Raw genomic sequence first — 69,506 nt, 5'->3', positions numbered from 1 at the left:
GTCCAGTGAATTTTGGGGGGGGAGGATGGGAGTCAGGACTCCTGGGTTCTATTCCCTGCTGTGGGAGAGTGGGGGTCCAGTGAGTTGTTGTGGGGGGAAGGGGCTGGAGTCTATCCCCAGCTCTGACTCACTGTGCAGCCTTGGGTGAGTCACCCCCCCAGCCATCCCTCAGTTTTCCCTTCAATGAGATGGGGATAATGACCCTGCTCCCCCTTGCGCCACATCACCGCTGCCCTCATTCCATTCCCCGCAACTCCTCCCCCCGCACCGCTTTGCTGACTCCTTCCCTGCTGGAAAAGGGACCTCAGCCCAGCCTGTACTAGCGCCCACTTCTGATAAACAGCCGAGCCCATGTTCCAAGAAGCCGGGGGTGGGTGGGGGACAGGGTGCCACTGACATTATCTTCCCCACAAGGTCTGGGTCCAGCCTCGCTCGTCATCCTCCCCAGAACGTCCCGTTCCCAGGACAGGGTGAACAAGGAAACCGCATTGCAACACACGTGCCTGTGGCTGGCTCCTCCGGTGCTCCGGAGCAAGGGAGGGGGGAGGCATTCCAGGGCTGCCTGGCAGCTGAGTCACCGCCCAGCACAGCACACACACAGCCACAGCCATAAGGACGCACAACACACGCAGAGGCAGAAACATGATGCAGCAGGCAGAGGGATGCATAGAAACACATTGATGCCTGCACGCCGCACGGGGAGAGCTTGGAACATGGAGGCAGAGACACAATGGTCATGGATACAAACTCGGAGACCCACAAGCTGCAGACGCCTGCGTGCAAACACCGACAAATGCACACACAAAGACGCTCGCTCTGTTTGCAAAGGGGTCGGCAGCGAGATGACCCTGCTTGAAACCCAGGGTAGTTCACACAAGGCACAGTCAACCTGTGGAACTCCTTGCTAGGGGATGTTGTGAAGGCCAAGACCATAACAGGGTTCAAAAAAGAAATAGATAAGTTCATAGAGGATAGGCCCATCAATGGCTATTAGCCAGGATGGGGAGGGATGGTGTCCCCAGCCTCTGTTTGCCAGAAGCTGGAAATGAGCAACAGGGGATGGATCACTTGATGATTCCCTGTTCTGTTCATTCCCTTTGGGGCACCTGGCACTGGCCAGTGTCGGAAGACTGACCTTTGGTCTGACCCAGTGTGGGGCTGTTCTTATATTGTTCTTAGTTCCCCTTACCCGGAAGGGTGGTGGCCGCCAGGGGGCAGCAAGAGCTGCCTTTTCCCCTTGGATGGGGCTGTTTGCCCCACTTGTGGGTACCAGGCTGCCAGCCTGCTAAGGGGACCCAGAGCCTTTCACCTCCCATCTGCCCCAGGGCAGGGAATGATCAGACCCCACCACCTCTCAGCAGCCGGCATGAGATGAGTCTGACGGGTCTCAGCCCAGGTCCTGGCGGGTGGGCAAGGAGACATTGGGACATGGAGCCTGAGTTCCTGTCTTGCTCCGGGGGCATGTGCGGGGGCGCTGTGACACATCCAGGCTAGAACCTGGGTCCTACAGCTTCACACCCTCCTGGCATGGGTTTTGGAGCCACCGGGGAGCTCCGCTAGCTGGTACCACTAGTAGATCCCTAATTATACCTGCTACAACTGATCTCTAGTGGGGGCTCCAACTCATGGCTTTTGACCCCTTGGGGGTCTGGCCATAGTGGGTTTCTCCCAGGCACCCACAGGCCATGCTCCTTCTCAGCGCTGGCTCCCAGGATCCTCCAAGCTGGCACCTGTGCAAAGGACTCTGGGCAAGGGCTGACACCCCAGTGGTGTTCAATGCCCAGGGGTGAGGGGAAGCCGGTCTCCCCCGCTGTGTGTTGGTCTGTGGGCACACGCTGGTGTGGAGAAGCTGGGGACGGGCCTTGGGTACAGGCACCTGGGGGTCCCAGCCCTGGAAGTGCCCAGGAGGAAGGCAGCGGGGAAGGCTGCGCTCTGGAGTAAGAAGGGTGCTCCCCTGCCCACCCAGGCGCCCTGCATGGGCCGGATTTATGCCCCTTGCCTGGGTGCAGCGTGATGCTCAGGACACCCCAGTTAAACACCAATGCTGGGCCGGGGGGCGGGGGGGGCAGGGGTTCAAAATTAGCTGTGGGGAGATTATTTGTCCTGGCCTCTCAGGAGGGGCTGAGCTGCGAGACAGGCTCCCCGTGGGGGTGCGACATGGCAGGGAGCCAGGAAATGGGTCTCAGAACGCCTCCCCCTTTAGATGACAGACCACGGTCACCAGGGAGGCTGTGACACACCTATCCCCTGAGCCATCCTTACCTGTGGGGGCCCTGCTATTTATAGCTCCATCGGCTTGTCTACACAGGAGAAGATAAAGAGGATGGAGGGGGAGGTGGGTGGATGTAGAGGAAGGAAGGGGGGTGGATGGGGAAAGAACACGGGGAGGGGGGAGGGGGATGGAGTAAGAAGGGGGCAGATGAGAGCGGGAGGAGGGTGGATGTAGAGGGAGGAGGGGCAGAGGCGGAGGAGGGACGGGGGGGGGACGACAATGGGGCTATTTCCCCCTTCCCTCCCCCGCTAATTTCTAGGATCGGCGGCAGGGCTGTGAACCCAGCGGCGTCTCTAATAACAGGCTCCAGATGCAGCGAAAGGTTAGCCTCCCGGTGGCTGGGTGCCAGCCCCCTTAAATCGCCAAGGTTAACGAGCAGCCCCAGCAGGAGCTAAAAGCGGCGGTGGCGCGGGGCCAGCTGGCGAGGGCGGCCTGGCAGGGGCCTACGCGGACGTCACAGGCCTCTTCAACGTCCCTGTAAACACGGTGACGCACCAGTGCTGACCTCCGCTTCTCTCCCCCCTTCCGTGGATGGGACTGGGGAGGGGCGTGACAGGAGCTGTGCAGGTTTTTTTCCCTCCCCCCCCCCCCGCTCTCTGGTGTGGGTGATCAGTGCACCGGGGATGCACGGGGGCCTGTCTGCCCGAAGGGGCCACGTGTCCCGCTGGGCACCCAGCCACATGCCCCTGCTCTGCTCAGCAGGGCCCCCACCACCCAATTGGGTCTGGGCACCGTCGTGCCCACCCAGGCTCTCTCCCATCTGGCCCACTGATTCAGGGCTGCACAGGGGTGTCCAGATGCCTGCTGCCTACATTTTTCTGCCTAAGGGCCTCCCTGCCCTGCACGGGCGCTCACACCTCCGTGGTTCTCATAGGTATCCTTGCCTCTTCCTCCTGCCCTGCTGTGCGCTGCGGCGATGCGCTCCCCCCCAGACCCAGCTGCCTTACAGTCCTGCCCCGAGCAGAGGGCTTGGAGACCCTCCCTGCAGCATTGTTCCTGCCACTGCAGAAGCATCCTGGCGACCAGGGCTGCAAAGGTCCATGAGCAAACTGTCCCACCCATCCCCCAGGAGCCGTGTGGCCGAGGCCCTGATCACACAGCGGGGTTGGGAGGGAGTCCTGGACAGATGCCAGTCAGGACAGCTGTGTTTGGCCTCTCTCAATAGCCCTTATTGTTTCAGTGGGACCAGCTCTCCATTCCCACTCCCTGCTCTGCAGTGTTAGGCACCGTTGTGGGGCACTGTTAAACACTGGCTGCGTTCCACCCCAGACAGCGCTGCATCGTGAAGGTGGGCAAAGCACTGCCGATGTTAATTAGTACTAATCATGCTTGGTAATTAGCATTCAAAGCCCTGTATGAACTAAAGACCTTACTGGCTTCCGCTGGGGTGGTCACGGGTCTTCTCGCCAACCCTGGGGGCCAGATGTCCAAAAAGCTCAGGAAGGTGGATGCTCACATGTGCCTTCTTTACTCCATCATATCAGGCCTTCCCTGCTCCAGCCTTCACCTAACAGCACCCTGCTTCTGCCTGGCTGGGTCCTGCCCTACCCAGCTCTGCCATGCTACTGCCCAGCAAGATGCCACTGCCTGGCTTTGCCACGCTACTGCCCCATGACCTGCTTATGCCGGGCTCCCTCAGATCTCTGGCTCTAGCTCCCTCTGGCTTGGAGCGAAGGTGAAACAAAAGGCCAGTGAGCTGCAGGCAGGAGGGTGGTGCCTTCATCCTCTTGGCTTGGGGGGAGCCCTGGGCCTGTTGCTACTGGGGCTGCTGCTGCGTCAGTCCCTGCACATGGGCTGCAAGACGACAGTGCCGAGAATATACAGTCCCCTCCATGCACAGCGCACGGAGCACAGCGCGAGCCGGTGACCATGACAATCCTGTGCTCCTGGGGCCTGCTCCAGGCGGTGAGATTCAGCACGTTGGTTGGAACGGAGGGTGACCTCTCCCAGAGGCAGACGGAAGGGAGGAGATTAAGGAGCGTGATCTGGTCCATACCATCCAAGAACGCCCTAACTGTGGGGGTCCGTGGTGTCATGCAGAGTCATCAAGCCAGTCTATTCACCCCTATAGTGTCCCTTACCTGAAGTTCCAGGGAATGATCTGGTCCATATATCCTGTATTGACCTTTCCCTGGGGGATCAGGGCATTGGGGAGTGTGATCCAGTCCATATACCCTTGCAGTGACCCTCACATGGGGGCAGTAGACAGACTGGCACATTCATTCAGCACAGCGTCCTGAGGCCTCACAAGCTGGTCACTATGGGGTTATGTAGACCAGACGGCTGTTTCCAAGAGTGCCCAAGTGACTTAGCAGCTCAAGTGCCATTTGCGAGTGAATGAAGCCCAAAGGAGCCTTTCGCTCATTGACGTCAGTGGAATTTAGGTTTTCAGTGCTGGCCACTTTTGAAAATGGGACCTAGGTACCTTTGAAAATTGTACCCAAAGAAGGCTCCACTGTGCTGGGGTCTGAGCAGACGCAATGGGAGCTGGGCTCCCTGCCCTACACGGATGGGTCCGGGGCTACCGAAAAGCAGGCAGAGAACAAGCGCCAAAGGGGAGCAGAGCTGGTGCATGAGGAGACCTTCCCCGCGATCTGGGGCAGGGAGGGAAGGGGTCAGGAAGGAGCCAGCAATGCAGTGGGGGCCATCAGCCTTCCGCAGGCAGCTGGGAGCTTGGTAGTGTCTATCTGTGCGTATCTGAGCACCTCACAGTCTCCTCCCAATGCCCCCCCGAGTAGGGCAGTTTGCAGATGGGGCACAAAGCACAGGCCCAGAAATTACCTGCCCAAGGTAACACCATGGCAAGTCTGCCGCGGAAGAGGGAATGAAACTCAGGTCTGCCGAGGCCCAGGGGAGCTGGCCCAGACCTGAGAATGGCCCAGGGAAAAGGAACAGAGCACAGCTCAGTGACTCACAAAGGGGAAGGGTCGCACCTCTGGGACTGAGGTGGACACAGATGGCTCATGTTCATTTATGAGCTGTTGGTAAGGGAGGGAACTGAAGTAAGGTGGTCATGATAGGGTTAACTGGGTCACCAGAGCATTATGGGATAGGGCTCCACCCCTTCCCTCTGGGCTGTGATTAGTGGGGCTCTGCCTTGTGATGCACTTGGATAAAGTAGCAAGTTCTCAGCCTGTGGCCCTGTGAGTACACTTTATTTTTGTTGCACTGACTGGTTCCTTTACAAAAGGAACAGGCTCAGGACTCCTGGGTTCTTTTCCTGGCTGTGTCACCAACTCACTGTGTGCCCAGGAGGGGCATTCCCTGCTCTGTGCCTCAGTTTCTCCTCCCACAGGGGTTCTGAGAGGCTCAGCCGATGCTCACACTGGGATGCCCCAACGAAGGACCAGCTCACTCAGTTGACTGGCCAGTTTTGGCTGTGGCCCTGGTGGCAAATGGAGCAGCAAATCAAGTGCGTAATGAATGTGGGTGGGCTCTCACGCCTGGGGACCCAGGGGGTCCCCTCCCCCTCAGTGGAGCCCTCATCTTAACAGATGAGGACACTGAGCTCGATGAAAGCTGGAGCCAGCCAGGGGGCTGGGTGGGTTCTCAGTGATAGCCCTGCTCTGGGGCATGGCACCACTGTGGAGGAGGAGGGGGGCAACTGGCTACATTGAGGGGGTCATGCTATCCATTTCAGGGGCATTAAAGTCCACTCCAGGATTTCCCTGCGACTCCCTATCCCAGCTATCAGGTTTCAGAGTAACAGCCCTGTTAGTCTGTATTCGCAAAAAGAAAAGGAGGACTTGTGGCACCTTAGAGACTAACCAATTTATTTGAGCATGAGCTTTCGTGAGCTACAGCTCACTTCATCGGATGCATACTGTGGAAACTGCAGAAGACATTATATACACAGAGACCATGAAACAATACCCCCTCCCACTCCACTGTCCTGCTGGTAATAGCTTATCTAAAGTGATCATCAAGTTGGGCCATTTCCAGCACAAATCCAGGTTTTCTCACCCTGCGCCCCCCCCCCCCCGACTCACTCTCCTGCTGGTAATAGCCCATCCAAAGTGACCACTCTCTTCACAATGTGTATGATAATCAAGGTGGGCCATTTCCTGCACAAATCCAGGTTCTCTCACTCCCTCACCCCCCTCCAAAAACCACACACACAAATTCACTCTCCTGCTGGTAATAGCTTATCCAAAGTGACCACTCTCCCTACAATGACAGGTTTCAGAGTAACAGCCGTGTTAGTCTGTATTCGCAAAAAGAAAAAGAGTACTTGTGGCACCTTAGAGACTAACCAATTTATTTGAGCATGAGCTTTCGTGAGCTACAGCTTGTAGCTCACGAAAGCTCATGCTCAAATAAATTGGTTAGTCTCTAAGGTGCCACAAGTACTCCTTTTCTTCTCCCTACAATGTGCATGATAATCAAGGTGGGCCATTTCCAGCACAAATCCAGGTTTTCTCACCCCCCCACCCCCATACACACACAAACTCACTCTCCTGCTGGTAATAGCTTATCCAAAGTGACCACTCTCCGTACAATAAGTTGTCACTTTGGATGGGCTATCACCAGCAGGAGAGTGAATTTGTGTGGGGGGGTGGAGGGTGAGAAAACCTGGATTTGTGCTGGAAATGGCCCAACCAGATGATCACTTTAGATAAGCTATTACCAGCAGGACAGTGGGGTAGGAGGCAGGACAGTGGGGTGGGAGGAGGTATTGTTTCATATTCTCTGTGTATATATAAAGTCTGCTGCAGTTTCCACGGTATGCATCCGATGACGTGAGCTGTAGCTCACGAAAGCTCATGCTCAAATAAATTGGTTAGTCTCTAAGGTGCCACAAGTCCTCCTTTTCTTTTTGCGAATACAGACTAACACGGCTGTTACACTGAAATCTCCCTACAATGTGCATGATAATCAAGGTGGGCCATTTCCAGCACAAATCCAGGTTTTCTCACCCCCCCCCCACCCCCATACACACACAAACTCACTCTCCTGCTGGAAATAGCTTATCTAAAGTGATCATCAAGTTGGGCCATTTCCAGCACAAATCCAGGTTTTCTCACCCTCCGCCCCCCCAGCTAGTAATCTGCAACCCGACTGGGAAGGGGACAGACTCCCTCTATCTGACCAGGGATTCTCCTGGGGGGCCCTGAAGCTGGGATGCGCTGGAACAGGGGGGCAGACGCCTGCCCATGGGGAAGAGCCGATGGGGGGCTGGGGGACGGAGTCTTGTGCCCACTTGGGCTGAGCTCTGTGTACAGACCCCCCCAGGGAAGCATCTGGAGGTGAACTCCTGGCTGGTGCCTGCTTGGCATGGATGGGCACAGGGGTAGAGCACCAATAAACACAGCTGCACTGGGTTTCTGTGCCCCCCTGCTCAGCCAGGGCACTGCCTCTAGCTCCATGATCCTTCCCAGACTCTGTGCCCCCCTACCCCACATCCCTGGGTCTCTGAGCAGGGCTGGGTCCAGGGCTGCACACTGCCGGAGGAGGGCTGGAAGCCCGAAGCGCTCACTGCCACCAGCTAAGACCAAGACATTAGCATCTCGGCAAGTGGGAGAGGTGGGGTGGCCACCAGGCTGGTCCCCATGACTGCAGGGAAGAGGTGCCTGGGGCCTGGGAAGGAGCAGCTGGGTTGCAGCAAAGTCTGCACCAACCACAAAAGAGCAGGGCCACAAAGCACACTGAGAAGAGGAGTGTGTTGAGTTGCTGGAGCTGGGCACCAGGGATCAGGACTCCTGGGTTCTATGCTCGGCTCTGAAACAGCGGTGTGATCTACTGGCTTGGCTGGGGAGTGGGGCGGGCTGGATGTCAGGTCTCCTGAGATCCATCTCAGGCTCTGCCACTGACTCACTGTGTTACCTGGGGCTAGTCATGACCTCCTCTGTGCCTCAGTTTCCCCATCTTCAAACTTGGTTTAATAAAAGTCGCTCACCACCCTGAGGGCTTGTGAGAGGTAATGAAGGAGAAAGCGCTGAGAGCCTCGCACAGCCGGTGCCATAAAGGGCCGGTCATAATTATTATTAACCCACCCAGGCATTGAAATGCAGTCTGGAAATTGGGCATGAATATGGGGTAGATGCGAATAGGGACAGAGGGGAGTGTAGAAGGATGGATGGAAACACCCATTTCTTATCTAGCACTTTTCACCAAAGCACTTTGCTAAGGAGGGCAGTGTCATTAACCCCATTTTACAGGGGGGAAACTGAGGCAGAGAAGTGAGTGGTCTAGGCTTAGCCAGCAGCAGAGCTGGGAATAGAACCCAGGTCTCCTGTGCCCCAGTCCAGTGCTCACCGCACTAGGCCATACTGTCTCCCCCGTGGCTAGCTAAGAATGCAGGGGAGGGGGCCTGGCCAGCTAGCCCGTGTGGACCAGGGCAGAGCCCCCTCCCCCAGCGCAGCCGGCCGCAGCAAGCGGGAGCGCGTCTCGGCCCCGCTCCTTGGCGAAGCAGGTTGGAGCTGCGCTCAGCCTGGCTCCAGTCAGGCAGCGCCTCTCGCCCACACGCCGCCGGAGGGGTCACGGCAGTTCAGCAGCAGCCGCCGACGGTGCAGGCTGTGCCTCCCCCCCCCCCCCCCCCGCAGCTCTGGGTTCCATTTCCCCTCCGCTTCCCAGATGAGGGCATCAGCTGCAGCCCAGACACGGGCCTGGCCTCCAGATGGGAGAGCGGATGTGCTGGCTGGGGCGGGGGGTGGGAGATGGGAGCTTCCGTGGAGACATAAGCTGAGGTGGGGTCACCGGGGCGTTTGGGGGGGAGGGGTCATCCGTGTTTTCACGTTTTCGTGGGCAGAGCTGAGGGGGAGCCCAGGGCTGGGAGAGCAGGGGGCCTATGGGTCAGGACCGAGGGGGCGGGGGGCACCATCAGTGCTAGGACATGGAGTGGCAGGGCTGGAGTAACGCATGGCGCATGGGCCCGGGAGCTGGATCCCCAGGCGTTTCCCGATGCCCAGGTCTGGCCCAGGCTCTGCTGGGGCCTTGCGTGAAGTGAGACATACGCTCCTTCCCTGGCTGGGTCTGGGCACCCTGGCTCCCCATAGCCCCCCCTCTCCTTCCCTCGCCTGCCATGGGTCTCCTTGGCTCTGTGGAAGGGCCATGAGAGGACAAAGGCAGCAGCAGGGGGACAGGCTGCCAGAGGCGGGAGCCCCGGGGTGTGTGTGTTGGGGGGTTTCCTAGACCTGCAGCAGCTGGTGGGTCAGGGGCGTGGATGCACAGGGCCCAGGCCAGCCCTGGGGGGCGCCTCTGCCTAGACTGGGTGAATTCTCACCTCCCCAGCCCTGAGGAGCAGGGCCCCAGTAATCCCCTGGAGGCAGCTGGTTTGACAGCCCCCAACGCCCTCCCGTCCCAAACAAGTAACGGCCCCTGTTCCTTGTGGGCCTCCCGGCCCACCCCCAGCCTGACCGGTGCCCACAGCTGCTATCACTGCCCCTAACCACCTCAATTTTCCCTTCACAGAGCTTGCTTGAAATCCCAAGAGGTGGTGGGAACCGTAGATCTCCATCTGCCCGGACGCTCTGGTGATGGGCGCTTTAGCGACAGCAAGACCTCTGTTAGCAAGCGCGGGAGTCCCCTGGAGACAGGCTCCTTTGCTGCTAGGTCCCTGCTCTTTCCCCAGGCTGGAGCCCAGCACCATTGGGTGCATGCGGGGGGTGGGGGGGGTGGTACGTTGGCCCCCATTTGTCACGTGGGGCTTTGCTTCCTGTTTGCTTCACTCAGCTGGCACTTCGCCATCCTCCCCCCACGGGGCGACTCTCCCCTGAGCCCGCGGCCAAGTCCTTGCCCAAACCCCTCCGGCTCCATGTCCCCATCCTGTACTTGGCCAGAGAAGGATGCTCTGTTTGGTGGCTGTGCCAAACCCCCATGGGCCTTGCTGGTTCCTGGAAAGGAGGGACCCGGGGAATCCAGGCCAAGGCTCTGGCTTTCCTGGTGCCAGAGCACAGCCCAGCCTCCCCCAGCGAAACTGGCTAATGAGTGGGTGTGTATGGGGTGGGGGGCTCAAAGACCAGCCCCACCCTGCCAAACTCTGCCTCCTGCTGGCTGGTGGCCAGAGGTTCGGCTGGCCCAGCCTCCAGGCCTCTGCTCGGCTCTCCTGTTGTCGCACTGGGCCCCCTCGTGCTGGCTGCCCCCTGGCCCGGCTGGGACGTGACGTGGTGGGGTGTTGGTTGTATTCAGCCCCCTTGCTGCAGCATCAGCCCCTGTCCCCCTGCTGGAACGGGGTGGGGGGTTTCCACAGGAGAGAGAAATGCGAGCTGTCTCCAGAGACTGGCCCGGGGCCATTCCGCAGACTTTCCACACAGCTGTGCAGAGTTAGCAGCAATTGCTTAGGAGGGGCCCAGGGGCTGGGAGAGGGCGGGGGCTGTGGGTTGGGATTGAGGGGCACGGACTGGGCTGTGGATGGGAGGGCTGGAGTCGCCGTGGGGCTACAGGACGGGATCGAGAGGCACGGGCTGGGCTGTGGGTGGGAGGGCTGGAATCCGCCGTGGGGCTGCAGGACGGGATTGAGAGGCACCGGCTGGGTTGTGGGTGAGAGGGCTGGAATCGCCGTGGGGTGTGGGTTGGGATTGAGGGGCACTGGCTGGGCTGTGGGTGGGAGGGCTGGAATCGCCGTGGGGCTGCAGGACGGGATCAAGAGGCACTGGCTGGGCTGTGGGTGGGAGGGCTGGAATCGCCGTGGGGCTGCAGGACGGGATCGAGAGGCACCGGCTGGGCTGTGGGTGGGATGGATGGAATCGCCGTGGGGCTGCGGGTCGGGATTGTGGGGCACCGGCAGCAGGTGATGGCATGTTGCTGGCTGCGCTAAAATATGCCGACTGCTTCATAAGAAGGAAAAGCCCCGGCAGGGAGGTGATGTGGCCGGGGCAGTGGAGCCGGAAGGAGCCGGAGCTGGCTGGGGCAGGGTGGGGCGGGACACGGTGCTGGAGCAGGGATGCCCATGAGGCCAGGGCTGCTCGGGGTTTATGGCTTCCCTCATTGAAACCACAAACATTCCCCGGCAAGTGGCGTCTAGGAGGCAGGTTTGGCCCACGCGGCTTGGCGTTGATGCGCTCCGGGAGGCATGTGAAGCGGAGTCCAAAGGGCGGGGGGGCTCTGACAATCTGGGGAAGGGGAGCAGAGGAGCATGTGTTGGGAGGCCTATAAACCCCAGCCCCGCGTGCCCCATGTAGGCTGGGGGCTCTGAGGGAAGAGTGTGTACTAGGGTCTGGACTCCTGGGTTCAGTCCCTGGTTCTGGGAGGGGGATGGGGTCTAGTGAATTAGAGAAGGGGGGCTGGGACCCCGGACTGCTGGGTTCCAGAATGCAGAACAAGGCCCCTTCTCCTTTTCCCCTCCCCCCACCATTGTCAGAGCACGGCTGGGACCGTCCCAGCAAGCCTGGGCACCATTCCATGCCCCCTGCCCCGGTTGGGAAGCCGGGGGAAGGTCGGGCGCACGGCTGGGTGCCAGGGGTGGTGAGGGTACAGGGACATTGCAGCGTTAGAGGGAGAGTTCTCGGAGGCCCGGGCCCTGGGGCACGTGGCTGGGCAAGGCGGGAGGGTGACATGCCGCTGAGCCATGACACTCCAGTTCCACAGCAAGTGGAGCGAGTTCAGGGCCCCAGCTCGCCACGGCTCAACGGGCACCATGGCATGGATGCCTCCCAGTGCGGGAGGCTGCAGCATACACAGGGCCTGAGGGGACAGTCACTGGCCAGGCAGGGTGATCGGCCTTGCCTGGGGCTTTTAGAGCTGGGGGGACTGGCGATGGGGAGTCCCCAGAGAGCCTCATTCCCCCCACAAGGGCCAGGGCTGGCTCATCTGCACTCGTGCCCAAGTGATCCAAGCCGGCCCTGGCTGGGGCACTGACTCCCCTCCCAGGGCGGGCAGGGTGACAGGCTGGGGGCCGCTGGGCTCCAGGCACAAAGAGCATCCTGTTCCCAGCGCTGGCGGTGAGCTCATCGCTCCCCGGGGCAGCCCAGGCTTGGTCCAGGGCCGGCCGCCCGGGCCGAGGTTTCGTGGCAGTTCCCGGGGAGCGGGGCTGGCCTGGCTGCCCCTGGCTTCGCATTCCCCCATGATATCACTGCCCAGGCATCCCTGGCTAGCTTCCCCTCCCCGCTGACTGGCAGCTGGCCGGAGGCCACTGCAGGGAGCCAGGCTGCGGGGAGGGGAGCAGGGGAGGAGGAGAGGGAGCAAATGGGAGAAGCAGCTGGACCTGGGGGCGGGGCGGGGGGGAGCACTGATGTCTAATTCAGGCCCCGGGGGATTGTGCCAGTATCTAGTGCTCCTGGGGGCTTTGTGCTCTGCTGTCTCCCTGCACCGCCTCCCAGCTCCCCAACTCGCCTGCCACTCCCCTTCACCCTGATGTGTGTCGGTGCCCACACCCTCCTGGATGCAGGCTTAGTACATCCAGGCAACACACCTGCTCCTTGCACACATGTGCACTGTGTGGATGCGAAACAGCACCCCCCCACCACACACATGTGCGTCCGTGCCACATAGACCCGTGTGCAGATGCCCCCTCCCCTGCACCCAAACACGGGTGCACATGGGATGGCTTGGGAGGATGGCAGAGCCGAGAGGTCCTTTGACACAGGCCGGGGCAGCTGACCCAAACTGACCTCATCTGCCTTTGAACTCATGCCCGGTGCCAGGAGCAGATTGGCCTGCGCCAACCTGCGTGGGTCGGGGAGGGGCCCCGTGAATAGGTCAGGCTGGAGCCTGTCCCAGCTACAAAGGGAATCCAGAGGGAGAGAGAGCAGAGAGGGGGAGGACGGAAAGGGGGAGATATCAGGGGGGTGTGTGTTGAAAGCAGGGGGAAGGGAGGATGTGAGTTGAGTTGGGTGAGGAGGGCATCATGGGGAGAGGAAGGGGTGCAGGCCAAGTGGGGAGGGCCGGGGGTGCTGCGGGGGAGGCGAGGGGAGAGGCGGGCAGCTGGGGGAAGGGAGAGGGTCTGAGCCGGCATGTTTGTTATTTTATCAAAGTCAGTTCCTGGAATGTTTTTAATTCCATGATCCCGTCCCTGCCCTGTGCCAGCCCTATCTCTCCCGGCCATCTCCCCATGCCCGACGAGGGCTGCCGGCTCCCAGCCAGAGCTCTCTGCAGCTCCCTTGGCACAAGCAGCTTGGTCCTCGCACAACCCCGTCACCTTGGCTGCTGCTCCCGGGGGGTCCTGGGAGGCCGCGGGTGCTGGGGGGACGGGGAGGCCGAGCTGGGCCCAGACGGAGGGGACACTGGGGCAGCATGGGCAGCTGCCCTGACGAAGGCCCAGGCAGGCCAGAAGAGGCCAAGGGCCGGAGCCTCCAGGCAGGGCTGGTTCGCTGAGCCGTGGCACCCCAACACCTTGTCGGCAGCCTCGGCAGAGGCCACGGACGCAGGGTTCATGGCAAGGGAGGTATAAGGGGCGCTGGATCTAGAGGTAACCAGAGGCCTCAGTCTCCGGGGGTGGACAACTCAGCCCATTTCCCCAGCTCCTCCCTCCTGGTCTGGGCGCTCTGGCCTCTGGGATGGGGAGCACGAGAGAGGGGTGACCCCACCACACAGGCCCTGCATCCCCATCACCGCGCCCTGCCCAGCTGGATAGATGGGCTCTTCCCCTCCCCCCGGCTGGGAACGCCCCCCATCTCCACGGGCCCACCCCCACTCCCTGCTGAGGGCTCTTCCCACTCCCCTGATGAGAAGGACACAGAGCTGCGCACCCCCCACCCCATCAGCCAGCCTCCTTCCCTTCCCCCTCTTCTGTCTTGCTTTCCCTGCTCCCCTGCCCCCACCTCTGCTGGATCCGCCTCCCACCTCCTCCCTGCTGTCTACCACTCCCCCCACCCCTCATCTGTCTCTGCCACCCCCCCTCCAGTCTGGGCCTGCCCCCCACTCCAGCAGAGCCCGGCTCTCAGTGACTTGAAGGGAGAGAAGGAAGAAAGAAACCAGCTCTCCCTCCCCCCAGCTCCTTTGTGCAGCAGGAGCATCTGTGACTCCGCCTCCCCTGCCCCCATTCCCCCCCCCCCGCACCTGTCGGGGTGGCGGTGGGGGGGTGGGGGAGCAGGGCTGTAGCATACAGGGTGGAGCCATGAGCCCAGCGGAGTCACCCCCTGGGCCTTGCCTGGCTTCCTGGGCATTGCAGCTTGTGAAGAGAGTGGAGGGTGGATGGGAAGGGGCAGGAACTGAGCCACCCCGTTCCCCCCCAGATCTGAAGACTTCGCAGAACCCCTGCGCTCCTCCAGCGGGCGCTCCATCTCCCAGCTGCTGTCCGATACACAGCACACACATAGGAAGCTCACGAGAGACACTGTAGTTTATTCCGCCCCCCTGCCCCCCCGTGGGGAAACTGAGGCACAAAGCGGGGCAGTGACTTGCCTCATGCCACGCAGGGGAAGAGTTGGGATTAAAATCCAGGAGTCCTGGCTTTTAGCTCCCTGCTCTCGCCACTCAGCAACACCTCCCTTCTAGAGCCAAGAATAGAACCCAGGAGTCCTGACCTTCCTCCCCCTCCTACTCTAACCACTGGGCCAAGTTCTCTTTAAAGAAGACAGGCATGTTGTGGCTAATGCAGTCTCTGATTAGCTGGGCTCTCTAGGGTATTCCCTGAGCCAATCATGCCACAAAGGGGTCGGTACCCGGAACAGTTGCCCTCTGGATCAACCCATCCACCTTGTCCCAGCCACTCACTGGGCGGCATGGAAAAAAAGTCACAGCCGGAGGACGTTGTCTCCCGCTCGGCCCAATAAGCTTCTCAGCTGTCTAGGGGCCGGGGATGCCCACCTTGGCAAGCAGCAGCTGGATCAGTCAGGCACGCTGCTCCCAGCGCTGTCTCCATGGCTGGGGCTTGTAGAACTTGCCCGGGGAGTTTAAATGCTCCCCCCCCCACACAACAAAAACAGCTGATGAGAAGCAGCCACTGAAGCTGAGTGGCCTGGAGCAGTGAGCTGGGGGGGCCTGGCTCCTCTCCCTGACTCCGGCCCTGTCTAGGGGAGGAAGGTCAGGATCCCCCAGCAGCCTCACAGGGTGACCTGGGGCCAGTGGCTTGGCAGTGCGTTTTCACAACTGGCCACTGATGGGTGCCCAACATGAGCCACCGGGGGCCCCAGTGTCATCACTGCTCTGGAGTCAGGGCGCTCGGCCCCCCAAGTCCCAAGGGCCGCGTCAGCGCTGTGCTGCTGACGCAGGGGGCAGGTAGCTTGGGGAGCCAGTGTCTGGTGATAGTGACGGGGCCTCCCGCGAGCTGCCTGCCCCTCTCCACCCCAAGCCAATGGCCAGAGAGTGGTTCTAGATCCAGTGTATAATCACAAAGCAGCACTCCAAACTGTCCCGTCTCCCAGCCCAACCTCTCGGCCATACACGCACCCGGCCATCAGCCATGGGAACAGAACCCAGGGACTGTGGCACCCAGCCCCCTAACCACTAGACTCCCCTCCCCTCCAAGAGCTGGGGATAGAATCCAGGAGGCCTGACTCCCGCCCCCACCCCGGCTCTAACCACTAGACACCACTCTCAACAGGCAGGGCGTGAGGGGTGGAGGAGTTCAGACAGGCTCCAACCTCTGATAGCACATACCATCTCCCCCCCGCCCAGGGACACCGAGGCAGGGAGGGCCATGGGTGGCTGGGCTCATGCCTTGCAGTGGCCCCTCTTAACCTACACCCTTGTCTCTGCTCCCTCCATTGCTTTCCAGACCCCCCTTTGCCCTGCCTACCAAGGCCTTCCGCTCCCCTCCTGGTTCTGCAGGCAGCTGCGTTTTCCTTGGGCAATGCAGCGTGGGGAAGCCCATTCACACACAACCTGCTGGTGCCCAGCACCCATCAGGCTGAGCTGGATGCATGCAGCTTGGGGATATATTTGCCATCACTTTCATAACCTAGTAGGGCCCGCAAGACTAAGGGAGAGTGAGTAGTAGCCCACCATTAGCTCCAGGAAGCCATAAGCAGGTAAACAGAGTTTCTGCTATTAATAGTTTTATTGGATGAGTCACAAGGTTTTGAGGTGCCAATGGATTACAAAGTGTAGAGCCAGCGACTTGGAGGCAGGACTCCTGGGTTCTGTTCTCAGCTCTGAGAGGCAGTGGGGTTTAGTGGTTAGAGCAGGCAATGCGGCAGGACTCCTGGGTTCTATTCTCCACCTAAACTCATCTTGCCCTGGGGGCTGCCAGTCCATTCCCTCAGTCACCCAGTTTCCACCCCTCCTCCGGCAGCTCCTGATTCTCTGAGGTTCCACCCTGCTTTAGGAACTGAAGTTGCCCCAGACAGTTTGGCCTGCGGCTCTGGCCAGCACTCGCTGCCGGCCTGTCTCCTTGCAACCTCAGTCCCTGCCTTCCCCCCCGCCCCACACCTGTCGGGTCTGTGCAGCGTCAGGAACAGAGAGCCCCCCAACTCCCACGCTCTGCACTGACCCCCACGTGGCTGCAGCATGAGTTCATTAGCAGCTGGGCCCCAGGCTCCCATCCCCACCCCAAACATCCCCCTCCTAGCCTCTCCTAATCACACCCAGACGCAGGCTGACCCGCTCTCCAGGTCACCTCTCCCCATCTGGCCTGAGACTGCCCAGAGCTAAACGCCCCCCGAGTTCTGGGTAGTTCTGAGCTGGAGATCGGACCCACCCATTAGCCAGCGAGGGGTCAGCTGGGAAGTTCTGACCCATGCCCCCTAGTTCTGGAATGCCCTTCCTGGGCAGTAACATGCCCCAGCACGGGAACTCTGTGAGGGCTGGGGATGGGAATCCCTTTTCTTGGCAGAGCAATGGGATAGTTGGACCGGGCCAGGAAGGGACAGCCAGTGGGGGCTGCCAGGGGCAGTCGGGAGACAGACGCCCCTTCTGCCCCATCTCTTTCTCTCACACACACATCAGGATCCTTTCGGTGCTGGGACCTTCCCGCTCTGGAAGCAAAATACAACGGGTCCCGACTTCCCTGCCAGCCCTGCGGGTTGCACAGAGAGAAGGAGCGGGGAGTTGGGGGATTCGGATCCAGGATCCCCTGCTCTGCACAGGCAGAAATGGGGGGGGGGGGGGCAAGGCAGCAGGGATTGGGCTCCACGCTCCTTCCCTGACATGAACATCTCCTGGTGGGACTACTCTGAAGTTGGAGGAGGAGGGAGGGAGACAGGGCGGCTCTGCCCCCTCCAGTCACTTTCTGTCTCCTCTTTGCCTTTGTGCCTTTTCCTCTGTCCCCTTCCCCAGCTCCAGCCACAGAGAAGGAGGGAGCAAAGCAGGGGAGAAGAGGCTGGAGAGTAGTAGGACCAAACGTCCCAATTTTCGAGGCTTTTTCTTTTATAGGCGTCTATTACCCCCACACACACACACACCCTGTCCTGATTTGTCACACTTGCTCTCTGGCCACCCTAAAGAAGGATCAGGCTGAAAACTACAGCGGGGGCGAAGGAGAGAGGGAACATTGGGGCGAAAGAATGGAGCCAGGGTAGATTTACTTAGACCGTGAGCTCTCCCAGGCAGGGACCGGCTCTCCCAGTTTGTGTCCAGCGCCTGGCACAGTAGGGCCCTGGCTGGAGCCATGCAATATAGGGCCCCTTGTGCCTGTTTATTAGGGGCTCTCACATCCCTAGTACAAACAGAGATCCTGGGCAGCCATGGGCCAAGGCATCCTAGGGGGGCATGGGGAGGCCAGAGACCAGCTCTGAGCACGGCTGGGGGGCGGCGGCGGGGGGCTGTCAATCCAGGACTCAATTCACCCCGACAAGGATTGTGGGTTTCCGAACTCCCAAGCAGACGCCGTGTTCTCCGCTCCTGCCAGGAACGTGCTGGCAGCTTGGCCGCCCACCCGGCGTCTGGCAGAGCCGCGCCAGCCCAGTCTCTCACCAGCGCCCGCCTCAGACACCAGGTGCCAAGGCACAGCACCCAGGCAGCTGCCGAGCCGCGTTCGGGCACCAGCCTGCTGGGGGTGGGGGGCGGAGGCGGTGCCCGCATGTGGGAGGTGGATTCGTTCTGACTGGGTTTGGATTTTTCCTGAACAAATCATTAACCCTGGAAGAGAAAAACCCTGCAAGCAAAAGGCAGATGGGGGCTGGGGGAAGCACAGGGGAGGCTGGGGGTGGGGGGCTGGGAGCATCCTGGAGGGGGCTGGGGTATCATGGCGGGGGAGGGGACTGGCCAAGTTACAGGCACTATTCCCCCCCACACACTCCCGCAGTCCAAGGGGGCCCCTCTCTGACTGACCCCAACAGCCCCAGCCCCCAGGGGCTCCCTCACTGTCCTGCCCTGGTGCAGATGTCCCTGCTTCCCAGGCCTGGGGCTTCTGAGACATGGGTCCGCTGACGCCTCTCACCTGGCAGCCCCTTCCATACCAACATGGCCTGGTGGAGATGGGGATGGGGGGGGTCAGTGCTGGCTGGGGGTGGGGTGGGAGTCGTTCCAATGGGAAAAGACTTGTTCTAAGAGGGTTTTCTAATGCCGGTCGGATTCTGGGTTCATCTGATCCCCTCTAGGAGGTCGTCCCACCCCCCAGCCCCCTCCCCTGAGAATCCTTCATCCCCCACAGGCTAGAAACAGTGAGGGGAGCAGGTTTCAGACCAGGAGCCACCTGCCCAGGCTCTCCGGGCTGCAGGCTGGGCTGATGGGGAGCTCCAAGGTCAGCTGGAGGGGTCAGGGCAAAGCAGCCAGGGCTGCAAGTCTCGGCATGCCCCCCCCCGCCCCCGCCCCAACAGCCAGCACGGGGGCAGAGGTCGTGAGCTGCACTGACCCGAGGGGGCAGGGGGAGGTGGGAGGGCTGGGAGATTGCCAGACAGCCCATGTGGGCGTGGAGCCCTGTGCATGTCAGAATGGTGGGAGATGGGCGGGGAGGGAGCCCAGGGGGAGCCATTGGCCTCTTGACCCTGCAGGAATCCAGGGCGGACAGAGGCGGACAGTCCAGACTTGATCAATGAGATAGGAGGGCCTCGCTCAAGCTGCCTTGCCCTGTTTTGTCCCAGGCAGCCCCCCTCCCACCCAGCCTGCTCTGGATCCATGGACCCCCCCAGCTGAGCTGCACCTGCATGGATCCATGCCCCCTCCTTAGCCCCCACCTGCACTGGATCCGTGCTCCCCCCACCTCCAAGGACCCATACCCCTTCCCCTGGCCCCCGTCTGCTCTGGATCCTGGCCCCCCCCCCGACCCCACGGGACCTGGATCCGTACCCCCCAGCCCCTCGCCTCTCCATAACTTGTATGGTCAGGTACCAGGCAGCAGCTCCCATTCTAACCCAGGTCTGCAGCCTGGCAGCTCGCATCACCTGCTCCTCCAACAGCCGGCCCGGGGGCTGTGTGCTCTGCTGAGCGCAAGGGGCTGTAATGGAGCTTCTTGACCCCTAAAAGCCCCATAGATGTCATGTGACCTGGGGGGGCAAACCCTGGGAGTGCCCCCCCTCCATGCAGCCACAACAGGCCCTGGAACTCCTGGTCTCCTCTCCAGCCTGCTGTGACCCCCTCCGGCTGCCTCCCATAATCCTCCAGCTCCCCATTCTGATCCACCCCATGCCTGCTGCCAGCGCCCTCCCCTGCCACAGCCAAGCACCTCAACCCTGGCTGGAAAGCCCACCAGGTGCCAGGATCCAGCCCACCCCCTTGCCAGACCTTCCTGTCTCCTGCCCCCACCCCAGAAAGCAAAGGTCCCCGGCTGAGAGCTGACTCCAGGTCGGGAACCGGGTCTAGCCGGATCTGGGGAGTAACAAGGAGGGTGGGGCATGGGTTTTTGCACACCTTAGGGCTGGTTCGGGTTTGGGTTGTGCATGATCGGAACCACCCCAAGCTCAGGGCATAAATGAACCTGACTTGGCCCGTTTCTGCCAGGAGGCAGCTGCTGTGTGAGTGCTGAGACACTGTCTCCCCATTTCCCCCAAGGCTGGGCGGTATTTTACGTCGGCCGACAGAGACTAATCTACGGCTGTGCTGCTGTGAGACACAGAAGGAAAATTAAACACAAGCCCCCCCCCCACCCCCCACCCCGCCAGCTTAGACCAAATGTGCAAAGCCGCCACTCCGGAGGCCAGCTGCCTGGAAAGGCTCATGCCCCCTGCCAGGGTCTGGGAGGAGCGGGTGGCCCCAGAGATTTATAGGGGTCTGAACCCAGGGGAACAAGAGATGTGGGGAGTGTGTGTGTGTGTTGTGCGCTCTGGCTGCATGTGTGCGTTCTGGGTGTGTGCAAGGTCTGGGTATGTTGTGAGCTGTGTGTGCAGGCTTCCTGGGTGTCAGCTGTGTATGTTAGAGATCTCTGTGAGTGTGAGAAACGTGTGATCTGTATGAGTGTGTGTATGATCTGGGTGCGTGTTTGTGTGATCTGGTCGTGTATGATATCTCTGTGTGTGAGAAATGTGTTCTGCCTATGTGCTTGTGTGTGTGTGATCTGTGAGCGTGAGAAATGTGTATGATCTGGGAATGTGTGTATGTTTGTGTGATCTGGGAGTGTGCGTGTGTTTGTGTGATCTAGGAGTATGTGTAATCCCTCTCTCTGTGATCCGTGGGGGTGTGTGTGTGAGCGCTGTGTGTGTGAGCTGTGTGCATGGGTGTGTGTTCACGGGGTGTGTGAGTTTCTGTGTGATCTGAGTGTAATCTGGAGGGCTTCTTTCTTCTAGTCCCATAGTCCCTAGAGGGCCCCACAGAGACTGAGCCCCCAAAGTGCTGGGTGCTGCACACATGGTCACAGTCACTCCCTGCCCCAGGGAGTTTACTATCTAAATGGACAAGACAGACAAAGGGGAAACTGAGGCACAGAGCAGGGACGTGACTTGCCCAAGGTCACTCAGCCAGGCAGTGGCAGAGCCAGGAATAGCATGCAGGTCTCTGGACGCTCAAGCCACTGGAGCACCCTGCCTGCGTTGTGCAGCAGAGGCTAAGTGTAGCCGGTGGTCCTGTTCAGACAAGTGATTTGGTCCTGCTGGAGACTTGGGTTCTGCTCATGTCTCTGTCATTGATGGGCTCTAGGAGCTGGGGCAAGTCCCTCCCTCTAGTCTAGACCTCAGCCAAGTCATGCCCTGGCTGCTCCCAGGTTATTTGCACTGGTGTACCAATACCCTTAGTTCACACAGGGCCCCATGCCTCAGTTTCCCCTTCCGCCCACTGTGGGCGAAGACACTGGCCCCCTGAGTCAGAGACATATAGAGGGTCAGATGAAAATGCGGAGCATTGTCATTAGCTGTCATGGGACAGATGCGGGGGCTGGTCTCAGACCTTTCAGCCTCCCACTGCCCCCCGCCCATGCACCCCAAGGTTTCTTTGCATCCCCAGTGACTAGTCAGTGCTGTGGAGGACCCTGGCTGCCTGGCAGGCCCCCTTGGGCCTGAGTCTCTAGCTCAGCCTAATTCCCGTGTCTCTCTCTATCTAGGGTTCCATGCCACTACCGCCCCTACCCCCTCATCCAGGTCACTCCCCAACTGGGAGCAGGTGTTGATTATTTAAGGCAAATATTTGCCCTGGCCCTGCCTGCCCAGGCCCTTCTCCAGGGGTGGGGGCCTGAAGTGTTTGCATTGCTCAGTGGGCTGCTCCCTCAGCCGCCCCCGCTACCTGCAGAGGTTCAGGTAGATCAACCTCGGTGCAGAAGGGAAGGGGGGCCAGGGGGATCCAGGAAACAAGCAGGGCAGGGTAAGGCTGCTGCAGGCTGAGCGCCTCTCTGTCCAGCAGGGGGCAGCCACGTGCAGCAGCCTCACACCCCTGCCACAGGGGATTTGCTACCCACAGGAGCAGGGGGGAATGTCTGCCCCTAGCAGGGGCAGGGAGTTCACCTACTCCCCACTGCCCCGCTGCCATACAATGGGTCTCGGGGTTGGACCACACACTCCCCACGCTCAGACAGGAGGCCTCAGACACAGAGCTGGAGGGTAACTATGGAGCTAGCTAGTTCTTTGGTGACCGCTAGAGCTGAAGTGTCTGAGCACCTCACAGTCTTCAGGGCATTTATCCTCACAACCCCCTTGTGAGGCAGGGCAGGGCTGTGATTCCCCACTGGGGAAACTGAGGCACAGAGCGGCTAAGGGATTTGCCCAAGGTCAGACAGGGAGTCTGGGGCAGAGCAGGGAATCAAACCTGGGGTTTTCAAGTCCCCAACAGGCCTACCAGCATGGCTACAACCCCTCCCCCACTGCACACATCTCACCTGGAGCCATGGGGCACAGGTGCACAGCCAGCTTTGGGCCCCAATTGGAAGGGCCCTGTGAAGGAAGCAGGGCTTGGGGAGGGTGCAGCCAGCACTCCCCCTCCCCCCAGGTTGGATGCTTGTGGGTGGCCTATAGGCCCCCTGGCTGGCCCCATTAGATTCCTATCCCACAGCCCCTGCACCCCCCGAGTCCCACATTCCCACTGGGGTGTGTGCAGGGGGATGTCGGTCGGAGCACTCCCACGCTGCTCCCTGTGGGCCCCACACTCCTGATCCCAGCTCTCCCTCCTCAACCCCCACCAGCTGCAGGAGTCCCAAAAACTACCTGGAACTGGACAGAGCAGGAGGTTCCACACCACCCCCAGGCCTCCCGGCCCAGGTGCCATTGTCCATCTCATTCCCGCACAGATGGCCCAGGAGCACATGTCACGGCCTGTTCCCCCGGCATCCCAGCAGCTGCTGTCTGCCCCCCCCCCCATGCCTTCCCTAAAGCAACCACTGGGCCCCAGGGTCAGCTCCTCCCTCCCCAAAGCACCCCCCATACACACAACACCCCCAGGTGTCCTGGGGGGGGGTCTGATTCCCCCTTCCCCCAGACACCCTCTCCCCAAAGCACCCTCCCATACACACCCACAAAGCATTCTCTGGCCCCCAGAGAAGATCCAAATCCAGGCCCCTCCACCAACGCTTAGTCCAACGCCCACCCTCCAATCAGCCATTGTGCCCCTGCTTTCCCCACCCCCCAGATGGGCAGAGCTGACAGGCAATCCCTTTGCCAGCCTCCAAGGATGTGGCTCATGCCTGGCCTCCCAGCTCCTGGACTAATAGCAAGCAGGCTCTGGTGCCCTGCCCCCCATCAGGCCAGGCAAAGAGGTCGTTAGCCCAGCAGTGGGGATGGGCATAATGACCATAATCATGTGCTGCCCTCCCAGCTGAGGAGCCCGAAGACCATGGCACAGCCCTGTCTAGCTTTGTAGCCCTGCTGTGAGGTGGATGCCATGTCATTATCTCCACTGCACGGAGGGGGAAACTGAGGCACAGGACAGGGATGTGTCTGATTCAGGATCATTAGACCATCCTTCCCCATCAAAGATAGTCAAAAACAGATGGGGGTGGGAGTGGGGAGGGAGCATTTGCCAGAACTAAACCAGGGCTGGTTTGGGTCCAGATTCCAGTTGATGTGGACCCACAAAATTCAAGGGAGGGATTCAGATGCTTCCCCTTCCCCCGCCCCCACCCCTCCCTCCATGTGCCTATCATAAGAGGAGCCAGGCCAAGGAAGAGCTTCTATTACCACTTGATTACTCAATGTTGGGGTGGGGCAGACAAAACTGACCCTGGTTGGGGAACTCCTGGGTTTGATTCCCAACTGTGGGAGGAGATGTCTGGTGGGTAGGGCAGGAAGAACTGGGAGTCAGGATGCCAGGCTTCTATCCCTGGCATTTGGACGGGAGTGGGGTCTAGTGGTTAGAGGGAGGGGAACTGGGAGTCAGGATTCCTGGGGTCTAATCCTAGCTCTGTTGCTGACCCTCCTTCCCCTGCAGCTAAGGGAGTCCCCTTCTTCCCCACCCCCATCACCTCCTCTTCCAGGCCTGGGTGCAGCCTCCCGTGTCCTGGCTGGGCAGCTTCCCTGCCGCAGACACCTCCTCCAGGGAGCGCTCCTGGTGAGCACGCAGCCCTGTGTCACTGCCATGAGCGAGCAGCTAGTAATCGCTGAGCCAGCTGAGGCACTGCACGCCCTGGGCCTGTGAGACAGCGCTGAGCCACCCCCGCGAGGCTGCATGGCCCCGGGCGTGTGCATCTGGGTCACACCTTGTCTTAGAGGGCTGCTTCTCCAAAGCCCGCAATGCCTTAGGATCCCTGACCCCCCATTTCCAGGGCCTGTTCCTGGGCTCACTCCCACCGGGGCGGAAATCGAGTCACAGCGGCATGGCGCTGGCTGTGAGAGAATCAGGCCCACTGGGCTCCTTTAAGGGCTGGGAGTGGACAGGGAGGTGTCTGCAGGGACCAGGTTGGGCTGGGGCTGCACTGGGGACGGAGGTCCCCCCGCTAAATATCCATCATTAACCAACTTTGCTCCCATCCCCCTCCCCTCCTCCAGACCGGCCTTTGCTGGGCTTTCAGTCCTACAGACCAGCTGAGCGGGATGGGCGGGGAGGGGTGTTTGTGTGAATGCTGGGGCCCTGCACCAGTAGCGGGGGTGGCGGGAGGCTGGATGGCTCCCTGCCGGTGGGAGAAGCGGGGCGGGGAGGCTCATCCCACAAGGAGCTGCCTGGCAGCCCGTGTGTGTACACCATCCTGCAGGGCTTGCCTTAAAAGGTCTCTGCCATTTGCTCCCAGAGCAGGCACCGCACGCCTCTTCCACTTGCCAAATTTGGCGTGACTCAGGCGGTGAGCTGCCGGGGAGGGGGGTGTCCGGGCAGAGGACACAGGGAGGAGGCCCCGGGGCTCGCTCTACTCGAAATGACGTCAAAGACCGGGAGCTGGCAGCGCAGAGAGGGACCGTGTTTCTGCGTGTGTCACTGCGGTAACCTGAAGCCACTTCCTCTCCGGAGGGCCCCGAACTCCGGCACTCATTCCCCTTCTGTAGAAATAGAGCCGAGCTCGAGGAGCTGCCAGGGCCCACCGGGAAGCTGCCGGCTCTGCTCGACGGGGGATCGCTGGTGCCACCCCTCCCGCTGGTCCCATCCGGGGAAGGGCTCCGGTTCCACCCAAGGCCTAGTCTGTGCACAGCTTTAACTAGACCGGTCCCCCCACTGTGGACGCAGTTATACTGGTATAAAGACACCCATTCCCATATGGGACGAGGAATAAGCGATGCCGGTGTAAGGCACCATCTGCGGCCATGCTAGTGGTTGGACAGTGTAACTATGGACACAGGTATTGGGGACCACGGCCGTTTAGGCCAGGTCTGAGTGACGGGAAGCAGCCCTGTGATGTGATCCATGTAGCAGGGAAAGCCCTGCTGTCCCCAGACAGAGAGCCCCTGGGTGTCACATTGCAGGCTCGGGGTGAAGGAGCAGCGTGGGGCTGTTGTGTGTGGGGTGGGGAGTGGGGGAATGTTGTGGGGCTGTTGCCCAATAAAGCATCAAAATTGAGCAAAGGAAATCTGCAGACACTGCCCTCAGCCACATGGTAACCCTAGGTAACAGGGCACTTACGGTCATCCCCAGCACTGCTTCTGACATGCTGTATGATGCTGGGGGAGTCATTGCCCCTCTCTGCCTCAGTTTCCCCTCCCACCCTTCATCTATTTTGCCTGGGAATTCTTTGGGGCAGGAGCTGTCGCCCACCCTGTGTCTGCACAGCGCATGGCACAGCAGGGCCCTGATTGCGGCTGGGGCCGCTAGGTGCACCCGTACTCCAGATAATCAATAGTAACCCACAGCACAGCGAACAGAGCTCAGGGCTTTTATACGCTCAGGTATTCATCCAATAGCTTGCAGCTGGTATTTCACACCCTCCCTCCTCTGCCCAGCAGGGTCCCCCCAACCCATCTCCACTTTCCCAAGCATCTCGGTGCCAAGGGAACCCTGTGCCAATCACTCACTCCTCACCCTCCCCTGGGGAGAAGGCTCTGATCTCCAGGAACATGTCCCCTTCCATAGAGCCAGGGTTGGTGGGAGGGTGGGTCCCAGGTGGGGAGAAAGCAGTTAACGCCTGTGAGTCAGGAGGGTGTGAGATTGCACAGCGGCCTGGGGTTGGGGGTGGGGCATCTGCCACCCCCTTGCAGCAAAGCCACTGGGACCCCCCCCCCCGACAGGACAGTGGGAGCAGAGCACCCCTCCTTTCTCTGCCAGGCCACCTGGCCCCACAGCATCGGGTGCCAAAGCACAGGTGCAGGTGGGAGGGAGGGAAGTGAAGTATTTTCAGTTGTGACAGGAAGAAGGGGCCCTGGCTGCACGGGCGGTGGAGGAAGGGAAGCTGCTGCCTCCCACGCTGTCACACAAAGGCGCCCCTCCGCCCGCCCCCATGCTGGCCAGCTGAGCGCCGGGGCTGTTCGGAGCCTCCTAAAGAGGATGTGAGCTCAGGCAAACCACCGCAGCTCAATGGCTGCATCGCCTTGACAATCCCCCAGCCCCTGTTGGCCAGAGGGGGTGAGAGTCCACCTTGATCCTGGAAGCTGGCCTGCTGAGCCCCAAACCCACACAGGGGCACCACCCAGTGCCACGCTCATGGGCCTCTGAGCTGCCAGGAGGAGGACAGAGGGCAGAAGAGAGAGAGGCAAGGGTCAGCTGGGAGCAAAGCCAGACCCACAGGGGAAGGAAAGTAGCAAGCGCCGAGTGTGGCGAAAGCTGCAGAGCGTGCAAACATCTGCAACGTGCAAAGAGCTGCAACGTGCAAGCAGCTGCGGGGGGCGGGGGGGGGGCAGATGACTTGTGCAAGGGAAGAGACAAGAAAGCATTAGCCATCCCCGTGTGAAGGAGCAGGAATCCCAGCCTTATGGGTCCCCAGCACCCCGCTCAGCCTCAGCTTGAATAAAGGGGCAAGCAAGTGTCAGATGCCCATGACCACGGTTTGTTGGGGGTGTCTTCTCAGTCCTGTGTCCACACACTGGTATGGAGGCTGTAGGCCCAAGTCGCCCTCGGAAGGAGGATGCCAGTCTCTGCTAGACACTGGCTAAGGGCAAGGAGTCCTGGCGAGACCCAAGGAGCCGACGCTGCACCCCTGTGGGCTGGGATTACTCAGCGAGCCATGAGTGTATCGGAGAGCGCTGTCTCCCACAGATGCTCTTGGGCTGCAATTAGCGCTCTCCATGCCGTGCTGTGCATGGCTGGGCCTCACTCCTCCCCCATCCCCCATGACCCACTGGTGGAGGAACTGATGCTGAGAGCCCACAGCCTGTCACCTTGCCCTCTCCCTCACCACACCAGGGAGGGCGAGTCAGCCCTTAGCACAGGTTATTCTGACAATCCCCATGCGGCCCTATTCAACAGACAAAGGAAAGGTTATTACCCCTATTTTACAGATGGGGAAACTGAGGCACGGGGTTAACTGAAGTGACTTGCCCAAGGTCACACAGGGAGGCAGAGGCAGAGCTGGGAACTGAGCCCAGCTCTCCCGAGTCCCAGCCCAGGATCCCACCCATAAAGCTAGCCTTGCCCGCCATGTGCCAACTGTTTGCATCGGTTCCCTATCACGGGCATTCCAGCAGCACCCGTGTCACACCGGGCACGGTGCCCACATGCACGGCACAGCGCTATCCCTGCCCTCAGGCGTTGGAGCAAAGGACAAACCCGAGCAAAGAATTCAGAGCCTGCAATCCATCGAATCAGGGCCCCCTTTGGCTCACGTCTGAGCTGCGGCAGGGAGCTGAGGGCTCTACCTCCCTGTCTGTCCCCTGTGTGCTCGGGGCCTGGCACCTTCGCCAGCATCATCTGCCCTCCCGCCAGCCTAGGCGTCCCGAGGCCCTTTGCAGAGAGGCGGGGGGGAGGTGAGACAAGAAGGAGACATGCTAGACATGACGAAGGAACAGGAGCATTAATGATGGAGACTCAGGAGGTTGGACAGTCCTACCACCACTCACCCGACAGCGCTCGCGTGTACAGCCGGGAGCACCCAGCTCTGAAATGCAGCCACCTCTGGGGGAGGCTGCGGCAGCTGGTCAGGAGCTGCACAGTGTTTCCGGGCAGGAAGCAACAGTGCCCCCTGTGGTTCAGCTATGGCAGGAGGGCCAACAGGTGGTCCTTCAGCAAACTGGCCAGTCCCTCCCTGGCCCCCTGCTCTCCTTCCCCTTTGGACCCAGCAGTGCCCTCCACACCCCAGCCCCACCTGCCCCATTATCCTGCACCTAAAGGGCCTTTTGACAGCAATGTGGTGTGAGTTCATAGGGAATGCCTTCAGGGCTCCCCTTCCCACTCAAGCCAGGTGCCCCTGTTCCCCCCGAATCCTGTTCCCCCCACCTGTCCCCTCCCAGCTTCCGCTCCCCCCTCCCCCCCCAGCCCCCAAGCTGGGCTCCTCCCTGGAGCTGGGCTTCCTTGCACAGGTCAGCAACACTAGTTGCAAAGGCAGGAGCTCCTCCAGTCACAGGTGGATCCCTGCTCTGGCACAGTCTGGCTGAGTTTTTGTCCCTGGTATTGTTCTAGGCGGGGGGGTGGTTGATGCCAGCATGGGGACGGGGGGGGGGTGGATAACCAGCGGGGGGGGGGGGGGCCTGAGGCGAGGGAGGTGAGGTCTGTGTCCTGCTTCGATGCTGCCACACTGCCAAAACTCAGAGTTTGAAACCAGAGACTCCCCTCCCCAGTGTCACCCTGAAAGATGGCACCCTGGCTTGGAGATGGCGGGGGGGTGTCTGGCTCAGCCTTGGGAAGCATCTCTCCTGGCCTCGGGGGGTCCCGTCGCCATCTCCACATCTGCCCAGGGAGACTTTGCACTGGGGCTCCAGCAGCAGGACCCTTTGATGGCGGGTTCGGGGGGGGGGGGGGCATTGGGCTGGCAGCCTCTGGGGATGGCACCTTCCCAGATGGAAACCCCCCCCTCATTTCCCCCCACCCCCAGCAGGAGCGAGTTGGCTGGCTGGAAGGACGCCGCGTTCTGGGCCACCTGGACGTGGGCTGTGCGAGGCGGCCAGCTGGCTGGGGGAACACTGGCGGGGGGGGGGGGGAGATGGAGCCTGGCTCTGGATGGGAAGCAAATTAGGTTGTGGGGGGGCACTAGGCCTTGGGCATGTGTGCACCCTAAAGGGGAGTGCAGCATGTTTGGGAACCTGCCTCTTCAAAGAGCATTTGTGCCTGTGCGTGTGTGTGTGTGTGTGCATGCATGTGTGTGTGGGGGGGTTGTGTGTGCATGTGTGTGTGTGGGGGGGTTGTGTGTGCATGTGTGTGTGTGTGCGCGTGTGCGTGCACATGCCTGGGGCTGTGCATGCGTGTGTGTGTGTGTGTGTGTGTCAGTGCATCTGTGTGTATGGGGCTGTACATGTGTGCATGTGTTTGTGGCTACTCATGTACGTGGGGGGGGCTATGCATGCATGTGTGTGGAGATGCAGGCGTGTGTGTGCGTGGGGCTGTGCGTGTGTGGGGGGGGCTGTGCGTGTGTGGGGGGGGCTGTGCGTGTGTGTGTGTGGGGGGGCTATGCATGCATGTGTCTGGAGATGCAGGCGTGTGTGTGCATGCAGCTGTGTGTGTGTGTGCGTGTGTGCGTGGGGCTGTGTGTGTGTGGAGATGCAGGCGTGTGTGTGCGTGGGGCTGTGCGTGTGTGTGCATGGGGCTGTGTGTGCGTGTGTGTGTGTGTGCGTCCAGCTGTGTGTGTGTGTGCGTGCAGCTGTGTGTGTGTGTGTGTGTGCAGCTGTGTGTGTGTGTGTGTGCATGGGGCTGTGTGCGTGTGTGTGTGTGCGTGCAGCTGTGCGTGTGTGCGTGGGGCTGTGCGTGTGTGCGTGGGGCTGTGTGTGTGTGCGTGGGGCTGTGTGTGTGTGTGGAGATGCAGGCGTGTGTGCGTGGGGCTGTGTGTGTGTGTGGAGATGCAGGCGTGTGTGTGCATGGGGCTGTGTGTGCGTGTGTGTGTGTGCGTGCAGCTGTGTGTGTGTGTGCGTGGGGCTGTGTGTGTGTGCGTGGGGCTGTGCGTGTGTGTGCATGGGGCTGTGTGTGTGTGTGTGGAGATGCAGGCGTGTGTGTGCATGGGGCTGTGTGTGCGTGTGTGTGTGTGTGTCCAGCTGTGTGTGTGTGTGCGTGGGGCTGTGCGTGTGTGCGTGGGGCTGTGTGTGTGTGTGGAGATGCAGGCGTGTGTGTGCGTGGGGCTGTGCGTGTGTGTGCATGGGGCTGTGTGTGCGTGTGTGTGTGTGTGTGCAGCTGTGTGTGTGTGTGTGTGCGTGGGGCTGTGTGCGTGCGTGTGTGTGCGTGGGGCTGTGTGTGCGTGTGTGTGTGTGCGTGGGGCTGTGTGTGTGTGTGGAGATGCAGGCGTGTGTGTGCGTGGGGCTGTGCATGCACAATGGTGCCCCAGAGCTGGTTCCTCCTACAGCCCTGCTGGAGCCTTTCCGGCCACAGCTGGTGGGTGGGGGGAGGGTGGTTAACGCAGGCGCCCGGGTTGCAAGCCAAGACCTCCTCCTGAGAGGCTCTGACCCCATGGGTGCTTCACATCCCCTGGCGTGGGGGCTGAGGAAGCCATCCCAGCTGGCTTGGCTGCAAGCTATGGGAGGGTCCCACTGAAAGGGGCTCAACCCCCACGCCAGGCTGAGCTGGGGCGGGTGCTGGCCACAGCGAGTGGCATTCCTGGAAACAGGCCTGCTGGGCCCCTCACCAGAGCTGCCCTAGAAAGACCCTGGCAGCCCGGCCTCCTGCTCAGGGCAGGGGGGGCTAAAGGGGGTTCAGGCCTTTCACCATACCTTGGCCAGGGCACTGGACTGGGACTCAGGAGACCTGGGCACGAGGCCCAGCTCTGTCAGCGATTTACAGGGCTCCCCTGGGCCAGGTGCAGCGGGCTCTCCATGTGCACGGCGCCGATGAAGGCGAGCAGCAGTGACTAGGTGGCTGTCAGCTCTCACCCTCCCCCGGCTTCCTGCCCTCTACCAGGAACACAGACCCTGGGCCAAGCGTGCAAGGCTTGTGCAAAGGATGCGTGACGCCCAACTGCTCCTCGATTGCAGTTTCCTCCTTCCGGCCTGCCGAACCCCGGCTTTCCACTAACCTCTCCGGTGCAGGGCTGTGACTCCGAGGAGCCAAGGTCAGCCCTGGGGGTGCGCGTGGGGGGAGGGAAACGACTAGAAAATAAACCCAGGAGTTATGAATCCACAGCTGTGGCTTTGTTTGTGGCCAGCGAGTGTGCTCAGGGATTGGGCCGGCACTGCTAGGTATTCCAGCAACCACTGATGCACTAAGCCTTCCAGCCCACGCTGCTTCACCCTCATGTCAGAGCTGGGGAAACTGAGGCACGGAGTGGGGAAAAGTGACCGTACCCAGATCACACAGCAAACCAACAGGACTAGAACCCAGGAGTCCAGCTGCCTTGTTCCTTGCGCTGTTAAGAGCCCAGCTGAGACCAGTGCTCAGAATCACGAGCCTTCCGCCTCTCCCGCCAAAATGCCGCTTTCGGCAAAGGCAGAAGGTCGAAGTTCCTGTCCCCTGAGCGCTGACAGCTGGGAGCTCAGAGCCACCCTCTCCCCCCGGCCCAGGGTAGGTAGGCCCAAGCCAAAGTCAGATGGACAATGGGGGGAGAGGGAGCGTGTGAGCTTCATCAGGCCCAGCTGGTGGAACCAGAAGGTCTCCACCTCACACCCAGGCCCTGCTAAAAATGTGTGTGTGACAGAGGCGGGCGGGCCAGCACCCAGCCCTGGCGGGGAAGGTCAGCGGGAGAGCAGGCCAGGAACTGGTTTCCCCAGTTCGTTAGTCATCCAGAGGAAGGATGGTTCCTTGTGGGCAGGGAACTGGGCTAGGAGTCAGGAGACCTAGGGGGCTGGTCCCAGCTCCCCTGGTGGGATTTACAAGCCCTGGGTGCCTCCAGTTGCGAAACCAGGCTAATGATCCTTCCCCCCGGCCCCCCTGGAGGCTTAGGGAAGTTGCTTCCCCTTTGGCTACTCAGCCTGTGAGCTATTCAGGGCAGGGCAGGAATGGTTCTTGCACCTGGCACTACAGGGCCTTGATCTCCGCCGGGGCCTCGAGGGGCGCCCGGGATATTCACGACAAGGATCAGAGCAGATGGGGATGGAAAATCGCCAGCCGGTCCCAGGGCAGATGTCCTCTGGTGCTCCGCTGCCAAGGGTGACCCTAAGCAGGACCTTCGGGAGACGGGGCCCAGCTCGGGGAAGGCTGTCACTCAGCTCACCCCGAGGGGGAGGGGAACTGGTTCAGGTTTCTCTTCCTCATGCGTGACCCCGGCCAGCGGCTCAGGCACCGCCTGGGTGGGGAGGTTGCAAGCGCGGTGACTGTAAGAAACGGCGCGGGGGGGAGTTGTCGGTACAGTTTCTCAGCAAGCTGGCTCCACAGTTTCCAGATCTCACACAGTGAAACTTGCACCTAGCCGCTCAGCCAGCCCACGGGACGCCACTTTGAAGGGCAGCCGCGACCTGGCCCCGGCACCTGCCCTTCGGGACATGCCCCCACGCCTGTTGCAAAGGGCCTCGCTGGGGGCACGGTCCAGCGGCTCTGGGGCCCTCCAGCGGCTGGGCCGGCTAGTTCGTTCAGGCATCGATGGGGCAAATCACTGCCCTGTTTCAGACACGCTGATCGGTCCGTCAACGCCCCCTCCGGGTCGCCAGGCGATGACGCACCGAGTTCATTTGCATGCAGCCACCCAGCATGCTTTAGCCAGCACCAGGGCTGGTGCTGGAAGTCCTGGGAGGGGACGGGGGAAAACCCTGACCCAGGAGCTCTGACGTACACAGTGGCCTCTTACACAAGGGTTACTCACCCGTGCCTCACGTCTCCAGGGTGGTAGCGAGCACCAGTCAGGGAGGCAGGGGCTGCACTGGGAAGCGAAGCCAGCAAAACGTGTGCGTGTGGAGGGCGGGGGCTGAAGGGGAAAGACACACTAGGCCAGATCCTCAGCTGGAGCTGGCTGTATCCCCCCAGCAAACGTAGGCCTAGCTGGGTTATTTACCCTTCATTCCCCACTTCCCCCCACCCCACGCACACAGCTCTGCTTGTCCGGTCTTCGCAAGCTGCGAGTGAGCCAGTTACCCCCAGTCCCCTCCAAAGGCTGCGTTGGGGTAGCTCAGCCGGCAGAGTGCCTGCAGGGACGCGCCCCAGGACCGCAAACCCACTCCACGGGCAGGGCAGGACAGGACCCTCCGGTCAGCCGACCCGGCTCTAAGCAAGGGCAGGCGGCACAGTGGTGAAAGCTCCAGCAGCCGCCCTGAGTCCTGTCCCACCACCGGGAGCTGGGGATTGACAGTGCAGACGGGGCCTTGGAGCACAATCAGCCGAGTGAGGCGGAAACCACGTGCCGCCATGGGTCTCTGTCCATGACTGTAACACTTCCCGCAGCGGGATGCCTTACCACCTGGCAGAGGGTGACATCAAGCCTGCAAATCCAGGCTGCTTAGCAGGAAACAGCCACCACCTGGTATGATGTGGGGGAGGCACCCTGGGGATGCCCCCCCGTCTTCTGGGTCTTATAAGATCAAAGAGGACAAAGGCCTGCCAAGTGTCCTAGAAGTAAGAACCCCACACCAGGGGACTACCCGGGGTCCAGCTGCACCCCTCATCTATTACCGCCCGTTCTGCACCCCAGCGAGGATGGCTATCACTTTGGGCACAAACCAGGGGCCTGCAGAGTTTAACACTTGAGTCTCTCCAGCTTGAGCTGAACGGTCAGACACGGGAGCTGGGGGCCTGTATGAGACTTGCCCCCCCATGGCTCCGGCCCAGAGACCGCTGCGTCGTGCACCAGAACTGCATTAACGCCCCCAAGAGCTGGTGCCATTGGTCTAAAGCAGCTGAGTCACCACGGCCAGCATCACACGCAGAGCAACTGGTTCCCCACAGGAGCAGCTGGCCAAAGCCTTAGCACGCCCTGCATTCCATGTCCCCATATCGCCCCCACAGAGAAGGGGTGTGAGCCAGGGACGGTTGGTCCCAGCAACCCCTCGGCTGGGCTAGGATAGGATCCTTTCTCTGCTAACCTTGAGAAAGTCCAGGGACGTTCAGAGGCAGGCAGAGCTGTCCTTGCACCCGTGGAAGGGCAGGGCCCCTTCCTCTTATGAGTTTATTTGCTTAGCTCAGTGGAATCGCATGCAAAATAAAAAGAGACTGAAACTCGATTCACTCTCCCAGGCTAGGGAGCTCTCCAGGAAGCTGGGTGGGGACAGCAGGCATGCAGGAGTGGGGGGAAGACACAGGTGGTCCGACACAGATGACAGCTTCATTCCAACCCAACAGGGCGGGGGCCTTAGCGGCAGGGAGAGAAGTGACCTCAAACCCTCCCCCCTTCATTCCTCCAGGTGTCAAGTCAAAAGAGGGAACAGGCCTGGCCGACCCCCTCCCTTCCCAGTGGTACTGAGTTCAGTTCTCCCTCTCCCCTCCTCCCCAACTAGACGGTGACTAATGGGAGGGGGGAAGATGAGGGATCGCATCCCCCTTGCCCCTGTGGACGGACACACACTCAGACTGACAAGCATGTCCATGTACACACCCAAACAACACGAAGGCAGTCTATTAAAGAGGACGGATCTCCTTGGCCCCCTCACCCCACCCCCAAAATATCTCCACAGTCCAAAGAGCAGCAAGGTCTTAAACAGCCTCAGCTCCAATTCACCAGTCCCGGCCCCATGTGCAGTCAGAGAAATTCTCTAGCTAGTAGTCTCTGAGCACGGAGAGGGATTTGCACTTCCCATCACCCCGCTGGGAGGTAGGGAAGGGCGTCTGAGGCACAAGACGACGTGAGGCAGGGAGGCTCCACCTGGGCCACAAATTGAACCCAGCTCGCCCACGTCCCATTCCGCCCCCTAGACGGGCTCCCCTCCTTTTGCATTGGTCAGGGTGCCTTTGCAGGACCATTCCCACTTGTGCCCAGCCAGGGTGAAGCGCAGGGGCGTGCTCGTTTGCTCCCCTGCAAAGACACAGCAGAGAAGCGAGGCCCGCGCTCTTTGCACTGGTGTACGCCGTGGCACAATCCAGGCCACCCCGCCAGCTCCCTGGGGAAGAGAAAGTAGACACTCAGCCAGCCACACGCCGCTCAGCTTCCGTGCGGGAGCTTTGCTCTGGGCCGGACCGCAAACAGCAGCTCCGCCGACCCCCGAAGGCCCAGGCCACTTCCAGTCCAGCAATGAGAGAGGCGTCTCGGCCTGACGGAAGCACAGTGGGTTCATTCTGTGTTTATTATCTTTTAAATCATTATTTTTTTATTTTATTTAATACAGGTAACTTAAATGAGGTGATATAACATGAATACCCTCCCCACACACACACCCGCGCACACACCCACGCACACACCGGAGAAGGTTAATGCTTTTCCCCCCCCTCCCCATCATGGTTATTTTTTCCCATTATAGATTTTTTATTTTTTTTTTTTTTAAAAAACCCCAGGCCAAGGAGGGGATGATGGCAGGAGTGCACACACTGTACAAAATAGTACATTTAAATATTGAATTCAAAATTAAAAAAAAAAAACACAAAAAACTACAGCAACACGTACAAAGGAAGTTCACAGCTGGGGAAAACAGGATGTGTAATGGTGTCACGTGACCAGAGGGGGCGGGGTCCCGTCACTACTCGGAAAGCGGCCGAGCCAATCAGCTAGCACCGAGGCGCTAGAATAATGGGCCCGTGATGCTGAAGGAATGGACGTTACCGAGGACTTGGTTTCTACACCATAGAAAACCGGACGACAGCTCACGGGTGGGGTTCTTGCTACAATTGTGGGGGATAAAGAAAAAGTGGGGGCTGGTGTTTTTATTGGGGGGGGCTGGCCGTATCAATACATTTGGGGAGAACGGATTAAAAAAAACAAAAAAAACCAAAAAAACAACCCCAAACTCACCAGTGAGTTTAAAAACCAAAAGGACCCAGAATCCGGGGCCAGCTGTGCTCCTGCCTGGATTTCCAGGGCACTGTCGTTCCAGGGTAGCGATGCCACAGTCCCCATCGCCCTCAAACAGACATGCTACTCCGAGACACCCCCTTAGGGACACCCGTATGGGTATTGGTAGAGCCTGCTTCCCCCTCCCCCCCGGCTAAAGAAACAGGGTGGGAAACAGGGCCGCGGGTGGTACCCAGCTAACAGGATACACTAGTGGCAAAGTTGCTTCAAGTTCTTCCTTTCATGGGGCAGGCGGCTGCAGAGGGGAGAGCGCTGGGGGAATACAGCAGTAGAAACCCAGACCAAGACGCCTCAGCACGAGCACTTCTAACCCCGGACAAAGGCTCGGGCCCAGAGCAAGACCAAAGGCAAGGAGGTAGCCCCTCCCTGCCGCCTTTCGACTTGGAGAGGGAAATAAAGCTGTGGGAGGTGAGGGAGGGGGGTTTTTGGAAATTAAAAGTACCAACTCCTTTCAGCCCCACTTTGGCCTGAATTAACTCATTCCCCAGCAGCGCCCTTTGTTCTGCAGATAACATTCCAATTCGAGTCCCCTTGGAGGGGGGACAAAATCGGGTTGTTTTCCCAACCCCCACCCTCCTCCCCACACTATCTTCAGCTAACCGTGGTTCAAGGGCTCCTGTTTCCCCAAGTTTGAGTTAATGCTACCAAAAAAAAGGGACCCCAGAAAAATCCACAGGGACTGCTACTTTCTTTCCCGATTCCCCCCTGCGATCATTCATGTTATTTTAAAGTTTATTTGCATCCATACCACCCAAATTTAAAAAAAAAAAAAAAAAAGTAAGATGGAAAATTTGATCTCTCCCCTCCACCCCCCACCCCCTTCTTTCCCACCCCTCCCCCAAAACACACAAAAAAAGACTTTTACAGACAAAAAACACATCACGTGGGGTTTTCTATTTGCACAGATCTCCTGACGGGGAAGGAAGAAAAAAACAAATGGACAGGAAAAAGGATTTCTACAGTCTAGGCAACACTAGGTCAGTACTGGCTCAGTCAAGTTATTAATGTCTATAAATATTAGCCCCAAGGCCTGCAAACAGCCATTACCAAGTACTGGATTTTATTTTATTTTTTTTTCTTAATTTTCCTTTTTTAAGTTAAAAAAACACACAACCAACAGCTGGGTGGAAAAAAAACCTTCTGAAATTAAAAAGTTGGTCTCTACAGCAGAGGGGAAATCTATTTATTTTACCCTCCCTCTTCCATAGAAAATAAAGCAAGCCACCTTTGCTGCTGCAACGAGTCAGAAGTAAGTACACACACACACACCCACACACACACACACCAAAAAAACCCAAACAACCAAATAATTTTTAAAAAAAAAAAGAAAAAAGGATAGAGCTATTGCATTGTAATTTACAATGCAAAGCAGGGGGTGGGGGTTGAGAATAAACAAACTGGGAGGATGCCCCCAGCATTTCCTCTGAGGGTCCGTAACAGAGATCTCCAAAGCCAGCACAAAGCTGTTACTGGTGGGGGACGGGGGAGAGCTGCCCCGGCACTACTTCACAACTGAGACCTGTAAAGTGCATGTGGGTTCTGCAACCTAACTGTGTGGAGTTGGGACAGGGTTGGATTGGTTTAAAAAAAATTAAATTAAAATTACAAAAAAAAAAAAACAAACAACCAACAACAGCTGAGCAATGCTACATATAAAGAGGGAAGGAAAAATAAACAGCCCCCAAATTCTGGGATCCCATGTGGCCCAAGCATGCACAGCTGCCCTCTCCACGCCCCCCCCCCCCCCAAATATATATATATAGCGAGCGCCAGGCTCCGAGCCTACAGGGAGCGCTTGCTTGTACTGTGCATGCTTGGGTCTTTCACAGCGAAATGAGCAGCTTTGATAAACCACAGTTCCCCTCTCCCATCCGACGAGCAAGCACTCCGCTCTGCGAAAACGTAGGAAGTCTGGAGCCTGTTGATTCTTCAGACGGACTCCGTTCAGTTTCTCGTGCGTTGGCTTTATTGGTTCGGCGGCGGTGTAAGGCAGGCATGTTAGAGTCCACTTATTATTCAAAACGGGAACAAAACAAAATCCAGTTCGCCAGCTTGAAACTCCAGCGCTTCATCTCCCCGCATCATACGTCTGGGAGAGCTCCCTTCCCCACCCTCATCCCATCCCCTTCCCTCTGAAAAATAAACCAGGAACAAAAATCAAAAGTGGGGCAACCCCTCCACGCTTTTCCGACAGACGTCACCCAGGTCTGCTCCAGGCATCCGGCGAATACAGAGGAGATCCGAGCGATGGGACTGAAGAGACGAGAGTCCTGGCTCTCCCCGGCGGGGTCTGTCCCACCACAGGCCCTGTTCGTTCATATCAGCCTGGGGTGGGGCGGGGCGGGGGTGTGTGTCTATGCTACAACAAATTCTGATTTCAGGTCTGCCTTGACTTCAGGCTTCCACACTGAATCCTCGAAGTCTAGGTCCAGGCTGCCTTCGCTAGACACGCTGCTGTTGCTGTTGGTCCGGCTGGACTTGCGATTTGGCAGCCAGTGGTATGGGGCCCGGGCGTCCCGCCGTGCCTTCCGACGCAGCCTCTTCTGCTGCATCAGCAGCTGAAGGCGCTCCACCTTGCAGCGGGTGGCGCGGTTCTCGGTCTGCCGCAGACGGTCACCTGCAACCAAAGAGCAATCGGGGGCATGTGTTAGTTTTATGGGTTCACATTTGGAGTCTTGCTTATGTTACCGCAGCTCCCAGGGGCTCCCACCATGATCAGCGCTGTACAGCACATTGCAAAGCCATCAGGGCGGGGGATCTCCCTTGCTAGCTCAATAGATTATTATCCCCATTTTACAGATGAGGAAGGCAGATGCAGAAGTACCCACCCCAGTTTCAGTGGGATTTATGCATGCATCAGCTCCTCAAATGCATAAAGGGGATGGATTCAATGAATAGGGGTCTGGAACAGCTTCTGTATGAGGAGAGATTAATGAGACTGGAACTTTTCAGCTTGGAAAAGAGACGACTGGGGGGGGGGGGGATAGGATAGAGATCTATAAAATCATGACTGGTGTGAAGAAAGTGCATAAAGAAACATTATTTACTCCTCATAACACGAGAGCTAGGGATCACCAAATGAAATTAACAGGCAGCAGATTCTAAAAAACAAACAAACAAACAAAAGGAAGTGTTTCTTCACACAACGCAGTCACCCTGTGGAACTCCTTGCCAGAGGATGTTGTGATGGCGAACACTAATAGGTTTCAAAAAGGAGCTAGATAAGTTCATGGAGGACAGGTCCATCAATGGCTATTAGCCAGGGTGGACAGGGATGGTGTCCCTAGCCTCTGTGTGTCAGAAGCTGGGAATGGGCGACAGGGGATGGATCACTTGATTATTCCCTGTTCTGTTCATTCCCTCTGGGGCAGCTGGCATTGGCCACTGTCAGAAGACAGGACACTGGGCTAGACTGACCTTTGGTCTGACCCAGCGTGACCGCTCTTATGTAACTACCGCCCTTCCGCCCCTTTGAAAATACCTGCCGAGGAGAATTGCCCAAATGGCAGAGGTGGGAGTGAAAAACCCCTCATGACAATCAAGCATCCCAGTTCGAGAGCACCATTCAACAAAGGATCTACAAGCACTGCGTGAACCAGTAGGCGAGAATTATCCCCTTATCCACAGATGGGGAAACTGAGGCAAGGAGCAGGAACAATTTAAATACTAGACCTGGGAGAGCACTAAAGAGACATGCTAGAGGGAACAATGTTGCCTTTTTTGATCCAATAGGCCTTTTAAAAAGTGTTACAAGGTCATCTGGCAGGTCAGTGGCAGAACTGGGACTAGAACCGAGGAGTCCTGAGTCCCAGCTCCTTGCTACAACCACTAGACGCCATTCCTCTCCCAGAGCTGGGAATAGAACCCAGGAATCCTGGCTCCCAGTCCCCCTGTTCTACTCCCTGGATCCCACCACCTCTGGCAGTCTAAGAAAAGTTCAAATTCTAGCACCTTTCCTACCAGCAGGATCCCAAAGGAGAGGGAGAAGCTGGACCAGGAACTGAGACGGCTTAGGGCAGCAGCTGTGATCAGAAACTCCGGCTGAACTGCCATGCGGTCGGAGGCCATGCACCGAGGACTCCCCTGTCTGGCCATCAGGAGTGATCCTGCCCCAGCGCCGAATGCTCGCTAGCTGCCCCACTCCTAACTGAGTTCCTCTGAGCTCCCCCACTCCTTTCAGTCCCTACCCCCCCCAAAGAATTATTTACCCCTCCCGGAGTACAGGCCAGAAAGCTTCATTCCCAGACATGTCCCAAAATCAACACAAATCTCCCCAATTCACAAGCAGTGTCATGTTTGTTTTATCGCCATGGAAACAGCAGGGGGTTGGGAGAGGAAACATACCCCCTCCCATACACACACCTTCTTCCTTCCTATACCCAAGGATAAATAGAGCATGGTGTGTCTAGGAGGACGGGGGGGGGGACGGGGGACGACGACGACGGGCAGCTAGGAAAGGAGAACCATTTTGTACAGGCCCTTCCAGCTCCCAGCATTCCCTCTCTTCCCGGTGACCCACGCAAAGAGCACCCAGTTTGATCCCTAGTTCTGGCTGTACCAGCCTCCCCCCCCCCATCTCTGCTTCAGCCCCCCAAAATGCCACTATCCCGGGCCTCCAAGAGGCGGACCGACAGGAGACCGCACAGCAGTGGGGAAGAGCCTGGATCCACAGCCTGGCCTCAGCAGAGCGGGGAGGGGGCTATTAAGACCCCCTCCTTCCCCCAGGCTGGATCCCACCTCAAAACAGCTTCCGGGGTGGGGTGGGGGGCGCTACGGCCAGTGCCACCCACACCGGAGAAGGCCCCACAGTGGAAGAGCCCGAAAAGGGTGGTATGGAAGCCACAGAGAGCATGGAGCAGCTCTGCTTCCGGGGAGGAAGGGGTTGGAAGGAGTGGGCAGGGACGCTGCTCAGGTGCTCTTCCTGCAAAGGGAGAGATTGTGCCGGGGCAGAGGTAGGTTTGCTGGGCATTTTAATGTGGGGGGCTCCCCCTTACTGAGTGGGACAGAAGCCACTGGCTGCTTCCCACCCACTCCTCTCCGTCAGGAGCGCAAGCGCTGAGCGCCGGGGAGAGGGCGCGCCAGAGAGCGAGCGCCCCGCTTGCTTTAGCAGCGAGTGGGAGGATGAACAATTGCACATTTATAGATATGGGCTTCAGTGCCGGAGAAAGAGGAAAAGAGGATCCCACTCAATAATAAACTTGGCCGTGAAAGCGGCTCTCTCTCCCCCCAGCGCCGGGGGAGGGGAGGGAGCATGTGGCACCAGGTGGGGTGGCGAGAGACAGAGATGGGATTACAGCAGATCGGTTCTGCAGCCTGGCAGAGAGGGAACGAGAACCGACGAGGCCCCGAACCACACGGGCTGCGAGCAGACAAGGACGGTCATTGTGTGTGCGCATGGGGGCAGGAAAACGGGCCGTACAGAACCGAGGCACAGAAAATATGGGTTCCCTGTTTCCCCCATTACAAGGAGGGGAATCAGTTCTCCCCGGTCTCTGTGCCTTGGTTTCCCCCCAATCTGTGAAGCAGGGGTAGCACTCTTCCAGCTCTAGGGGGAGGGATGTGGCTAGGAGGAGAAGGCTGGACATACTGGTGAGGGGCTCCAAGACTGGATTGTCGGGGCCTGGCGAGAACCTAGAGGCTCCAGAGAGTTAATATTCCTTATCTGTATTGGGGGAGGGCCAGAGGCCCCAGTCCCGTGGTGTTAGGCATTACCCAGACACAACGAGGCTCTCCCGGACCCATGGCATGTCCAATCGCAAGTCATCCATCCCAAACCCCAGATCCAAAGCACACACCTGCTCAGGTTTCTGGGGAGGGAGGTCCCCAGGTGTGATCCATCCCACTTGGCCCCCCCAGCTGTTTTCTGTTGCAGGGTCCTGATAGCGGCTCGGCTAAGAACCAGCGGTGCACAGGGAGATAGCTATGCAAGAGAGCCCCGTGGCAGATGGGGAAGGGGGCCCTGAAATCAGTTCCCCTCAGCTACAGCTACACCAAACCCTCTCCCCTGTAGCTACAGCTAAACTGCCCCCTGCCCACAGCTCTTGCCAGAGCCCTCCCACCAGAGATCCCCTCAGCGCCCCCCCGCAGAGACCCTCTCCAAATGCTACTGATGCCTCAGGCCCCCTTGCCGTCCATGGCTGCATTAGTGGGCGGAAAGGCATGCTCGGCATGCACAAGCCTTAAATATTTAGGATCCCCTCTAGGGGGAAAGGGAGGAAAAAAATCCCTGCAGAGATACTAGCCCTGTTTGTCTGGCGTGCGAGCCAGCGGGGCGCTGTGGATAGCCGGCTAAACACAAGCAACAGTGTTGGTTTGTGTGCCTGCCCTCCCCCCCTCGCCCCTTCCCTCCGTGAGAGCTCTCTGAGCGACTTCCCCTGCAGCCAGCAATGCAAAGAGACAGTCTGGGCCAGATCCGTCCTCACACAGCAACGCTACTGTTCCCAGGAGCTCGGGACAGCCGAGTACGTGGCTAGGGGTCACCGGGGCTGGGGTGATTGCTCAGAGAGAAATGGAGAGCTGCCCCCACCCCCTCCAGCCCCTACCCACAGATATGCCAGCTGCAAACATGTCTGAGCCAGGTTCTAACACAGGGCAGAAGGGATTTGCAGGGTGAGGGTGTCTATGAACCTTGTTATTAAACCCCCAGGGTGGAGGAGGTGGAGCATCTGTCTCCCCTCTCTCACACGCTAGAGTTTCACACCCATGCCAGAACCTGTGCCAGATCCTGCACTGGGGCTGAGCAGGCTCTGGAGAAGCCCAGTTAAAAGGGTCCTAGGCCATGATGCAGCTACCAGGCTTTATAGCCCATTTCAGACTGGGCTATAAAGTCCATATAGCCCTATAAAACCCTATATAGCCCTTGTCCATCCTGGAAGAAGTTGCTACATCGGGAGCAGGACAAATGGGTGACTACATGTTAAATCTGCCCCATCCCTCCCCCCTTTTTTTTTGCTGGTCAAACACTGTTTCACCTTGTGGCGTAGATGGGACCACTGTCCCTCAGTTGCATGCAGACCCACACAGATGCCAGGATTTCTATAGCGTGGACAGGTCCTTCGAAACCAGCTCAGCCTCAAAGTAGGACTGCCACCTCTGAGACACAGAAAACCCAGCCAACCCCGAGGGGCCCCCTTAATGTCCGCCACCCCGCTCCTTAGCCCTCCCTGCTGGCGAGCCCCGGCTCTGTCCCGCTTCCTGGGCAAGGTGGTGCCGAGAGGAGCCACCGGGGTTGGGCCGGTTGAGGGCCGAGCACGCAGAATGGGACCCGGCCGTGCTCCCAGCCACGTGACGTGCAAAGCAGCCGCAAGATGGCTGGGTGGCCGTGCAGCACGCAGGCGCCATGGGCCCCAAGTGAGAAAGAACCCACCCTACTGTATCTTTTCACCAGCAAGGACAGTGCAAAAGCAGCTGGGGAAGGGGGGGCGGGGGAGAGAAAACAAGAGACTGGGCAGCCCCGAGTCCTCCAGCAGCAGCCATGTTTCAAGATGGCTGCCGTGGCCTAGTTCCCATCCCACCAGGCCTCGCTCAGGCTCTCTGGGAGCGCTTGCACGCGACGTTCGGGCCCCAGCGAGCTCTTGTTTGCATTGGCTGAGAGGCAAAGACCCAGTGGGCGTGGGGGGGGGGGACGACGACGCGAAGAATCACATTTGCACGGCACACCACTACGCGGCCCCCGCCTGGGCTTCAGAAACGCGAGTGACTTCCAGTTTCAGTTCTTTTCTCTAAGCAAATCGTTGCAGAGAAGGAACCTCGGGGCGGCCAGGAGTCCCGGCTCCCTTCCTGCTTCGAGCAGTGCAGGTGTACAAAGGGGAGCGACTGCTGGGGGGGGAGCGGGAGGAGAGACGCTACCTTCCACGCCTGAGCGAGTGCGTCTCAGACACACCCTATCCGCCGAGCCCCTCCCTTCCACCCAGCACCCCCTCCTGCCCCAGTTTCAAACCCCTACTGGGAAGAGGAGAGAGGGCTGTTCCCACAGCCCCCCCGCTGTCCCCCCAACACAGATCATCTCCAGCGGAGAACCAGCCATTTCCTACTCTAACCATTCATGGGGCTTTGCAATGTGTGTGCGTGGGCTTAAAGGGGGTCCCAGAGTCAATAGCTTTACAAAAGCTTCCTCCACCCTTGGGTACCGATGGAGGGTGAATTAAATGGGGTGGGTGGACGAGTTGGGTTCCCGCCCCCCACAATCACACGCAGAGTTTAAGCAGCACCAATCGGGGGGCACGGGAAGAGGCTGGAAGCAAGGTGTGCAATGTTATTTCAAAACCAATCAGTGAAAGGCCCATGACCCCTCCCAAACCCTAGGAACGGGGTGGGGGTGGGGGGGCAGCTGGAGTCGGCTTCCTGCAGGGCTCAGCACATCTCCAGCCCCTGGAGCAGGGCCTTTGTTGTTGCCTCTCCCCCCCACTGCCTTACCCCCTTCTTTTTCTTCTTCTTCTCTCTCTCTCCCTCCCCCTCAGTTTCTTTTCTGCAGCGCCCACCTCCCTGCGCCGGAGCCAAGTGAACAAACAGAGCGGGGAAGCTGGGGTGGATGGAATGCAGCTTCCCCCCCGCCCCCAGGCTGCTCTGGGGGGTCGATCCCAGCAAGGGGGGCTTGAAAGGACTTTGAGAGGGGCTGCGGGGGGGAGGAAGCAGCATTGCTCCGAGTGGAGGAGGGGAGCTCACCCAGAGAGGCCTCCCTGGGGATGGCGGAAAAGGAGAACGTAGGAAGGGCTGAAGCCAGAGGCTGGGGTTTGCTAGGCAGCCTGCAGCAGTGAGCTTGGGAAGGCAGGATGGAGGGGAAAGGAAAGGAGAATGGAGAGAGATGGAGGGAGCTCATCTGAGGACGACACCCCCCCCGCACCTTTCAGGTCCCCACAAGCAGAGAGAGACCCCGAATCCTGCCCCGGCCCCAGGACAAGCAGCCGCCAGCATCTGGGCAGCTTGGAAGCTGGTTGGTTGCCACGTCTCATTTCTCTCTCCCCTGCCAAGAGACGCTTCCCTATGAGGGAGGGCAGCTGCCCGTCTCACATGCTGGTGACGTCCCCGGGCGCAAGAATCCTGCTAAGCCCTGTTCGGCGGCTCCGGCGTCATGAAAGGAAGAACAAGGAGGGGGCGGGAAGGAAAGAAATTAACTTTCTGGGGATGGGAGGGGGCGGCACAGGGCCCAAAGCTCAAGGTGAATAAAGAGCTGCTCCCTGCAGATAAGTGGAGGCCTCCTACACGCATACCCCAGCCGAGCCCTGCCATGGGAACGGGTGGGCGGGGTAGAGACAGGGCCCTGCCTTACCAGCCGCATACACAGCCTCTTACCGACGCTCTGCCCTTGGAGGGACCTCAAAGCCCTTGGCTGGCAGCGCATGGGTTTGGCTGCAGGAGCCACCCAACCCCCACCCGTGTGTGATGTCAGGAAACGGTCCCACACTGGGGGGAAACCGAGGCACAGAGAGGGCGAGCCTCTTGGCCATTGTGAGCCATCAGCGAAGCTGGGAATGGAACCCAGGAGTCCTGACTCCCAGTCTCCTGCTCTAACCACTGGATCCTATTCCACTCCCGGAGCTGGGGATAGAACTCAAGAGTCCTGACTCCCAACCCTGTGCTCTGATCACTAGACCCCACTGCCTCCACGCAGGTGCCTGGACAGACTATGCCAATGGCTTGTCTGCGACAGCTGCAAGGCTCATGAACTTCTGCAGAGGTGGCAAACTGGATTGGGGCTGGGGGCACACGTCTGACTTCTAGGATCCTGCGTAATCGAGGGCAGATGCAAAGTCCTATCCAGGCAGATGTCTGGCTGGAGTCCACCTAGAAGCACCCCAAAGCTTGGCACCCAGACAGAGGGCTCTGCCCCCAGCTGGGAAAGGGCCCAGGGCGAGGGGTGGGAAGTATATTTTCAAGTCTGCCAGGAAGAAAAAGCAGGATTGTTTTCTGTTGACCCCACACACAAACCCTCCCCCCGACTTCTATTTCTGCAGCATGTCCCCAGCCTACAGCTTCCTCAGGGCCAGGCCAAAAATGCCAAACCAGAGGCCAAGTGCTTTCTTCCCCACCCCTCCCCAACCAGCCTCCCTGGCTCTGAATGGGGCCCTTTGTCTCGCCCTGGATTTAGACGGCAAGTGGAGAAGGGGGTGTGCGTGTGTGGCTGCATTGTAGCCGGAACAGAGGCGAGAGCAGCAGGGGACAGACAGGAGAGATTGGAGGGAAAGAAGGAAGTGGGAGGAGATGGTGGCCTGCTGAATGAGATCAGAGGAAGGGATAAAAATCTTTCTGCACCAGGAATTGCTGGGGGGGGTGGGGTGGGCGCAGAGTCACCCCCATTCCACGAGTCCTCCAAAACCCACGCATGCACACCCCAGGCCAAGTTACCCATTGGTAATGCCACCAATCCGAATGGAGTCACAATGCCGGCACAGAACACGGTTCAACGAACATATAGAACATAAAAAAAACGGCCAGATAATTCTGAGAAGAGTTCAGCCAGCGGCCACAATCGGGACCAGCGCTTGGTTCCCCCATTTTAAACATCTGAGTAAGTGGGGCAAAAGTTTCCCAAAGGCATTAAGTGCCCCCTGTATACGGAACAGTCCTCAATGTCACCAACTGTGCCAACCAGTATTGGAGACCTACAATGGGACACGCACGTGTTCCTTCAGAACCATGCCACCAAGCCTCAAGGTCACACCTATGAACACCAACTTATTTATATCCCAGCTAACCTGATCAGACTTAGGACCCCTCCCCCCTTAATGGGTGCTGTACACACACACAGGTGTTTGCAGCCCCTGCCCTTGAAGAGCTTCCACAATCCTTAGCCAAGATTCTCACAAGTAACTAGAGATTTTTGGGGTGTCCCCCGCCTTCTGACAGGGGACACCTAGTGGCTAGGGCACAACAGTGGGACTCAGGAGACCTGGATTCTATTCCCAGCTCTGCCATGGCCCTGCTGGGTAACCTTGGGCAAGACTCTGGGCCTCAGTTTCCCCATCTCTGAAGGGTAGGGGGGAGATCATAAAACCGACATCCTTTGTAAGGCACTCTGAGATCTACGGATTAAAGTGCTAGGTAGTATAACAGAGGGCCTGATTTGCAAAGGGTACTTTTTGAAGATCAGACCATGTTGGAGTCCCAAAATTCACCAGTGACAATCTTGGCTCTTCATTTTAAGTCTTAGGTTTTAAAATTTTATTTTATTTTCAATGCCAGGACTAGTTTCCCCATCCCCCTGAGTCCAATTCACCAAACAGGAAGCAAAATTGACAGTCTCTTCTTTCAGTGACATTATTTGGCAGCTTTTAGAACCCCATTTGAGTAATCAGCCAACTATAGCCCCTGCCCATTGAATGGGTTAACACAAGCCCTGTGGTTTTCTACATTAACTCACTGGGGCACACACACCCCCTACTAGGGTTGAAGGGGAAAGGTAAACACACAGATAAGAAACAGGTAATAGGTTTGCAAATTCCTCAGGGAATCACTGAGCGCCTTGCACGCCTTAACTGCATGGATGAGATGCAAATTGGGGGCAAAGAGATTTTTTTTTTCTTTTCTTCTTTTTTTTTTTTTTTTTTTTTTTTAAAAGAGGAGAGAAACTTGCACATTAAATGCATAGCCCCCAGCTTGCCCACTGGAGGGTGAGACCATTGATACTGGGTCCCTCCAATGGGGCGATTCTGCATCACTCCAAATCAGTATGTAGCCAAGAAAGCATAGGCATGACAGTACATTTTAACAGGCAAATCACAAGCAGAGGACCTAAAGATAATAGCATTGTAAGATCGTCAGGGCAGGGACCTTCCATTTCTATAGGGCCAGACCCTCACTGGTATTTTGGCCCCTAGCTTCCATTGAAATCAAGGAATTAGGACCCTAAACACCTTTGGGCATGTGGGCTATTGTGCCTAGCACAAGGTGTAAACAGAGCGCCCTATCACACCCCCCTCCCCCCAAGTCAATCAACAGCCTCCATTGGTTTAATTATTCTGCTGTTAAGCCTTCTGCAGTCTTTACAGACACTGGGGGGGGTCCTATGCGAAGAGGCTTTTGGAACAAGATGGCAAAGGGCCAGTCATTAAAATAAATAAATAAGCAAACAAACAGGCTCTTTACTCTGCAGCAGAGGGTGGAGTCTGAGCACAGGCAGCTCTACCAGGGGAGTTAACCCTTGGCTAGAAGTGCTGGGGTTTCACCCAGAACCAGGCTCAATCTCTCGGCCTTCTTTCGGCGAAGGGCAAATCGTGGTGCTTGGGAACACTCGGCTTTTCACCCTCCCCCTTCGCTGCTCCCCCTTCCCCGCCAGTTGGCTGGAAGCCCCATCAGGACAGTTACAGAACAAAGAGGCAGACGGAACCGGATACACAGAGGAAGTGAATCGGAGCAAGCAAATCCCAGCTAGGGACCCAGCCTCCTTCCTTCCCACCCCATCACCCACACTTCCTCTGTCGTCAGCAGGGGCCCTGCAACCCATCAAGAACCTAGGCCTGGGGAGAAAGAAATGCAAAAGCCCCCCCCACTCCTCCTTCTGAGCGCCGCACTAAGATGATCAGCAGAACCATCCTCCTGCCTCTGATGGCCTTTAACTTTCACTCAGCTGCGCCTCTGTCCACACACCACTGAAATCAATGGGGTGCCAGGACCCAGCCAGCACTCTCAGCATCACACCTGTCTTGGGCCCGTGGTGGGCCTGGTCCAGCCCAGTTGCCATGGACATGTCACAGCTTCCCTAACAATGAGGCCTGCGGCGAGCGGCAAAGCCATAGCTCAGCCAACAGGGACAAGCAAACAGCCACAGGGCCACATGGGGGGGGGGTCACGGGGCGGGACTCACCACTGGGCTTGCACATCCTGATTTGGCTCTGGCACTGGACCACGGAGTGCAGGGGCTGCGAGGCCATGGCGGTCGCGGACGTCAGTTTCTCTGAGGTAGTTTTGCTGGCGGAGTCCGGGGAGGGCGGGGGCGAGGAGGGGGCGCACTGCGTCTGGCACCGCAGCTGCGTCAGGGACTGAGGCATGCCCTGGTAGTGCCGCGTGGCGCTCAGGAGGTCATTGAGGATCTGAAGGATGGTGCCGATATCACGCCGGGGCCGCCCGCTGCTGTCCTGGCAGTTGGGGTGCAAAGTGCCTGCAGGGGAGAAGAATCAGGGGGAGGGGGAGGAAAAGGGTCAGGGGGGATGCGTCATGCCAGGCTGCCTGTAGGGGATGCTTGGGGGGCAGTAGCTGAGCCCTATCCTTGGCACACTCTGTCCCACCCCTCAGTGGCTCCCCATAAGCATCTTTGTGTTCTGGGGCAGGTCACAGTGCAGGGCCCTGGGTCGAGGGGGTCAATGCACTGAATCTCCCAGGAAGGCTGGCAGCCAAAGCTGGCACGAGCCCCCATCCCAGGCAGAATGCTGAGGTAGGAAGAGACGCATCAAACTCAGCTCTCATTAGCCACCAAAAGTTGCCCTCACTTGGCAACAGCTTCTGATTACCACGCCAACCAACCTGGGCCTTGGTCCAGCCCTGGTTCTCCCCTCCCCATTGTTCTGCACAAGCAGCGTGAAAAAAAGACAGTCTCCAATTCCCCAGCCACACACACCGGTGCTTGCCGATGGCATCGCACCGGAACTGGTGAGAGGAGAATCGAGCCCACAGTCCCCTGGGCTCTCAACGTACCGGAGAAGGTCCCTGAGAAGACCCCAGGAGCGTGGTTAACGAAGCTCTCTATGACTGCGCCAGGCTTGCGGGATCGGCTTGTTGGGGCTGGGTTGCTGCTGGCAGAATTGTTACTCCGGGTGCTACAGTCCACCTGGCAAGTGGCAGGAAAGAAAGACGCTTATTAGCCATTAGAAGCAAACAGACACTAATGGACCTGAAGGCTCCCACTAACCTGCAGCCACAGGGGCAGACCCTAGGTTGATGGGTGGCTGGGGGAAAAAGTCCCACATCCAAACTCCAAAGTTGCAATCTTATTTCCTTGGCCAGCATAAGGCGTGAGGTTTCCCTCAACCCTTTGGGACAAGGCAGTACCCACACCCACGCAGGGCGATCCCATAATCATCATTGTCCCTCGATCTTAACTAGTGCTTGTCACCCACAGATCTCAAAGCACTTTACAAAGGAGGGCAGCGTCATTATCCCCATTTTACAGATGGGGAAACTGAGGTACAGGGCACTGAAGCAACTTGCTCACCCAGCAGTGGCAGAGCCAGGAACAGAACCCAGATCTTCTGCATGCCAGTCCAATGCTATATCAACTAGGCCATGCAGTCACAGGGCACTTCCAAAAGCAATACCAGAAATCAGCCAGGTTTCAAACCTGCCATTGGCCAAGCCCCGTTCAAAACCATTCACAGTGAAGAAAAAGGATTTAGAGGGCATCTTCATTGCTAACATCTGCCTTACGTTTGGGTCTTGAGCCTCCAAGACCCATGAACCCATTTGGGCCAAGAAACCCACTCACTTGGAAGGGAGCATGGTCTAGTGGTTAGGGCACGAGAAGACCTGGGATCTACTCCCGGCTCTGCTGCAAAACCTTGAGTAAGTTGCTTTCCCTTATCTGTGCCTCAGTTTACCCACCTGTGAAATGGGGATAATGTGGCTGCCTGCCTTTGGGAAGTGCTTGGCAATGAAAGATGCCAGCCAAGGATTATGATGAGTCTGATAAGCAGTGATCCTACTTTGAGACCTGAGGGCTGCTGGATATTTCCTCCCATGGCAGGCTGGGGTTTTCCTTGGATTATAAGCATTTTGCAGTCAAAGCACAAGAGGCAGTACACAGACCAGACTGGAGAGCGTCTCTCACACAGGGAAACGCTCTCCCCCGACACCCCCTACCAAAATCTAAAGCAGGAGACCTTTGCCTTACGCTTTGCAATAAAAAGAGAATACTATGCCTTTTTCTGGCACCATTTGCCTCAGGATCTCACAGCATTTGGAAAAATGTAACAAGGCCTCACAACACCCTCGTTTTATAGATGGGGAAACTGAAGCACAGAGTTGGGCTGTGACCGGTCAGTGGCAGGAGTGGAAATAGACAGGTTCTTGTTCTAACCACTAAAGAAAAGACACCTTCCAGACCCAGGACTAGAACCCAGGAGTCTGGAGGCCCAGCTCCCTCCTTTTCTCTCCCCACCTGACTTATTTTTTAAAGCCAGACTCACCTCTGAGCAGGAGGAGACGACGCTGCTGTTAACTGTTTGCGTGCTGGCCCCGTGTGACCGGAACATCCCGGCTGTGACAGGGGCCGGGTGGGCGGCGTTACAGTACATGGGCGTGGCCTGTGCCGAGGGGGCGGGGCTGGGGGCGGGGCTCTGCTGGCAGGTGGGCACCACTGGGATGCGGGCGAAGTTGGAGCTGCTCCCTCCGTGAAGCGTCCTGCACTGGGGGGTGGGGCCGGCCGCTGCCCCGGGCTCCCCCCGGCTGGCGATGACGTGCCGATGCTGGAGCTGCCCTCCGCTCTGCTGAGCCGCCAGCTGGAGCTGCACGAACATCATGTGGTCGCCGACCCGCAGGGCTAGCGTCAGGGGGGACCTTCCTGACAGGAAGTCATTGACCTGAGGAGAGGAGAGGAGTTAGGGTCACAGTCTCAATCGCGGTGCAGCAGCTTTGGGTGAGTTGGGGGCACCAGCAGAGTCCGACCCACTGCAAAGGGGCAGCAGAACGGTCCCCGGTGCAACCGGTTCCAAGATATGGGGGCGAAGAACGGGACAGGACAGCTCGGGGTTGCTTTGACTTTGCCAAGTGGCGCTGCCTTCTCTCCATTGCCCAGCTGTGCCCCTCTGGCCCCCCGATTCAGTGAAGGAACAGGAGTCCTAGAGGGGGGCACCCATGGGCTTCCCCTGAGTAGACTGATCACAGGACTGGGGGGGGGGACGATGGACGGGGGGTAGGATCTGAAAGGTTGCTTTGATCATTTAGGGGTAGGGAGCTGGATTTGTGCTTCTGGGGTAGGTACTTGGCCCAGAAGCCATTAACCACCCCCTTCCCCCCCCCACACACCCCCAGTCTGTATCCCACTCTTCCCCCACCATGATCTCACCCCCCATGCCCACACTGTCTTCTCCCAGCCCACATACAGAAGGGCCGCGTTCCCTGCAGCAGGGCAATGGACCCGGAAGGAGCCTGCAGCCATCCCAGAGCGACATGGGCATCAGCACCCGGAGAGCTCCCACGACTGCTGACTGAGCAGAAGCAGGAAAGGGGGAGCGTGCCAAGAGCCCAGCAGGGTGGGGGCAGCTGCCTTGGATAGGCAGGGGCCACGTCGGGGCTACAACTGAGAAGCCAGGCCTTTTAGAAGAGGGACCCCCTTGCTCCTTAGGAGTTTCTAGCTGCAAGGTCCTCCCAGATCCCCGGAACTCCAGTAGGACACCGGGCAGAGGGGTGCAGGGGGTGGGAGGGAACCCTGATGGGTTAAAGCTCAGGACCCTCAGGACTCGCCTGCCACATCTCATCCTTGCGTGACCCGTGGTGCCAGGGGAGCAACTGACGGAGGCAGCTTTTACAAAAATAAAAACAGGGGAGGGTTGCCACCCCACCCTGGTGATAAACCTGCCCACACAGCCGCTCCCCGCAGTGCACAGGAGGAGATTAACCAGAGCCGGGCGGGGGTGGGGGGGCAAGCGGGACAAGGTCCAGCAGCGGGGGCTGGAATCCACCCTCTGACATACTCTTCATGGCTCTTACTGTGGACGCTTTCTGCCCACCCCCACCCCAGTGACACACGCACCCCTTTTCATTTGCACAGCTGTGCATTTGCATTTCCCTATAGCCTGAAAGAGGCTTCTCTTCCCCGGCGAGTCTAGCATCTGCCAAGCCCGCTGCACCTGAGACAGTGGCAGGGGACGGAGACAATGCCAAGAAAAGTCACCTGACTCCCTCCTTTCCAAGGAGGTCACAGCCAATGCTAAGGGGTCACCCCCATTTTCCCTGCTCCTCGCCCCATCTGGAGCGATAGCAGCCCTTCCAGGCGCTGTAATATGACTTGGCTGGCATGTCCAGACCTCCCACTACAAAGCACTAAGTAAGGATCAGAGGGGCTATATCCCTCCAGCCCAAGGGGCTAAGCACACTTCTTTCATGGCTAGGACTTGGGGCCAGTCCCTCAGCGGACTACTTGCCCTGTTCAATCACTGGATAAACCCAGTTTCTGGGCATGGGGGCCCATCTCACACACCCGTGAAACAAAGGCAGATGACACGTTAGATCTTTAAAAGGGGAAAGGAAACATCTGGGTCTCCCATGGTATGGAGGCTCTCACGTAAGACACCCAGGACTAGACTGTCTTCCAGAGACGCTGAGCACCTACAAACACACCCAATGTCAACGTGAGCTGCCAGGGCCCAACACCCATGGTGGGAGTATCAACTCTGGGGGACCAGAAACAGACACCCAGACAATTCAGTGGCCATTTCTGAGTTAGATCTTTGGGTCCCAGGGCTGCATTGGAGCCAAATACCTGCACAGTGACTTAGTCGAGAGGGAAACAGCCACAGAAGGATTGCAAAGAAGTACCCACTGAACTATCAGAAGACTCCTGGAGAGGTAGTTGGGATTTCACAGCATCTCTTTCTCGTTCACTGCCCCAGCCGGAGGGGGATGCTGGGAAGAAGGGGAATTCCCCCAGCAGCTGGAGATCTCCAGCGGGACCTTTAACCAGGAAGGCCAAGCCCAGGGGGAAAACCCACTGTGGATTTCACACTCAGGAATTTTCCTCCATCTGGGGCTCAGCACAAACATATACCACCTTGCCCCAGCTCTATCCAATCTCCTGCTAGCTTGGCCCTCGTTAACCTGAAGGCTCATGAGCAGGACCGAGGAAATCCAAGCTCTCTATGTATCAAACTGCAGCCTGCCCCACATAGCACTTGGTGTCTGGGCACCCTCAACAAGGTCCGGCAGTTCAGGAGGGGCACTCTCCTCCCCCCCCCCCATGTTGCCTTGTGATGTATTTCCCACCCCAATGAGCAAGGCTGCAGGAAGTGGAGGGGCCTCCTGCGTTTGAGCTGGGGATGGGGGAAGAAGTCAGCACTTGGCGGGGGAAAGAGGGAAACACGCATCTGCTGAACCCTTGGACCACTCGCCGGGGGAGGGCGCGGCCAGAGACATTAATCTCCCTCATCGCTGATCAGATTCCATGGAGTCGGGTGACCAGGAAGGGGAGGAAAGAGAGACAGAGGGAGGCTGGAGGGGCGTCACTGAGTATGTCACCGCAGAGCCCCCACCTTGGGGAGCCGTTGCAGTGGCATGAGAAGGGAGGCCGGCCATACAGACCCAGCTGGGGTGGGAGGCCCATGCAGTCCCTCCCACCCCACAGGGGTAAAGTCACTCCGCCAACAGGATCCTTGCTGAACGGGGCTCCCCCGAAGCCCTGCCAGCTCTCACGCTCTGCCCACCCAGCAGCCGTCACCTACGAGCCGTTAGTCACCCTTTCCCAGCTCCCCCTACACGCACCCCTGACCTTTCTGCAGCCAAGACCACCGGTGTGGCGTGTCACTCGCTGAGGGCGACCACAGAGTGCCTTCTCAGGGAGCCCCCACCCCCCAACCCTGTATCATGCTCTGTGCGAAGAAGGGGGAAGAGCCTCACGCCCCCCATTCCCGCCCGTGCAGATCCCGCAACAGAGGTTACCGCGGCCCAAGGCAGCTGCCATCGCAGCCACCAGGAACCCACCCTGTGCCAAGAGAGCGTGGGTGCCCGGGCCACCTGCAGCTCAGACAGGCAGGAAAACCGCGCAGAGCAGGCGAGGAGGGGGGCCAGGAGCCAGTCTGCAGGGCTGTGCCACCGGCCCCCAGCTCCTGCGATACCCACAGCTCCGCTGCCGGACAAGAGAAGTGAAGAGATGGGGGAGCCTTTCCCTGGGCATGGGGGGCACTTCTGCCCCCTCCCCCGGAGCAGAGCCACCAAGTCACGCAGAGCAAGGCAGGGTGAAGCAGCCCTGCCAGGCGAGCGTGTGGCCAGGGACCGGCAGCGACTCAGGAAGGTGACTAGAGGACAGCGAGGGGGCAGGCGAGGACACCCCCCCCCCAGCGCAGTGCTCCGGGGGCGGGTGGGCCCCTCTGCAGCGTGACTCAGGCAAGAGCACACAGTGAAAAAGGCCACTGCGAGGCAGAGCACCTCCATGCCCCCCACCAAAACACCTACAATGGGGAGCGGAGAGGAGTTTGTCACCCTCCCCCATCTCCCCCCCACCCCACAGGCTCAGAGAGTGGCAGGTGATGGAGCAGCTGGGAGGAGAGGGGAGCAAGGAACTCCCATGAAAAGCACGGGATGCCCTAATCATAGGGAGGTTGGGGGAAGAAAACCCCTCCCCATAGCCCCAGCAGCTGCTCTCCGCCCCCACAGCTAAACAAGGCCAGAGATCCCAATGTGGCTCGGTTTCCCCCCCACCCCATTACTTATTCTAGGAGGTGCCTGGCAGCGTAAATCACCCGCCATCTGCTCTGAGGAAAAAAGGCGGGGGGGGGGGGGAATATTAAAGGCCCAGCTTGAGGGGCTGGCTAGTGCTGCCCCAGGGCCCCCCAGCCCACACCCCTCCCCCCATGCTGCCACTTCACATTCCACCTGCCTGGGGGGCCGGCTTTAATGCTCGCCAGGCCGGGGGTGGGGGGGTGCTATTCCTCCAGCCTCTCCTCCAGCTCCTCCTCCCCCCCCCCCAGCAGTCAGGGGAAAAGCACAGAGGGAGGGGAGCAGGGCAGACGCACACACAACAATCCTGGTTGTGGGGAGAAGGCCAGGCCATGCTGATGTTTAGTTACACACACACACGGGAAGGATACCCCAGCAGGGATCGATCACGGGTGCACCCCACGCCCTCCTAATGCGGAGGGAGGGGTGGCTTTTCAATCAGCAGCAGCCCAACACTGGGCAAGGGACCAGGCAGGATCTGCCCCTCTGCTTCTTGGCTCAGGAGGGTCCCGGGAAGGGAGGGGAGGATTCATGAACGAACACTTCGCCCCCCGCCTTTTGTTGGCGAAGATGAATATTTGTCTAAGCCGGCTGGCACTGGGCTGCAAGCGCCTGAGAGGCGGACAGACCCTCCTGCCCTCAGCACGTCAAATGGGGTGCAATTCATGCACCCCACAGAACAGAAGGGAGGCCTCTGTTCTCAGGCCAAGCTTCCAAGGGGGCACCGAGACAGGGACAGCTGTGCACCCAGCCAGCCCTGCTGTCTGCAGCTACCTCCATTCCCAGCACCAATCTCCTCCCCAGCCCTAGCTTGTCCAGCAGTGGAGACTCCCCCTACACCCGCTTCTCCCCGGCCCCAGCAGTAGCTTCGGTATCACACCAAGACCCTCCCCTTTCCCCCCCCATCCAAGAGAGACGCTGAGTTCTGAGAAGCCGTGGGAAAAGCGGCTTAAAAATAACAGCGAACCCCCAAGCGCATCAGATGGAGGCCGCAGAGGAAGAGGTGGGCGTGAAAGAGATGCTGCAACTTCGGCCATCAAGGTTACAGCTGGGGGAGGAGGGAACACTCCTCTGGCCCGGGGGGGGGGGGGGGATGTGTGTGCCCACCTACCCTGCACAGAGCCCTAGATGTGGGGGCGGGGAGAGGATCCCCAATCTAATCCCAGCCTCTGTGGCTTTTATGACCCTCAGTTTCTCCAGCTGTAACAGGGTGCAGGGAAAACTCAATGTGCCCCAACGCAGGGGGGTTGGACCCCCCTCCCAAATGCACATGCACCCGATAAACCCACAACCCCAGCGAGCGCCTCATACACACTCCCGGAGAGAGGGGCCAGCTAAGCCCTTTTCTAACAGCAGAGTCCTCTCCCGGGCCCGCCAGTCACGATTCCCCTCCCTCCAGCCACAAAAGATTCCCCCGGAATCAAAGGCCCAGCAGTCACGACTCCCAGCCCCCCCCCAAATCGAGCATCCAGCCATTCAAACACACAGCGCTCGCCCCCGCCAGCCAAACAAAGGGTCTTCAGTGTGGGAGCATCGCTGCCCGGGAGAGAGGCATCTCGAGAGGGCTCTGAACTAACCAGGCTTTGGGGCACCCCAGAATCCCCTCCACCCCTCTTCTCGTCTCAATGGAGACTGCTCCCTTGTTCTCCAGGAGCGGGGAGGGGAAAGCCTCACAGGTGGGAAATTAACATTTGGAGAAAAGCCTGGACCCCTAGACGGGAGGGGGCTCAGAGAGCCGCCCCCACACAGCTTCCTCGCTCACCCCTAAAGAAACAGGCACTGCTGGGTATCGGCCCCACAGTACACTGGCCTTCCCCTCCCCCACTACCTACAGACCCTCTGCTGATCACCCCTTACCGGCTCAGGTGCAAAGAGAAAGGGGGTGGAGAGGAGCAGCCAATTCCTACACCCACCCCTGTGGGCTTCCACCAGGCAAAATATTGACCATTTCCAGCATATATAGGGTGGGCCAGACTTTGGGGCTAAATCAGAGGGACTCAGAGAAAGCGGGGTTCGTTTCCCCCTCCAAGCTTAGAGGGGTTTTGTCCATGCTCTCTCATCAGAGATCTGAAAGCCGTTTATGACCACGATCTTGTGAAACCTCATGAGCATCCCTAGGGCATGGGGGAGGAAGCCAAGGTGGAGAGAGAGAAGGACTCCCCTGTGAGTCAGTGGCAGATAATCCAGATGTCCCAACTACCCTCCACACACACACACCCCTCCCCAAGCTGAGAAGGGAACCCAGGAGTCCTGCCCCCCAGGCTCCCTGCTCTAGCCATTATACAATCCTGCCTCCCTCTTAAACCAGTCATCCCCTCCCCCCCCACCCTCAGTGACAGTCCCCAAGTCTCTCTAGACTCCTCCAGGTCCCCTTGACGTCAGCAGCCACCCAAGGCTCCCTCTCCTTCCTGGCAGAGGGCCTGACTCACACCTTCCTCCTTGCGCACCCCTTCCTGACCCTTGGCTGTTATTAGCCAAGGAAACCGGAGAGCCTGGAGCGAGCGTGAGCTCACCGCCTGTCGGCTCCCAGCAGCACTAAAAATAATCCCTTCCTCTCCCGAGCGCAGGGCCAGGAGTTGGGGGGGGGGGGGGGGCGCAGGGGGCTGTTAGCCAGGCCTCGGCATCACACACGTCAGCCGGTTCTTGCAAACGCCAAGGAGGGAGGAGCAGGTTTAACAGAGGTAGCACCGAGATTAGCAAGGAACAGCTCCAGATTCCAACACCCCCGCAGGAGACACCCCATCCCCTCTCCCCTGCCCCAGCCCTGCAAGGATGGGAGTGGAGACAGCCAGACATTTCACTAGCCATGTACCAAAACCCATAGCACCCCCCTCTCCCCTAGCCTGGCAGCCAGTGCCAACCCCTCCCACAGCCCAGCCCTACAACCTGCCCCCCGGCCTTTCCATTCAATGACACCGGCCCAAGTCCTGAACCCAGACAGGGGCTATCGAGCTAACCCAGCCTCTCTCCCCCACCCCATCCCCCTTCCTCCTCCAAGTGCTCCTGTTTGCGAACAGTAGCACACCGGTCCCTCCCAGGCTCGCTAGTTACCTAACCAACCAATCCCCGACGCCAAATGAACGCCCCCTCCGGGTCCCCCCACCTTCCGAGTAGGGGCAGGGCGGGATGGCTCCCCTCCCCCACACTCCGGCACATTCCTTCGGCCCTCCGTCCTCGCCCCGCCACCAGAAAGCAGGATGCTCCAACATAAACACATCCCGCCCAGCCAGCCTGCTCCAACGCCCACAGCAGGGATGGAAAAGCTCCCACTGAGTTCACTGGCCATTGGAACAAGGCCACTGGCCCTCTCCCTGTCCAGCCAGCACCCTTGTTAACACCTCATGGATGGGGCAATATCCCCCCCACCCCCTCAGGTAAGAGAGGAATGTCTGCACCCAGGATGGGAATGGTGGTGCTAGGTCCCAAGGGATCCTGCCAGTTCCCCCAGGGATTCTGCTGCCCTAGATCCTTTGGGAAGCCAGGAAGGGGCGGAGGAGAACCACCAGCAGCAGGGACCCTGCAGGCTGTTGCCAAGTCAGGGGAGGGAAATCTAATTTACTGTCTCCGAATCCAGCCCTGGAGATACAGGGAGCGCGTCCCTGCCGATTCCCAGAAATGCGGATGACTCACAGAACGTTGCATTCCCTCCTCTCTCCAAGCGCTTGCCCTGATGTAACCTTTGCCTCCCCCCCCACCGCCCAGCAGGGGATGAGAACAGGGTGGGTGCGAGTGGATGGATGGATGGCTCAGCAGGGAGGCACCCTGACACCAGCGCAAGAGGAGACTGGTACTAACGCGGGCTGGGAGGGGGCAGGAAATCAGAGCCTTCCCCCCCATGTTATTGGCAAGACTGTCCTCTGCCCTGGTTACTCAAGCGAATACAGCACCCCACGCAGGGCAGAGCCCCCTTCCCACAGGGCAGGGCCCAGCGCCCCACAAAACACAGGCTTGATACTATGGGTCAGCCCAGTTCAGAGCCAGAGGAGAGAGGCCGGTCCAAACCAAGGGGAAGCGGAGGGGGAAGGAAACAGCCCCTGCCCTCCCCCAAAATAGGCTTAAAAACCTTCTCTCCAGCTGCACACAGCTGGAGCAGGCAGCTGGAACCCTGACACCGGCTCCCACACTCCACCAGACACTGCCGCTGAGGGATTTTCCATCCAGAGGAAGGAAAAAAAGAGGCGGGGGGAAGGGAGGGCGAAGTACCAAAACACAAAAAACTTCCACCATTGAGAAATAACATTCCTCCTGGCAGAGCCACCTAGTGACCTCAGACCCGGAGCCAGGCCCTGGATCCGCGCTGCTGGGCCTTCCAATGGAAGCAGAGATCCCTACCCTCTCTGGCAGGGTCCGGGATGGTGCCTTGCGCCCCAGAGACACCAGGACCCTCTTCCCCAAGACCGGCAGGCAGGCTCAGCTACGCTGGGGTGGAGAAGGTTGCATGCATGGCTGAGGCTGCTGGACAAGGCGCAATACCCCTCCACCCCCCAGCAGCTCTGCTGAGCAGGAGGGCAGCCCCCCTGGGAAAGAGGCATCATCCAACCCCTTGAATGTTGCAATGAGCTTTGGCAGGAAGTTTATCGGCAGCTACCAGGACATCAGCAGTGCCATGGGAATCCAGCCCCTAGCTTGGGGTAAGCACCACGCCTCCTGCCCGGTAGTCATTTCCTTAAGGTAACGAGGGGAAGGCTTAGATGGCGTTTTCTCCCCCACCCCCCAGAGGAAGTCTAATAGCAGGGAGATCTGCTGTGCTCCGAGAGCCCTACGCAGGCAGAACCAAGGCGAGAAGCATGAATGAGAGGCGTGGTTTCCTGTCCCCCGCCCCCAGGTGCTGGCTATGCCTCTGTGCTCAGAGAAGGCTTCCTGAGGCAGAGATCCTGTCAACAAACCTAGGGGGGGCATGGAGGGGGGGTCACCACTTCCCAGCCTTGGCGTCCCACTCGTTTTACTGCAGTAGGGAACAGAGACTAGAGGCATGTGAGGCCTTTTCCGGCTCCAGTTTCTGTGAGAGAGAAAGGGATGGGGGTGCGAGGGTGGGGGAACGAAGCTTCGACTGGGGACCTGCACTTTGCATCCAAGGTGCATGGGACACAGACTGACCCAGGGGAGCCTACATCTCTGCAATTCAGCGCCTCTAAGGAGCTACCTTCTAACCCCCTCACCCCCCCCCCGCACTTCTGGCGGTCTGCTACCAACAAGCCACAAAGGAGGAATAAACCCTTTCGCTGCGAGGCCTGGAATGCACCAGACTCCATCCTGCAGACACAAGCACGGTAATCAAAGCCAGCCCTGCTCTGGGCAGGTCGGCCAGCTCCCCCCCACCCCCCCTTCCTTAAAGCAGCCACCACTCCCCCATTACCATGTTGGCTGGGCGATCACACAAGTTTTCAAGATGAGACAACGCACGCACACACCAACCACGCAGGAGGACCCCGCCCCAGCCTCTTTGCCGGCTCTGCCCCTGCCCACCCTCCCAGGGCATGAGACAGCAAGCCCCAGCCAGGAATCTTAGCCCGACCCAGGAGGATTCCTGCCCTCTGCCCCTCCCAGGCCTAGAAAGAGGCATTGTGCAGGGAGATTCCTATGCTGCTCTGGGCTCCTACCCAGGCTGCAGCTGGAGTAACAGCTCTCCATAGAATGCTAACAGGGAGCGTCTCACGCCCCGTGTGCTCGGCCCCCACCCTGAAAGGGGGGACAGGGGGACAATTCTGAGACTACCCCCGAGACAGGTGAGGGGTGGACGGGGAAGGTCTCAACTGACGAGACACCAAACCAAGCTGAGGAACTGGGACCCAAAGCCTTCTGCCAGAACAAACCACGGTGCCACTAGCGTTTCACCAATGCCCCATGCCAACCCAGAAAAACACTCTCGCCCAAAAGCCACGTAGCAGACGGCCTACAGCCCTTTGCCAGAACCCAGGAGTTCACTGGCTGGAGTCACAGGGAAGCCACATCCGAGCGCAGGGGATGGGGTGCTCTGTTGCCACTGCAGGAAGTCGGGGAACCCTCCAACCCCAGAAGCACCCAGCTGGCTTTGCAGCTCAGCGAGCAGTGCGTTAATGGGCCGTACAGAGTCAAGGTTGCCCGCGGGAGGGCCAAGAGCATCCAGGTTGCCAAGGCCATTCCCCGCTCCAAGGTGACTTGAGGGAGAGCTGCGCTGCACAGTGCATGGAGGGGCTCGGTGGCTCCGCCACCCTTCCAGGGGCCTGGTCCTAGAAAAGCACTAGGTGCCCAGCAGCAGAGTCCTGACAGGCAGGGCTGCAAGGAAGCCCTGCAGCCGGCCTCGTGTGTTTTTCCCACCCACTCAGATCCAGAGGAGAGCATTGAAAAAGGTACCAAGCAGGGCTGGGCATTAGCATGTGTTTGCCCAGAGCTTGGGGGATGGAAAGTGGCCCCCAGCACTATGCTGGTGGCTCAGAATTAAACTAGGGACTTAAAAAGTCTTTTAAAAATAAACTCAAGTGCTAGCCAGGGAGGAAGGAGAGAGGTTTTTTGTTTGTTTGTTTTTAAAAAGAGACCGAAAACAAAGAAGCAGGAGCTGCTCAACTTTAAAGCCAGAGGGAGGTGAAGAGGTGAATTCCACACCCAGCTGCAGTCTGCCATTTCCTTCCCTCCCCACCTCCCTCCAGACACACATCAGAGGGTCACCCAGCAATGGGAGGGTTTCCTTGAAGCGCAAGCCAGGGGTAGGGAGAAGAAGAAGGGGGGGAAAAAAAAAAAAAAAAAAGACACCCTCCCCCTCTTTGTCTGATTAGCAACCTCTTGCCTCTGGGAGCGCAGCCAGTGATCCTAACCCAGAGACACCTCCTGCCCCCTCCCCAGCCATAAGCTCAAGACCACGGTGCAGACATTCGAAAGCTGCTGCAGCCGGTTTTCCGGAAGGGCCGCTCAGGCCCTGGGAGAAGAGCCCCCCCGCCACCACCACCACCTTATGATCTGAGGGGGCAAACCTCCAACACAAAGCTGTGTCCTGGTAGGATCCGCATATACACACGCCCCCCGCCTCCCCCCCGCCTGATTCTGCAAACAATAGCAAGAGGCCGTCTTCCCTCATGCAGGAAAGGCAACTGTTAGGGTAGGAATCCTGCTTTTGTCTTTAAATTGGGGGATGGGGAAAATCAGTCCCAAAATACACCCGCTGTGTCGAGAATGGGGAACCCCACATCGCACCTTGAGGTCAGGACCTTGGCCTAGACCCTTCACTGTCCTTTGCCTCAGTTTCCCCTCCCACTGACTGTTTAGGCCAGTGGTTCTCAACCTATTTACCATTGTGGGCCGCACCTGCAGCTCTCTGTGTGGTATGTGGGCCGCATCCACACAATATATACACACATGACCTGTATGGCCCCTGAGGATGTCACGTGGGTCGCAGCTGGGTGCTGATTGGGCTGCAGGTTAGGAACCCCTGATTTAGGCTGAACTCTTCAGGGCAGGGACTGTCTCTCCCCAAGTGTTTGTGCAGGGCCTGGCTCAGCAGGGCCCTGATTTGGATCATGGCCTTTTGGCAGTACAGTAACAAATCCCTTCACCACAGATACAGGCCTCTAGGTTTCTCTGTTGCGAAATCTCTAGCTTTCAGTACATCCAGGAAGCTGTGGGGGGAGGAGGTCAAATACAAGCCCCCTGCAGAGAAATCTTTGCCCATGTCAACGCACCAATATTTTGGCATCTCACCTGAGTTTCAGTTAAGCTTTCCAGAGCCTGCATCACCGACTGTTCTGGTCTGGATGCCTGAGACTGAAAGAAAAAATAAAAAAGGGGGTGTGTGCACGCGTGTGGCAGGGGGGTGGATTGCAGGTCACTTTCACTATTTATACACCGAGCTACCGAGCAACCAATGAAATATTCAACTTGCTGGCGTTCCCAGTGCCAGCGACAACCCCCCCCCCAGGACAAAAGGGTTTGTGTCGGAGGAAGTGGCATCGATTCTGCTGAGCCAGATCACATTCTAGCCCTTTAATAATAGATGAGACGAGTGCGTGTGTGTTGGGGGGGGGGGGGGGGGGAATAAAAAGGCCATTTACCATCAAGCCAGCTTCCACTGTGGGGACAAGCGTCAGTTTGCTTCCTTCCACGACCCCCAAATCCTGCAGCTTTCCAGAACTGAGACGACTGCAGAAGGGAAAAGACATAGACCGAGACAAGGACATCAGACTTCGAGCAAAAAGGGACAGTTAACGGAAGGGGGCCTGGTTTGCTTTAGAACCCAACCCGGGTACCCTCCTTAGCTCCCTCATTGCTCCCTGGAATCTGAACGGCCTAGGCCGGGGGCGGGGGGGAAGATACAGGTTCAGCGGTGGGGTTTTCATTTCCATTTAACACAGTGCCCCCCCCAGTTATCTTTACCCCCTGAATCTCATTCCAGCCCCTGCCCCCACAACGTCCAATTGTGTCTGTGTCTCTCCCCCTCCAGTTTATCATGTAAACACTCTTTCCGAGGGGCAGGAGGCAGGGAATGATGCTGCAGTAATCAGTCAAGCAGCCATTGGCACTAACTCGTGCAGTGTCTGTAGCTTTTGTGTCTAATAAAACCTTCCCCATAGGACAGGCAGAATTCAGATGACTGGGGGTGGGGGGCAGGGAGAAGAGGAAACGTTGACCAGTTTGGGGAGGAGGGTAGCATGGGGGGGGGGACTAACACCCGCCCCCCCTTTCTTTTTTCAAGTACTGTAATCATAGATGCAAAGGCTCTCTCCCCCACCCCCACCACTCACAGCCACCCCCCTCAATTAGACAACAGGCTCGGGTGCTTAATTCACTCAACGCAGCTGCTCCAGCCAGGGGGAGCCAATCAAGAGCAAAAGCCCCCTCATTTTAGTCTCGGAGGTTCCTTTCTCCATTTTGGCTACTGTTTGGAGGGGGCTAGAGGGGAAGGGGGGGTGCCAAAATATACCACAGAAAGCCCCCCCCCCCGCACCTTAAGCATTGACCAGTCTCGGATCTGCAGCAAACCTGGCTCCTGTTAAACAAAGGACTGTCCCACCTCCCAGCCCTGACACGCCAGAATTCAGCTCCCGAAGAGCTCCCCCATCCCCGTCCCTGCCCTCGGCTGCATTTGGGGTTTTGGAAAAGGGGGTGGGGGGGCGCGTCGTGCCGAGAAAAGGCCGCCTCTGGGATCCCACCTCGGTTCAACCTTTAGAACAAAGGGCACCGCGCCGCGCACTCACTCGTGACTCGGTGCAACGCGGCGACCGAGCGGGGTGCAGCCAGGAGGGGGCCCCGCACACACACACACAGCGCCAGGGGAAAGTTTTGTGGGATCAAAGCCCACAGAGAGGCTCCATTTTAGGTCCAGGGTCCCTATCGCAGAAGCTTCCCCGGGACCCCGCTCAGCCCAGCCCAGCCGTGCTAGGGGAGCCGACTCGAGGGAGGGACTGGAACACATCCCATTCAGTGCAGGAGGCTGAGAAATGGGGCCACACACATACACCGGGGGGGGGGGGGAATGGCAGGAGCCAGGGCTCTGCAATGGAGGCGAAGAGTAAACCCTGCTCTGCCAGCCACTTTAAAGAAACCAAAGCACCAAGGGGCGGCGGGGAGGGGGGGATCCTTGCTTGCTCCCCCCCCCGACACAGACTGGTGAGCCCCTGAGTTGGGTCCCTCGTGGGGTAGTTTAGCCAAGGCGGGGTGGGGAGCTGCCAGACCTACCTTTCTTTATGTAAGAGCGCCAGCCTTTCCTTGGGCACTTTAAGCCTCTGTGACAGTCTCCGCTTCAGTCCTTCCACCGTCTCTTCCACGGGGACGGAGAGCTCATAACGGGTCCCGGTGGTGGTGTTGATGTACAGATTCATGGAGGGCTCGTTCGGGACGGCCTCGCAGGCTGGGGCACCCCGGCTGCAGCTCCTGGCGCTGGGCTGCTGGTCCATTCGGTGACCTGGGGGGGCGGGCAGGGAGGAGCGGTTGGTGTGGCAGGGGGAATCAAGGTCCGGGGGGGGGAGGCTTGGGGGACCAAAAAAGGAAGTGGAAGGGAACAAAGGAGCGACCAGAGCGCCTGGTTCTGCTGCGCGCACAGATTCTCACACTCACACACACACACACCAGCCGGGGTGGGATCGCCTTCCCGAGTCCTCCCTCGCTCCGGTTTAATATCCAAGGGTCACTCCGGATCCGCGTGGTCCTTCCAGGTCTTCCTCGCGCGGGGTTCTAGAGGGGACTTGGTGCGGGAGGGAAGGGGACCAGCTCTCCCTGAACACCACAGCAGTTTGCCCCTATTTAAACCTCCCTCAAAACCTAACCCCCCCCCCACGTCACTCTCCCATGGGGAATTTCCCTTCCCCCTCCTCGGATGCCTCCTGAGGACGCGGATCTCGCCGGGAGACGCTGCTGGCAGGGAGGGCTCGCTGTGTGTGAAGGAGAGGGTGCTGCCTCCGTGGTGTGGGGGGTGCGGGAGGAGAAGTGGGGGGAGGGGGGGGGCAGAAGAAGCTTTTTCCTTCCTGAATCCCCCCCGTTGGGGCTGAACCCGGCAGCCGCCGCTCCGAGCTCCGCCGGTGTCGCGGTGTGAAAGTAACACACACGCGCGCGCGCGCACACACACACGGTACCAACACACACACACAAAAAGTTATAATGTATCAACGTTCTATAGGGGGGCGGTGCTTATTTCCCCCCTCATTCACTTCTTAGTCCTTGGCGCAGCCTCCAACCAATCCGGGCGCTCCGAACGTTGAGACAGGCAACCCGGGGCCAATCGCAGCCGGCCCGGTGCTCCCCCACGTGGAAGGCTGACTCCACCCTCCCTTTCAGACCTCTCCCCCCCCCACCCCAGCCACCCCACTTCCCCCCATCCCCTCCCTTCCCCTCCCCCTACGCCTTTGCCTAGCAGATCCTGACCCACTGGAAACAGGAGGGTTGGCTGGTGCCTGGCTAGATTCCTCCCCCCCTCCCTCTCCAAGCCAGCCCCCCCCTTTTTAAAAAAGCCATTCATAATATATTAGCCTCACAACAAAGGGCTACGCAGAGAAGCCTCGACTCAGCTGCTCCCTGGGCTTGGGAAAGGGGGGGGGGAGATTTACACGCGCGCTCAGAGGCCAGGTCTGCGGGCTGGTCTCCGTCCCGGCGTGGGACGAGACGCCCCCCACCCACACACACACACAGAGCGATTGCACCTTGCAGCTGCTTCTTCCTTGTTTCTGCGGGGGCTGCACGGGAAAGGCGAGGAATGACCCGAGCCTGCGCAGCCCAGCCATTGTTCTAAGGCGCGGGGAGGGTATTTACAAGATGGAAGGAAATCCTTCGCCCCCCCATCTCCGGAGATAACTCGGAGGAAGGTGGTCGCGGCAGAACACGCCAAGGGTGCAGCTTATGCCAAACAATGGCTGAGCTGCGGCTGTGGGGTGAACGCGGGCCGGGGGTGTAAAAAGCCCCGCTTTGCCGCGGAGGCCTGACTGGGGAAGAGGGTTACCCTTGTCCTCAAGCCGGGCGGGAGCTCTGGGGACGTTTATACACACCTCTCTCCCCCCCCCTCCCCCGGGACTGACCCAGTCCGGCTAGTAGCTGGGGGGAAACGTGGACGCACTTTGCAGCGGCTTTCGCATAAGCCGGAGTGAGCTGAGGTCACGGAGAGAACAAGTTAAGAGAGACAGATAGACAGACAGACACACACCGACGTGAGGGAACCGGGAAAGGGGGGCGGGGGGGACGATGGGGAAACATCCAAATGTTACAAAATCCAGATGCGGACTAAGCAAACCCCAGACTCGGATGCAATCCTCCTTGGGCAAATTCCGGTTCCAGGCAACTTCAGGGTTTTCTGGGGACAAGGGCCGGGTTAGATTTCGGGCCCCCACCCTTCCCCCTAAAGGCCGGAGGTATGGCTCGGTGTTATATGGGGGGGGGGGGTATTAGCAGCAGCCAGAGACGCTGCAGAATGAGTCAGCAAAGCAAGGGCGCCCTCTGCCGGGCGAGCCGGCCTGGAGTGTGGGAAACCCACAGGGACAGTCAGTGCTATGGGAACAGTGTGTCCTCCGTGCAGATGGGAACGGTCGAGCCACTTAAAAACACACACACACTCCCAACGCCACCCGACATAAACGCAAAGATACCTGGCAAGCTGCTCCTTTGGCGGTTAAGACGGGCGTTGGCACCAAAAATCGCCTAAGCCCTATTAGATCCTGTGTGTAAACAGCCTGGCTACCGAGGGGGAGGTTAGTGAGCCAGCCAGATCCGTGTGTAGGGCCAGAAACGTTGCAAGGAGCACATTAAGCCCTTTCTGGCACCTGAGGGCAGCCGGCTGGGTTCTTCTGGACAATGGGGGTCATAAAAGATCACACAAGGGAGCCGAATTGCTGGGAAACGTGTCCCCCTCCCCCGGGTGGGTGCTGAGCACTTGAAATATCCGGCCTGAAATAAGTAGCCTTAACTCCTGTCCTAGTCTGGGAAGGAGACAGGATTTATTTCTGATGTTAAACAAAACCAAGCCACACGAGAGCCCCCCCAAGAGCTGGAGTCACCCCCTCGTGACTAGTCTCTGATCTCTTTCTTCCACACAGGGTGTCTCCCATTCTCCCCGAGGCACTGGATTTGAAACTGTAGATTTTAAAAAAAAAATCACCTACAAACTCTCTCAGGGCTTTGTCAGGAAACTTTAAAAAACAAGACCACCCAACCCTGCCAAGTCTCTCAATGACATATGCCTTGTTCGATTAAAGCAGAACTGCCAGCGAAAAGTAAGTCCAATCGACTCAGGCTGGCTCCGGTTTCGTTGAAATCAGAAATAAACTTTTTTTTTGGGGGGGGGGGGGGGAGCCCTAAGAGACGATTACAAATAGGATCTGGCCGTTGTAGGATTCCTGGAAGGTTTCTCCAGAATGGGGCAAGGGAGTTTTCATCCTCAGTTTAATTCGCCAAGGAGTCGATAGATGCAGATCAGACTGTGGTGTGAACCAGGAGCAGCTCAAGTGGATCTATATCGGCAGAGAGGTCAGAATCGGACCCAGCGAAGCTCTCCCCTACAATCCGCCCCCATTCCTTAAAAGACACTGAGACCCCCGTTAAAAAAATGGATTTTTGTGAGTTGTCTTTAAGAGCAAAAAAGAAACCAGCCGGAATCTTGTGTGGTGCCTAGCCGGGTTCCTCGGGGAGCTTCCTCAGTCGCTGGCTTGGTAGAAATCAAACCCCCTTTCTAGAGAGAGACTTGAAATCCTGTCCCCCCAGGGAGAGCACAAACTGACTTACCAGGTCCAGCGAATCCTTCCCCTTCGCCTCCTTTACACTGCGCGCAGCCGGAACGGCTCGGGCCCCCAAAAAGAAACTATATCCCGGTAAAGCACGTGATCCAATCCGGCTCCGAATCGTCCCCCAAGGCAAATAAATCCGGGGCTAGTCCAGAGCTCGCACAACAAGGGGAAAATCCAGCTCCCTTCCCAGCCTGGGTCTCGGGCTTTTGACGCCGCTCCGGGGGAGGGCAGCCTTAGTCTTTCGCGTTGGGGAGGCGCTGGAGAAGTTTTATTCCTCTCCCCCCGCGCGCACTCTCGCCTGGGTGGAGCCCGAGCGAGGAGCAGCAGCCAGCCTCGGAAAGCCTCCCAGCCTTGCCGAGTCAGCAGTGAGCTTGGAGGTGACGCAACTCCCACACCTGCCCCGCAGCGCCGGAGCGCGCCAGCCCCTCTCCAGTAACTCTTTCACAACCCGCGCGGCCCCTGCGGTTCCCCGTTCCGCCTTCCAGTAAAGCGCCGCCGGTGCTGGCTCGCAACTCGCCTCCTTGCTACCCACACCGCAGGGGCGGCCGGCGGGCCCCGGTGCTAGGCGCTGTACATAAACCTAGCGGAGAGGATTCGCCCTGAAACGTGTATCAGCTGAATAGAGACGAAGGAGGATCAGGGGAAACTGAGGCACAGAGCGGGGAAGTGACTTGCCTGTGGTCTCACAGGCGCAGAGTGGCAGAGGTAGGAGCTGACCACGGGTCTCCCGGCTCAGTGCCTTAAAAGAGGCCCATCCCACAGCCAGGGGTTCTCAACCTGTTTACCATTATGAGCCGAATAGGCATCCACACACTATCTCAATGGTTCTCAAACTTTTGTACTGGTGACCCCTTTCACGCAGCAAGCCTCTGAGTCCGACTCCCCCCCCCAATAAATTAAAAACACTTTTTGATACATTTAACACCATTATAAATGGTGAGGGCAAAGCAGGGTTTGGGGTGGAAGCTGACAGCTTGCGACCCCCCCACCATGTAGTAACCCCTGCACTATATTATATATATACATATGACCTGTATGGCCCTGAGGAGGTCACAGAGGCCGCAGCTGTGTGCGGATTGGGCTGCAAGCAGCCCACGGCCGTGGGATGAGAACCCTGCTACAGCTCTTTCAGTTTCCCCCTTTCTCATCATAACTTAGCTTTAAAGGAAAAGGAGTACTTGTGGCACCTTAGAGACTAACCAATTTATTTGAGCATGAGCTTTCGTGAGAAATAAATTTCAAA

At 58.8% G+C, this 69,506-nt stretch overlaps 1 protein-coding gene across 3 annotated transcripts; it reads right to left on the bottom strand.

Annotated features, from left to right (window-relative positions):
• Nucleotides 1–38,065: 38,065 nt before the first annotated feature.
• On the bottom strand, nt 38,066–68,609 carry MIDN (midnolin). 3 transcript variants are annotated; one of them, XM_077841973.1, is made up of 8 exons: nt 68,262–68,609; nt 64,737–64,962; nt 63,113–63,200; nt 62,763–62,825; nt 50,849–51,241; nt 49,362–49,494; nt 48,535–48,828; nt 38,066–38,349 (listed from the first exon to the last, which is right to left on the bottom strand). In XM_077841973.1, exons 2-8 carry the CDS (start codon nt 64,952–64,954, stop codon nt 38,087–38,089), a joined length of 1,452 nt encoding a protein of 483 aa, XP_077698099.1. In that variant the 5' UTR covers nt 64,955–64,962; nt 68,262–68,609; the 3' UTR covers nt 38,066–38,086. The 3 variants fall into 3 exon arrangements, with proteins under 3 accessions (XP_077698099.1, XP_077698101.1, XP_077698100.1); XM_077841975.1 differs by lacking the exon at nt 68,262–68,609 and adding an exon at nt 65,115–65,263; XM_077841974.1 differs by lacking the exon at nt 68,262–68,609 and adding an exon at nt 65,127–65,263.
• Nucleotides 68,610–69,506: the final 897 nt, after the last annotated feature.

This window comes from Eretmochelys imbricata, chromosome 25 (genome assembly GCF_965152235.1).
Source record: "Eretmochelys imbricata isolate rEreImb1 chromosome 25, rEreImb1.hap1, whole genome shotgun sequence".
NCBI lineage: Eukaryota > Metazoa > Chordata > Testudines > Cheloniidae > Eretmochelys > Eretmochelys imbricata.
The sequence above is the reverse complement of the archived record's forward strand: the minus strand, read 5'-3'. Positions and strand labels throughout refer to the sequence as shown.

What these genes read in the sequence shown, in the direction of transcription:
- MIDN (XM_077841973.1), bottom strand. Translation starts at nt 64,954, where the DNA reads ATGGACCAGCAGCCCAGCGCCAGGAGCTGCAGCCGGGGTGCCCCAGCC. An exon ending in TCGTCTCCTCCTGCTCAGAG is followed by an intron (nt 49,495 to 50,848) that starts GTGAGTCTGGCT and finishes GCCACTTGCCAG; the next exon opens with GTGGACTGTAGCACCCGGAG. An exon ending in CTTCTCAGGGACCTTCTCCG is followed by an intron (nt 48,829 to 49,361) that starts GTACGTTGAGAG and finishes TCTCCCCTGCAG; the next exon opens with GCACTTTGCACCCCAACTGC.